This window comes from Mixophyes fleayi, chromosome 3 (assembly GCF_038048845.1).
Source record: "Mixophyes fleayi isolate aMixFle1 chromosome 3, aMixFle1.hap1, whole genome shotgun sequence".
Classification (NCBI taxonomy): domain Eukaryota; kingdom Metazoa; phylum Chordata; class Amphibia; order Anura; family Limnodynastidae; genus Mixophyes; species Mixophyes fleayi.
This window is the reverse complement of record NC_134404.1, coordinates 255,649,284-255,721,372: the sequence shown is the minus strand read 5'-3', so window position 1 is coordinate 255,721,372 and position 72,089 is coordinate 255,649,284. Positions and strand designations below refer to the sequence as shown.

At 40.4% G+C, this 72,089-nt stretch overlaps 1 protein-coding gene across 1 annotated transcript; it reads right to left on the bottom strand.

Annotated features, from left to right (window-relative positions):
- Positions 1 to 23,022: 23,022 nt before the first annotated feature.
- LOC142143236 (centrosomal protein of 170 kDa-like) lies at positions 23,023 to 71,837 on the bottom strand. Its single transcript, XM_075200949.1, has 13 exons — positions 71,354 to 71,837; positions 68,295 to 68,414; positions 66,727 to 66,946; positions 57,880 to 58,355; positions 56,011 to 56,618; positions 46,386 to 46,566; positions 39,291 to 41,177; positions 36,955 to 37,210; positions 35,996 to 36,170; positions 30,757 to 30,845; positions 28,231 to 28,324; positions 25,591 to 25,642; positions 23,023 to 23,655 (listed from the first exon to the last, which is right to left on the bottom strand). Exons 1-13 carry the CDS (start codon positions 71,835 to 71,837, stop codon positions 23,363 to 23,365), a joined length of 4,935 nt encoding a protein of 1,644 aa, XP_075057050.1. The 3' UTR covers positions 23,023 to 23,362.
- Between the last annotated feature and the right edge of the window lie 252 nt (positions 71,838 to 72,089).

The following is a 72,089-nucleotide window of genomic DNA, read 5'->3' as shown; positions in this document are numbered from 1 at the left end:
GTGAACACTCATGAACTGTTTTCCTATTTAAATTCAATAGTTATACCAGCCTCACCCTGTCGCCAGAAACTAAAATCATCTATATTATCTTTTTTCCTCCATGCTTCCATTACTCTCCTGGCTGGTGATATATCGCTTAATCCATGTCTCCTACACGCATATATCTGAATTATACCGAAATCCAGCAAACCTCAAACGCATCACCTGTCTCCCCTCTCTTCCAAAGTCCTTTAACTGTGCCCTTTGGAATGCATGTTCTATTTGTAACAAACTTGCCTCTTCCTTTCAAACAACCTCAACCTTCTGGCAATAACAGAAACATGGCACACGCAATCAGACACTGCCTCACCTGCAGCCCTTTCACATGGTGGTCTCCATTTTACCCACACTCCCAGACCTAGAGGCAGACAAGGAGGTAGGGTTGGATTACTTCTCTCCCCACAGTACACATTCACAGGTCTGCCAAATGTCCCAACATCATCATTTATTTATATAGCGCCACTAATTCCGCAGCGCTGTACAGATAACTCATTCACATCAGTCTCTGCCCCATTGGAGCTTACAGTCTAAATTCCCTAATGTAGACACACACTCACACAGACAGAGAGGGAGGGACTAGTGTCAATTTTGATAGCAGCCAATTAACCTACTAGCATGTTTTTGGAGTGTGGGAGGAAACCGGAGCACCTGGAGGAAACCCACGCAAACACAGGGAGAACATACAAACTCCACACAGATAAGGCCATGGTTGGGAATTGAACTCATGACCCCAGTGCTGGAAGGCAGAAGTGCTAACCTCTAGGCCACTGTGCTGCCCACATAACTCACATTCACATCTTTTGAAGTACAAACTGTTAGGATTTTTAACCCATTCTCTATGTGTGTTGCTGTCATCTATCGCCCTCCCTGGACCCCAATTTCCTGAACATTTCTCTGCATGGCTCTCTCACTTCTTATTTTCTGACATCCCCACCATCATCATGGGTGATTTCAACATCCCTATTGCTAATCTAAAAAACGTTCCAATACTGCTTCAAAACTGCTCTCTCTAACCTCCTCACTTGACCTCTCCCAATGGATTGAATCCGCTACTCATCAGGATTGTCCACTGTTTTGATCTTGTTTTCTCTAGGCAATGCTCAGTTTGTAATTTCCGTAACACTCCTTTCTCCCCTCTCGGATCATCACCCTATTAGTTACTCGCTGACTTTCAGTTCTTTAATCTCCCTGCTGTCAAACTCTTCCAAGCCCCTTCATACCCGCAGGAATATTAACTCTATTTATTTTCACCTCTCTCCAACATCTTCTCCCCTCAATTTCTACATTCACCTCCCCTGATAGGGCAGTTTCTCATTTTCACCAAACCGTAGCAAGTGCGCTAAATCAAGTGGCTCCAGCGACTCTTCATACTCCGCGTAGACATCGTTGTCAACCATGGCACACTAAAGTAACACAATTTACTATTAAAGTACTTTTATCGTTTTCCAATAAGCATCATCTAAGCGATTTCTTGTAGGTCCAAAGCATAATCGATTTAATTAGCAGAAGCAAAAGTTTTAACAGTTCAATACATAATTATAATACAGTACTGCCGATACCAAATACATACATACCGCCGCGCCCTTCGCTGCACTCAGCTGCGCTCCGCTAGCACCAGCTACAGTACTTCACTCCAAAATACTGTGGTCAAGAAGACTGCTGCCGGTCCCAGCAAAGCTGTATTATATACACTCAGTGTTATAGAGAAAACAGTGCAGATGATGTGGCTTGCTTCTATTGGTCCAGGCTTCAGGAAGGTCCAGTGTACTGCAGGTTATAGGCCAGTTCAAACCAAAATATCCAAAGGTGGGGGTCAGCTCTCCAGTGGATGCACTCCGATTTTCCTGCCAAGAATCCAGTTTCAACTAATCTATTTGCATTATACAGTCAGTATCACTTTAAACATTTATTCCCTAACATCGCTAACTAGAGTATGCAATGTGCGATCTCTTCGGCGAATGAACCGGACAACTGCTGATGAATAGGGGATTAAAATGATACTAAACATGGTCTCTATAGTTCCTGCAACCTGAACCTTAAATATCACTAAAGTGTACATATAACCTTATAATATTGTCACTCACCGGACCGTGAGTGCCTCTTCTCCTGTTATTAGGAACCGTGGCCGTCCGCCATCCTGATGGTCTGCGCATGCGCAGCCTCTATGAACCTTTCAGACCTGTTGCTTTTAGTTAATTGGCTGATCAGGCAACACTCCCTATTTAAAGCACCTGTGGTCATTACCTCGTTGCCTGATCTTGGAGTCTCATTCCCTGTGAGTCTCTGAAGGTGTTCCTGTGTTTCTCCTCGTGTCTTCAGTTCCAGCTGATTCCTCTCTATTGCATTGCCAGTTTCCAGACCGCTTCAACTCTCCTGCGTTTTATCGTGTCTTCAGTTCCAGCTGATTCCTGACTACTGCATTGCCGGTTTCCAGACCGCTTCAACTCTCCTGTGTTTCATCGTGCCTTCAGTACCTGCTGATTTCTGCATGAATCATCATTGCTCCACTCGTGTCAAGTTCTCTGCCTGTGTGCTACACAGACACAGATTACCGCTACCACTCTCCTGTGGTCTCTACTCGTGTCGGCGTTCAGCCGCTCAGCTATCCCTGTGTTCCTCTCGTGACAGCCTGCTCAACTGAATCTCGGTATGCTTACCTTCTATTGACTTTACTAGTTTATTGCATATCCGCTTGGACTGTGTCCTGCTCATCTACGGAGTCCTCTATCTTCAGAAGATATAGATGCTATTGACTTTGTCTCATTTGACCTGGATCTCAGTAGTGACTTTGTATCTCTCAAGCAGCGCTTGTCATTTGCTACTGTATTGTATATACCATTTGGGATCAAGTTCCTTGTGCTCTCCATGTTGCCTTCTATGTTCCACTCATCTACACTAGTGCCTATCCTCACCTATAGCAGTGGTACAACTTGCTGAACGCAGACCACTGACTCCCAGTTTCCTATTGGCACCAGTTACAAGTTTCCTCACTATAAGCAGTGGTACAACTTGCTGTACGCAGACCACTGACTTCCCCGTTACCTACTTGCACCTGGAACCAGTCCCATCACTACAAGCAGTGGTACAACTTGCTGTACGCAGACCACTGACTTCACTACCTCCTATCTATTCCTGGATAACTCCTCTCACTATAGCAGTGGTACAACTTGCTGTACGCAGACCACTGACTTTCCTCACGTCTTCACGTCCATCAAGATCCTCGTGTTCATATTGTCTAATCCATAACCAGTTGCTACTAGTCATAGACTTTCCTTTAGCATCCTCTCACCATCTGCTGATTCTCCTGTTCCGCTTGTCACCCTACTATCAGAGGACCACTGTGTGTATACACTACTCTGGTAAGACTACATCTGGTGATATCCTGGGCAAAGACTCCTAGTGCCCGTGACAAATATATATAACTATAAACCAAATATCATCTGCTCATAAACGACTGTGGAATGGAACCATTATAAATATGAAATATATAAATAAATGAATGTGGGAGTGCGAGTGTATGTGTGCGTATTTTATCGTGTGATCGCGCCGTGCCATGTGCTACGTGGCATACTGATCGCAATCGCAAGGCAAAACAATATTAACCAATATACTTTCGTTCATCCAATTATACGACTTCGACACTACTAAAACTTTATCGTAAAGCTGAACGGCACTGGCGTAAATCTTATACCTCTAATGATTTCAGTGCATATACTGCTATCTACCACTCTTATCAAAGTGCTCTGGACCCTTTTAAACAAGCATACTTCCAATCTCTCATCTATGCTCAGGCTTCTAACCCAAAACGCCTTTTTAACACATTTAAATCCTTCTACCCCAAACCCTCCGACTACCATCAGTGCCCAGGATCTTGCTTTCTATTTCAAGGACAAAATTGATAAGATCAGACTTGAAATGGTATTCTCTCCCCAGACTAGCAATCTGCTTAATTTCTACCCAGCATCCTCTGACACCCTCTCTTCATTCGATCCCACAAATTAAGAGGTTTCTACTCTCTTCTTATCTTCCTACTTTACCTCCTGTCCTCTTTATCCCATATCCTCAGATTGGTCGGCCCCTGTCTCATGTGCTCACTCCACTTCTAACTAAAATCTGTAATCTCTCTCTCTCTGCTGGTATCTTTCTATCACTATTCAAGCACGCAGTGATTACTCCTATTCTAAAAAAACAAAATTCTGACCCAAACTCTCTCTCAATTACCACCCATTTCTCAGCTCCCATGCCTCTCCAAACTTCTTGAGCGAATTGCCTACATTCGCCTCACACGTTTCCTTTCTGCAAACAACCTATTGGATCCTCTTCAATCAGGCTTTCGCTCTCCACTCCTCAGAGGCTGCGCTGACCAAGGTTGTCAATGATCTGATCACAGTTAAAACTAAAGGTGACCACTCTCTTCTAATTCTCCGGGATCTCTCTGCTGCATTCGACACTGTTGACCAGGGGAGGGCTGGCAAATTTTAGCCAGGGGGGCCAAGCACATAGCACTGGCCCATAAGTAGCGGCCCACACACACACACATATATATATATATATAATTATACACACACACACACTTTGCACAAGTCCAATGTGTCTAGGCAGGAGCAAACGTAAAATTTTTAAGGGGGTGTTCCAAATGTTTGAATTCAGGACTAATCCAAAAATATAAAATTCCACAATAAGCCTAAAACATACACTTTTTTAGTCTAGTCAAATTTTTTTCAAAATACCATTCATACCGCACATCAAACTAGCATTGATACCGCACATTAAATTAAGCATTGATACCGCACATTAAATCAAGCATTGATACCGCACATTAAAAATAGCATTGATCCCGTACATCAAAATAGCATTGATAATGCACATTACAAATACAATTGATACTCCACATTAAAAATAATTTTGATAACACACACATTTAAAATATGATCAGTAAAAAAATAAACAAACAACCAAAAGCATTGATACTATGACACCAGTTTTTGATCATATTACATACATATATGCAATATATATAATGCAGCAAATATGTGATAAGATCCTCTATTTTATTAATCATTAATCAAAGTAATTATTGAAGCCTGCCTCTTATATTAAAGGTGGAATTATATATATATAATGAATGAAAACCTGTCTTGAAAAAAGTCTGGATGTGAGACCGAAATGTCGACTATAATATAAAGGCTACTACTGAGTATCCACTCTGGACTCCAGAAGCACTATTCATGACTCCTGCCTAGTGTACATCTGAGGGGTGATAACGGAGTGGATTCTATGTGAAAAATCATCATCTACTATACAAATAAGCTTTAAAGAATTTTTATCTGGTACGCACATCTTATATTGGTGAGGTGCAGGAGTTCCAGCGTCTAATCCATCTACTTACATTCACCCTTGCTGTTTGAGTGTTATAGAAACTATCTCTTTCTCTCACTCATATGGATGACTGAGCTTCTTATTTATGGCACATCTTCTGTATACCTTCCAATATATACAGTTTTATACTATGTGGCGCCCCTCCCTATTTGTTTTATTATATATATATATATATATATATATATATATATATATATATATATATATATATATTCTGAATAAAAGTGATTGTAATTTCTCTCTTTCTTCTTGCTGCACCTTGCTCTTCTCTTCAATAATGGCTGCAGGGGTGGGTGTTTTTCATGCCCTGCCTAAATGAGAGCCCCCTACTGTATTGGAAGCTCCCATTGTATTGGTGGACAAGCCACCAGTATATTAAAAAAAGATATATATATATATATTTATTTATTTTTAACTGATTTATTTATTATATATATATATATATATATATATATATATATATATATAATCTAATATATAAATGCTTAGTGGCGTCTGTCTGTGTGTGTGTGGAAAAAAAAAACCAAGTTGCAGCACCACCTGCTAAGCGGAGTTATACACTGACCTACTAAATTCTTAGTGTGTGTGGGGAAAAAAAATTCAAAAAGGGCTGAAATTTGGTAGGGCTCAAACTCATTTTCGTGAGGTAATTTTACCTCATGAACACACATTAAAAAGGCCGCTTGCGTCGGGAAGTAACGCTCTTTCCCTGAGGAGGCCTGGGCTAGGCCCAAATGCATGACAAGAACCTTTTTAAGACCTTAAGTAGCTTGATTAGATTAGATTCAGAGGGGGCTGGTTCTGGGGGAAGAGTATAAAGGCACAAGACTTGTTTCAGATAAGTCACAATTTTATGCGTGAAAACAATTTAGACTGGACAAAGTGCTTTATGTCTGGCTGTTATGGAGGATTGCAGGCACTGATAAGAAGCAAAGCTCCTGCTGCACTGTGGACCCACTGCATTATCCACAGGGAAGCCCTTGTATCAAAGCAACATAGTCCTCCACTGAATGCAGCCATAGAAAGTGTGTTGAAAGTGGTGAACTTCATAAAAACTTCAAAATGTTTCTAAAAAATGTGTGAGGATATGGGCTCTGAGCACAAATCTTTGTTGTAATACTGTAGCTCGCGATGGCTGTCCCGTGGCATGCATTTTTCCATGTCTTTGAATTATGGCAGGATCTCTGCTTCTATCTCATAGATGAAATACAGGAGTGTGGCCAATAACTATTTGGATATTGATTTTTTTTTTTTGTCTAAATTAGCATATCTGTGTGATTTCTAGGACAAACTGAATGCACTTAATATTTCACTGCAGGGAGACAACACACATTCTTAAACTCTCAGAGAAGGTATCAAACTTTAGAAAAAAATAGCTTCTCTGGAAAAGAAAAGTAAATTAAGATGGTTACAATGACTGTTTACCCGTTGCATCAGTTTGTTACATTCAATGATATTTATTTGACACATGCACTTATATCAGTTTTTGAGCATCACCTAACAAAGCTCAGTGACTGGTTTGAAAAATGTTTTACAGAGAATTTGGAGAAATTTGTTCAGTACAAATGCCCCATCTGAATGTACTTCTATGAAAGAAGAAAAAACTCACTGAGCTCTCCATGACAAGTCTTTAAAAGTAAAATTAAGCAACTTGGGACTTGAGTTTTGAATATTCATAAAGATGAATATCCGATGCTAAGTGCTAAAGCACAGCGAATCTGCATTCCATTTGTGACAACATATCTGTGTAAAGATGGGTTTTCAGTTGTTGCTGTAATGAAAAGCAAGTACCATTCAAAAAAATCAATGTTAAAGGGGGCATGGCTAGGATGCCATAACGGCTGGCTGCTATTTCTAGGAGCTCGGGTCACAGGGACTAAAATCATCTAAAAAGGAGAGCTACTCACCTGCCTGTACAGTTTTATTTAGTTGGCATTGACCCCAGGAGGCCAAGGGACCCCAATAAACATCAGTGGGACCTCCAGACATCCCTCTCCTGCTCAAGGGAGACTGGGGCCTACAAGTCACGGCTCCACTACGTCGCTTCGCGACTGGTCACATGTACTGCATTCCACTGCATCTACCTGGCAGCCAACCACTCTCAGCCGGCCCCTCAACAATAATAATACCGTTTAGCCCCATCTTCAATCGGCTGCGCCTGAGTGACCTGTGAGTTATCTGATGTGCACCCCTTGCAGACCCTTCTGTGAACCTACCCTGTCGGTTCGGGATATCAGCCCTGTGAGTGCACCTGCCATGACCCACTGGACCCGAACTCGCTACACGACGTTGTGTTTCCTGGGTGCCTACTTCCGGCACTGAAGCCGCAGCCTCTGGTTCCAGCCACATCAAGCCCGCACTACTTCCAGGCGGTGTGTCTGATCGCCCGCACTTTGAGGCATCACATCTGGTGAGTGCCAGCGGCAAACAAAGCCTCGCACCCCCCGTTCATCGGCTGTCCTCACAGTGCCCCAGGTTACTCAAGGAGCAGGCCCCCATTTTTAAAGGTGCTGGGCATCAGAGGACCTGCCATCTCCCCCTCAGCAGCTGGATCAGCGTTTAACAAGGCCACAGGAAAATTTTCGTCTCTCATATTAGGGGCTCACATTGTCAACCCACCTCCCTAAAGTTGGACAGCACAAGATCTCCCTTGCAGGGGTCCCACTCATGCCATCAGGTGGGTGCAGTGCCTTCCAGCTACCTCCCAACCTGGCAAGGCACCATTTATATCAGTAGCACCATTCCATCAAGTCCTGAATGGGTGGACCCGACTGGTGTCCTCACTTGTGTCTACACTTAATGTGCTGCACGATTGAACATCCCTTTCTGTGGTGCTCTACTCTTCTACAAATGTAAGCACAGATACCTGTTGTTTTATAATCCACCACTAGACAGCTCCAATAATAACCTGCAATTCCACCAGTTTATACCTTTTATAACCTACTGGCTCCTGCCTAACAGGTTGTTATCATCTAGCCAGCTTTTCACAACTCGGCTGACCTTACATACCATAAGAACTCAGGGTCTATGACGATGTAAACCCTCACTCATTGCCTGGGTCCTGGTGAGCCCTGCATCAAAATTTTCTCATTGTGCAGCCCTCCCCTCATACCTGTTTTTTCCAATCTACATCTTTGTTTTATTCTCTTTTGAACCAACTACGCCTGCCATTCTACCATGTCTCAAAAGAACACGAAACCTCCAGGCAACTCTACCGCTAACTTTTTCGGGACAAACAGTAAAACATCGTTACTACACTCTGACCTCTCGGACACCTCACCGTCCTCCCCTTCTTCATCAGCTGACCTGAATCCCCAATTCCAGGCCATTGAACAAGAATTCTCAATAGCAGTCAACGACTAAAAAGCTGAAATTGCTTATTTGTGTTCCCGTACCGATGCTCTTGAAAGCAAAACAGATTGCCTTTGCCATTCACAAGCTTCCTTTGACGGAACTTTCTCGCCTACATGAGGAAGTAGAGTCACTTAAGGAAAAGCAGGAAGATGCCAAAAAATTTTCCCGACGCAACAACATCCGAGTTTAAAACGTGTTAGAAGATGTCTCTCCATCTCAGATTATATTGTTTCTTAAAGGCCTCTTCATGCAAGTGATTCCAGAACACTCAGAATCGGACTGCCTCGTGGATCGCACCCACCAAGCCCTCAGAGCCAGACCAACCTCCACTAGACATAATTGTATGTTTTTACTTACAACACAAAAGAGCAGATACTGACAGCTACAAGGAATTCCACATCAATTTCCTACAAGGACACGGACATACAACTATTCCAAGATCTGGCCCACTCCACTATACAAAAACATAGAGCTCTCCAGCCTGTCGCAGGATTCTGTGCCAACACAGCATCCGCTATCGATGCTTCAAATTTTCAAGCCGCAAACTTTACCCATTATGTCAAAACACTGGACCAAGGGCAAGAAGTTTTGCCCAAACTAGACATCCTCCCTGATTCTGCTCAACCACTCCACAACTCACCAAATCAGGGTCGTCCGACCACTCCGGTCCAGGTCCTTTTGATGCCAAGCTCGTGATGCTTCCCCTACCGGAGAAGGCTGCCGATCCTGGCTGATCCCAAGGTTTGAAAAGTTGTGTGGTGCACAATATACACAAACATCCCCTTAATAAGATTTTTCCCCTTTTATTTTTACTGTAAAATCGATTTTTCTTTCTCCATTGGGGGACACTGCGATACATTGAGGTATAGGAGGTGGGACTAGGACTTTAGGCACTTAGACTTGTTTTTACTCCCCCTATTATGCACCTCCTCTCCTGTAGCCTCAATTTTGACTAACCAAGCATATGAGGAAGAGGAGCCCTCTAGGGCAAAAATATATATAACCATAAAATTTACACAGCAAAACTATTTACAGAAAAAGGGAGGGTGCGCAGTGTCCCCCAATGGAGTAAGAGAAATCGATTTTATCGTAAGTAAAAATCTTTTCTCTTTCCTAGCATTGGGGGACACTGTGAGACATTAGGGAAATACCAAAGCTGCCTCTAAGGGAGGGAATGCTCTGGAACGGCTGCACGCAACACTTTGCGTCCAAAGCTTGCATCCGCGGATGCAAAGCCCTGCAACCTGTAGAATTTTGAAAAGGTGTGGATAGATGACCATGTTGCCGCTCTGCATAGGTGCTCCACCGAAGCACCATGACGGGCCGCCCAAGATGCGCCAACAGCTCTGGTAGAGTAAGCCTTTAACGATACTGGGACAGGCTGAGACCCCCGAATATAAGCCAGTGTAATAGTGGACCTCATCCAGCGGGCAAGAGACTGCTTGGCAGCCAGCCAACCCCACATCTGCGCATCATAAAGAACAAAAAGGTCTTTTGTTTTACGGACAGAGTCCGTGCAGTCAACATATTATCGAAGAGCATGAACCATGTCCAGCAACAGAAACTCGTCACTAAAAGAGGACGAAGAGCGGAAAGCCAAAACCATAATCTCCTGATTTAAGTGGAACCTGGACACCACCTTCAGAACAAAGGAGGGCTTGGTGCAAAGAACGCTCTATCCTCATTAAAAATTAAGAAGGGAGAGTTACAGCAGAGTGCTGCCAATTCTGAAACTCTAGGAGCCGACGAGATTGAGATGGTGTAAATCAACCGACTCCAGAGGTTCAAGTGGATAAATAAATGGAGAGCGCGGAGACCTGAACCTTAAGGGACCCCAGATGGAGCCCCTTATCGAGGCCGGCCTGCACGAAAGCCAGCAGGCGAGGAAGGCTAAACCTAGATGTGTGGAGACCCTGGGACTCACACCAAAGAATGTATACTTTCCAGACTCTATGATATATGGTTGAGGAGGACACCTTCCTGGCCCAAATTAGGGTACCAATAACCTCCTTTTGAAAAACCCCTGGCCCTGAGAATTAGGGTTTCAACAGCCACGCCGTCATAGCTAGATGATCAAAAGAGTGGCAGAGAAGAGGACCATGAGCAAGAAAATCTGGTCGCACTGGCAGATGTAAGGGGTGCTGCTGCCAGTTTCAAAATGTCTGAGAACCATGCCCTGCGTGGCCAATGAGAGGCTACCAGAATTGAGGGCACCCGCTTTCTTTTTACATTTGTTAGCACCCGAGCGAGCATGTGTATCGTCGGGAACAGGTATAATAGCTGGAAGTGCATTGAAACTACCATGGAATCTATGAATTCTGCTTGAGGTTCTCCAGACTGAGCCGTATTGGGAAGCTGATAATTTAGCCTGGATGCCATAAGATCAATCTCCCTCATGCCCCAGCATTTTACTAGGAGATCAAAGACTTGTTTGCTTAGAGACCATTTGCCTGGGTGAACCCTCTGCCTGCTGAGGAAGTTGGCCTCCCAATTTTCCATGCCTGGAATGAAAATGGGCGATATATTGGGAACATGGCCCTCCGCCCATACCATGATCCTGGCCGTCTCCCGCATGGCCCCTACACTGTGAGTTCCCCCTTGGTGATTTAGATTCACCACGGCCGTGGCATTGTCTGACTGAATCTGAAGAGGCTTCCCTGACAGGAATCTCTGTGCCTGTATCAGCGTCCTGTACACCGCTTTGAGTTCTAGTATATTGATTGGAAGTGTGGCCTACTGGGAGGAACAGAGACCCTGTCACTACTTCCCTGCCTAACAGACTTGCGCCTGTCGTGACTAAAGTCCATTTCCAGGTTCGAAGAGACTGACCCTTCTCCAGATTTTGTTTGGATAGCCACCATGCGAGGGAAAGGCAAGCAGGATTGAACAGTGGATGATCTGCCTGTCTAAATGCACATGGGAAACTGACCATTTCTGAAGAATCTCCCATTGAAGTGGGCAAGAGTGAAACCGTGCAAAAGGCATTGCCTTGAACACTGACACCATCGTTCCCAGAAGTTTCCTGCAACTAACCTCCTGGTTTTGTGCTAGAGTGCGAGGACCTTGTTTTCCGGTAAGTATACTCTCTGACTCACTGTGTCGAACAAGAGACCCAGGAATGAACTTGGTGAACACTCTGGGAGCGGTCGCTAGGCTCGAAAGGTAGGGCCTTTAACTGAAAGTGAAGTGGAGGAGACAATAGTGTCCCCTCCATATAGCAACATGAAGGTAGGCATCCTTGATGTCTATGGAGGCCAGGAACTCTCCCTGTTCCATTCCGGCGATGACAGTCTGAAGGGACTAAATTCGGAACTTTTGAGGTTTTACCTGTTTGTTCAGAGACTACAGATTTAAAATTGGACATAATGAGCCTTCCTGTTTTGGCACCAGGAAGAGGCTGGAATAAAACCCCTAACCTCTTTATTGCATTGGAACGAGTACAATAACCACGGCTGTCATAAAATTCTGCATTGCCTCCAGAAGTGCTCTGTGCCTAAGGGGAAAAAGGAAGATTGCTGTGGTGAAGAACCTCCATTGTGGGAACTGGACTAGGTCTATGACATAGCTCCGGAACACAATTCCTCATGTCCAAACTTCTGTGGTGGATGTCTACCACTGGCCCAGGAAATGAAGACGTCATGCCCACACCACAGAATCCTCTGAGGAAAGACAGTCACGCAACGGGTTTGTCACCCGGTCTTGAGGTTCCGCGCCTAACAGCGCCCCTACCTCAGCTATATGCTCCCTTGGGGGCAGAGGATTGGCCTCTGGACGGGGTACCCCCAGCCTCGGGCAAAGGAACGAAACCGTCCCTGAAGTGGTCTATTAGAGCCCATAGGTAAAGCACTGCTCATTCCTCCTGTGACCACCTGAATGACCTTTTCGAACTCTGACCCAAATAAAGTAACCTCATCAAAAGGCAAACCCTCTAAAGTTCACTTTGAATTAGCATCCAATTGTTCAAGAGCGTAACCATAAGGTACGACGAGCTGCAATAATGAGGGCAGAGAATTTGGCATTTACTGACACAGCATCAATGGCTGCTTGGCCTACATTATCAGAAGTGTCCTGAATATGCTCGGCCAAAGAGAGAATTTCCGCACCTGGGATGTTATCTTGAATACCCTTAACCAACTCTTCAACCCATTCCTGAATAGTCTTGTTAGCCCAGGCAACCTCCATTGTGGGTCTAAACATACTGCCTGCCGCAATATAAGCTGAGGGGAGGGCCTGATCGCACTTCTTATCAGTGGGGTCCCTTAGTGAAACCCGCTCTTGAGTGGAAATTGCCGAGGAGGAAGACAAATGTGCTATAGGGGTATCAACTCTAGGGGAGGCCTCTCATTTAGCGGAGTTCGCTGCCAGGAGAGGGTAAAGCGACTTAAATCTACCCGGCATCATAAACTGCTTATTTAGCCTCTGGAATGCATCGGATACCATCTCCATCATCTGAGGGGATGGTGGGAAAGCAGTCACCTGCTCCTTGTTTTTTTTAAACAAGGAGAACCCTGATGGGGCCGGTTCTGCAAAACCTAAAGTATGCCTGATACCCAAAATGAGGTCATCAATATTATGGGCAGGGGTCAAATCTACAGAACTAAATGAGTCATCATCCTGCAGATCAAGGCAAAAAAAGGAGCGCAAATAGCTGCAGAAATAATGATAAACAATGGAGAGAAAAACATAGATCAAAAGTGGCAATGTTTACACTTCTTTGCAATTGTGAGCAGTCCAGCACGTGTCCAGTAAACCTCTCCCTCAACCTAACTACCACTTACCCTACCTCTCGATGTCTCAGTGAGGCCAGGAGGTGATGTGTCCAGGTTGTTCCTCCGGATCTTAACAGAGCACACGTCTCCTGTATGTTTCCGATGATGTTTGTGCAGCTTCTCTCGGCGGTGGTTCCTGTTACTATGATGTGCTGGATAGGTCAAAAAGATGCAGTCAATTCAACGCGTTTCATCCACTGGGGACTTTGTCAAGAATACTGGTGCCATCTAATATAGGAGCTGCAGTGCTATTGGAGAGAGCGCTTACCTTTAACATTTTATCCTGCAGATCAATGTCTAATTCACCCTCCTCTTCTGAGGAATGGTCTGAATCATGATTGCGGCCCTGAGTCGCATCAGAAATAATTCTCTTGGCTCTGTGTGATACTGTAAGCAGGCGTTCCTCTTCCTGAACGGATTTGGACTAAAAGGATGTGCCTGCGACAGCTAGTGCTTGTGTAGAAGTGTGAGAAACAGGAACCTCACGTGCCTCTGTGAACTGTAGCATCACCCGGGTGAGTTCCGCCATGGCTATTGTTAGTGAATTATCTTCCATAGCTGCTACCCCCTGAGCTGGACCGCGTCACTCCTGGATCTCGACTTCGCAAGCCGTGCAGCGAGCGTCCAGGTTAGGTTGTCCAACAGATAATTTGGCATTACATTTGGCTCATGTATAATGTAGCGCAGACATACAAGAAGGGACCTTATTTTTGGGCTTCCCCTTCTCAGACAACTTTAAATTGTATACAGATTGAATACAATATAAAAAAAGGAAATATTGTTTTCTTTAAGTTTTGGTAAGTCTGAGAGATAGAGTCTGACTATAAGACAAAAAGATTTTACCAAGTCTATATACTAGGTAGATCTTTCAAAATACTAAAATCCCAAGAAACTGAAACAATAGTCCTGATTGTGTAAACAGCCTAAAAGGTATGATAATCATTTCTATATATTACAATTAGAATACAACGATACCAGTTGAGGAGAGACAGAGCAGAGGAACAGCGTGATGATTTCCGTGTTTCAGAATCCAAAGATGGCGTGTGGAGCTTTGGAGTAAACGAATCGCCTCCTGAGGAAATCTATCATTACTCTGTCCCCCCGCTGCTCGTACTCTAGGGGAGGGGGGACTTGCCGGTCCATCCATTGCGCAGGGAGGGCATTGCAGACTCCCTCCCTCGCGACTATGAATCTATGCCTGCAGCCAAGTGACCGTTTCTAAATGGGACACCTAATGCCCTAAAGACACAGAGAATATATGGCCTCCACTGCTCGTTATTAGAGTCGGGATGTTATTCCTCGATGTGTAACTTGTCGCTGGGTGTATTGCTTACCTGTCATATAACAGATAATGGAATGGACCAATCGCCGTCAAGGGTGGGTGGCTTTTTATATCCTGTTAGTTGTAGGCAGTGTCAATCTCGGCTGACGTCTTTTGTTTACAATACATGTTACTAAGTATTATGTTGAAAAGGGCTGTGGTTTCAAATATAAATAACCGATAGAATGGTACCATTGGCTTGACTCTGAAAAAGCTTTTAGTGAAACGCACGTTGGCGTAACACCACATGCTTTGCTGGCTCCTAGCAAAATATAAAATGTATCTAATTATGTATTTATCTAATAACACAACAGGGATATCTATCAATTTGAGAGATCAGACTAGATAATTCCTTTGGCGCTCCCATATAGGTTTTGTTGGTAGGCTTATAAATGACAGAGATCAGCATAGGTCCTACAATTCAGAGTTAGTGCAGTGACACTAGATTCTATCTTCTGACAGTGCCATTTGATTATATATTACCAGTGTTTCCTGGTTCACAGAAACTATATAACTCTTAATATATTATACTATATAACTATAAAGGTGCGTAAGCACCTTTGAAGTGGCTTATATTTGTTTGTTAAGTAGCCTATGAGGGCTAGTATTAACAATGCAGCCACCATTAATTTTACTCTGTACTAACATTACAAGTGTCCTTATGAGTATTTTAGGACTATATACTTCCTACCCTGGATAGAGGTGCAGTAATATTTTTAGCCCCTTAATAAGGGGTTATATGTTATGGGAGTTACAAAAAGTTGAGAAATTTCTAGGCGCTTTCCACCATTTACATTGTAACATTAAGAATTAATATATGAGCAGTAGCATGTTATAGCAGTGGATAATTGCTATTTTTAACATTGCACTACAACATTGGATCACAACATACATGCCATTGTTTTTAATATTTTGCTAATTAAAGATTCTTTTATCATAAGTTACTATATAGTTTTTTATGCTAATAAAGAGTTATGGAATTGTATTAATAAAGATAATCGGTATATATTGGAAGAATAAATTCCAGAGTGCCCCAATATACACATTTCTGCTCTCTATCTCTTGGTTGTTTAGTTATATTATATGTATGGAAGCACTGCGCTTTGGTGGTAATCAAGGTATCCAAAAAGGACAGGACAGAGCAGGTCAGCAATAGTGCAAGACACAGACGCTTTAACCAGCAGGAAAGCCAAGCCCTCCCTGCATTATATACAGACACACACCAATCAGGGAACAGGAGGGTGTGACCCAGGACGCCAGGCTAAATCCCCTCCATTCCCCATACTAACCCTCCCCTCCTTTCTCCCTCTTGGCCCCTTAAGTCTGATCTTATCTCCTCATCACACATTTAGCCTCCTCCCCTCCTTCCAAGGTTTAACTTTTTTCCACACTCAGTTTCGTGATTTAGCTTTATAACAAAGTTCTTAATAACAAATTTTTCTTTAAGTTTGAAAATTGTCTGATTTGTAATCTAACCATTATGCTGTTAAACCATGGAAAACCTTTCAATAAAATATTTAAAAAAAAAAAAAAAAGCAGGAAGTGATCACCATCATCTGGAGGGATTCTTGCTGTGACTGTCCAAGCCTGAAGGAGGGGGCAATTGGTGGGGGCCAGCAGGCTAGATGTGATCTTAGAATGTGGTCTTTGCAAATCTGTGACCATTAGGTACATTTTCTTTTAATGCTGAACCATTTTTTATAGACAACAAAACAATAGCACAGGTACTAGGAAATATTCTTGAAAATCATCAGTATGCCACGAAATCTGGTGACACACACTGTGTAATTGTCCCAATATTGTAGCATTTAGGGCTAAAATGAGTCCAATGCTTGATACAAATATCAGTTAGAAATTGATCAGGTTATCTGACATTTTGGTTGGAAGATGATGGTTATTGGCTTTTGATTGTTATCATCCTCTGACCAAACTGATCGGTGCTTGGAAATTATGTTAGTAAATCATACAGTTAACATAATAAAAATATAAAAAAATATTACTTTACTGGCTGTACACATGACAGACACAGTGAGCCCAGTGATTACATCCTGCAACTATTACTTCAATTGGTTCCTCAATTGGACATATTTTCCTGCATAATGAAAATTTGATGACATATTAATGAGAAACTAGTCAATTGTTACATATCTGGTGCAAAGCATTACCTCTGCTCTTGTTTCTCTGGTTATATTATTCATGTAATGAATGTGTAATTTGGGATAAACACAAGAGTATGTGTTTTCAATAATCTGGGCTAATGCTACACACACACCAGTTATCATCATCTCCTTTTCATTCCATTTGATACTATCATTCTAAAACATATAGTTATGTGAGTTTACAATAAAGGTTTAACTGATAAAGTTTAGTATGGAGACATAAATGGTAGGGAGCTGCTTACACTGCTGAGATGTTCAATTTCAATTAGGGACAGAGAATTAAAGGAGCACTTAGCGCTACACCATCCAGTTTGATGACACTTTTTTAGCCTTAAAAAACAATGTATTAAATGCTTTGCTTAAACCCTTGTCATCTACACATATACAGATTCTACAGTCCAGAATTTGTACACTTTAGAAGTTTCCAATCTTTTTCCCATAAGCATATTACCTTGAGAGAAATCAAAGATATCAGAATAAATGTCTTACCAGACAAAGTAGATGATTCAAAACTTAAGGAAAAACGATCACTCGCGCTGGGAATTCCTCGAGTTTGGAATTATCTAATTTGCTTACAAAAAACATAATTGTAAATATTAAAAATTCAACTTGCCCCATACGTTTTTTCAGGATTGTTACAATGTCCTCTCTGCCAATAAGCAGCTACATTAAAATTATAACACAACAAGTTAACCCGTGTATGATACTCATGCATTCTAGTCAAATCAAGCTACTTAAGTTGTTAAAAAGGGTCTTGTCATGCATTTGGGCCTAGCCCAGGCCTCCTCAGGGTAGAAGTGTTACTTCCCGACGCAAGCGCCCTTTTTTAACGTGGTTTTGTCCACATGTCACCACCTCATCATTCTTCTCCATCACCTCATCCTTCATTTTCATCGCCACATCTATCCAGATGTCTATCCAGACACAGGGATCTCTCTCAGTGGTCCTGAGTATCACACTCCTCTCGCTCTGTCACCCCCGGGAACCACCAACCACTCCCCACTGTCACCCCCGGCAACCACCAACCACTCCCAACTGTCACTTCTCCTTCAAGAAATATATATATTTTTTTTTAAATCTTTATAAACACATTTAACAATTAACAAATTAAATTAACAAATTAAAAACATCTTAGTATACCAAATTTCAGCCCCTTCTGAGTTTTTTTTTCCACACACACTAAGAATTTAGTAGGTCAGTGTATAACTTCGCCCAGCAGGTGGCGCTGCAGCTTGGTTTTATTTTTTCCACACACACAGACAGACTAACACACGCCACTAGACATCTATATTATAGATAAACATTTGTAAAATTTATTACAAATAAAGACAAAATAAATGATTGAGGCTGAGCTCATGAGAATCAATGATCTGTCTCCAGATAACAAACGTTAACCCAAGCACCAGAATGCACGAGGACGGTAAGAAAAATATGTTGCAAGGGGTCCTACCTTTGTCAATTTAAACTTTCAGATCTAAAATTGAGAAATCCAGTATTTTTCTTTTTTCATACCATTCAAGTAAATTGAACTTGAACACAAACGGCTACATGTCCCTTTTATAAAAGAATTTGTGGTTAGGACTAGAACCAACCTTTATATAATCAGAATCCTCTGTTACTAGTAAAGAGTGGTTAATAAATAGAATTCTCTTGAGACCCTCATTAGATAACTCATTTCTCTGACACTGAGGGGGGAATTCAATTCCCCCAAAGTACCGGCGCGCTAAAACTATTACCGTTATTATGGTAGTTTTAACCCGGCTTTCTGGTCGCAGCTCCCTTGGAGCAAAAATCCAGCGTTAGAACTACCGCAATAATGGTAATTACGCTCACTATTACCGTAATAACGGTAATAAGGCGCAGGCCACATTTTAACGGTAACGCGGCCAATTGAATTCCCCCCTGAAAGTGGCTGTGCTTACATACATTACATTCCCATTCAACAAACAAATATTGTCATAAGTAGAAATGGAACCAGCAATAAAATGTGCTTTTAGGAGAAACATATGTCCAACCTGTTTATTTTGTTTGGTCAAATTATTTGCTAAAAGTGGGTATGCACTATTTTACTGCTGAACTCCATTAAATTGTAATGGTGCTGTTGTTGTTTTTTTATTCTAAATTAATGTATCACACTGTATTTATTATGAACACAAAGGCAACCCACGATTCTAACCATGTAAACCTTTACATTTCCTGTTTTTTGCATGAGCATAAAGGAAAAGTTGAACAATATTTTTGAGATGATAAAAAACAAAAAACTTTAACAAAAGGATACACATATAACTTAAAGTAACCATTTATTTTAAAAAAGTAACATGCAAGGGAAACAAAAAACAAAAATCTTAACTGAAAATAAATAAACTTTTTGTACAAAAAATAAAGATGCATTTAAAACATTTAATAAAGTGTATATATGATAGAATAAACTCAGCTGCATTTGGGGAGGGAACTATAAACTTGTTTTAGACATTTTCCACTATTCCCATTTCAGTTTGAATTGCCACATGAACAATAGTATCTTTATTTATGAAGTTGTATTGTTACTCAAACCTTTGCCTATCAATCCCTTTTGCATATTACTGCATGTGCACGGGAGAGTCAACCAAAAAGATTGTGACTGTTACAGACTCCAACCTAATTGTAACAACTTTTTGCAATTTGAATTTTCTAAGTATATTAATAACCACTAAACATGAAAAACAGTTACTTTAAATCAAATCCTCGTGTCACCAAATAACCCCTCTTTCCACACCTCCAGTTGCTGGAGAAATGGAAGGCTTCACAGAAAACAATGGTTCCCAATGTTAGCCAATGCCAAGCTTCCGGTTTGTGAGAACATCTGCCCACTTCTACATATGCAACTGCCTACTGTATATATACGGAGGGCATGATCTTTATTCTCACGTTACACTGATAAGCACAAGAGTGGTACAGGTGTCAGCAAGTAATGTCACAGGGATTTCTTTGCGGGGGAGGATAATTGCATGGGAGACCTGAATCAAGATAGAAAGCTAATTAATTCAAGCAGAAATTAATCTCATAGTATTTGTTTTAGTAGTAACTATTGGATCCAACTTATAAATGCTAAAAACATTAGCGCTCTATCATGACTATAGAAGGTCTCTCTATAAAAAAAAGTAACGAAAAAAGTAAATATTGGGAAATACTGAGGAAAAAAATGATGCCATTGCTTCAAGGCTTATAGCTAACTTTATAAAAGTACATATATCTGCAATTGCTTTGTTTGACTTAAAGAAATATATAAATCTGTGAAGCCAACACAGCACAAATATAATTAAGTTGCTATTAAGAAACAGACTAGCTGTGGTCATAAATGGGTTAAAACAGAAAGAGTAGGGCACATCCAGCTGTCCATGGATGAAGAGTGTGGTATCTAGCTGATTCCCTAGCAGGGCTTATCAGTAAAGCCCTACATTATGGCCAGAGCGGGCACTGGGGTTGACGGTAGCAAGTGACAAAGGAATTTGATATAAAGTAAATCATACTATTTGTTTAGAGGCCCTTTCATTTTTTCAGTTTAAATGAATGCATTATTTGTAATTGGAAGTGATTGTTTGCTCCTTTGGCTAATGGTTGAACCATCTTTGCACTAAAAATGCTTTCATTTAATAAAATATGTGAAAAGTAAATTCCAACAATAGTTCTCATTCATTGTAATAAAAAAAGTAAATGAATTGATATAAAGGACAAATATGAGCAGCATATCCCACCCCTTGAATATTGGAATAGTGAGTGATCCATGCTGTTACTATGTAGACCACTTAAACTGCCGTAGTTGGAGTAGGCTTTGGCATTGTTCCAATTTGTTAAATCCATTAGGATAGATAGCAATGATTAATAATATGCCTGAAGTCTTTTGGTTAGAGGACAAATCCTTTAATTTTATGAAAATAAGATTGTTATGAAAAGTGGGTGGAAACATACAAAAAAACTATAAACGAACCCTCATGTGAATAAAGAATGTGACCAATTTTAACCTTTATGTCAAACAGAATTTACTCTCCAGTTTATGTCCAGTTAAAAAAATCTAAAGACATATTTTTAAATCAATTTTTTCATAATCAGAAAGAAATATTTATAGAACATAGACATTTGTACAGGTACATTTTTTAGCAAAAGTGTAACCCATAGCTATCAGATATTTGTTTTGATTTATCCAACTTGCACTAGACTGATGGAAACTAATATCTGATTGGTTGTTTTTGCTATTTGCATATCTTTATTAAATACAAATTTAAAATTTTATTTGTCAAGCAAAAGTACCAAAAATAAATAAAGTATAACTTTTTATTAGGAAACAAGACAACAAAAAATCTAATTAGTTGTGATGTTTAAAGTTGCACTACCTTTTAGTAAAAGATATTACAAAGTGTCCCTATCTCTAGGCAGAGCCTTAATGGCTGCTCTACAATGCAGTTTTTCCTGGGGTTCTTCTCTTCCTTTTTGAGATTGAGGCTTGTGATTGGTCCTCGACTCCTCATACTCACACACCTCTCTATCAGCAATTTAAACTGTTGGACGAAATTGATTAACTGGTTCGTATTACTGAACTGACAGCTTCATGTAGTATTTTTTATTATTTAATAAAAAATACAACCTATTTTTGCCCATTTCAGTGCCCCACTAGATCATTTCTTTTTCCTTCCACCAAATATGTTCTGACTAAATCAATGATTGAGTGCACCTAAGCTCAGGTGGTGTAGTGAATGCAATGTAGCTATACTAATATATACACCCCGAGGAATTATATGGGTTACCTGGTGCGGTTTCCTTTCTAGCTTAAAGCTTCATGTAGTAGTTACAGGGGCTCTGTCTTGGGGGATGGGCACCTTAGTCAAATCTTTTATGTAGGTGGCAGTGCAATTTTAAATTCAATAAGGAAGTTGTTTGTTTTATGATATAAAATGAGACACGCTGGATATATACAAGATATAGTAATGAAAATGCTTAACACAAATTAAACTAAAAACTGAATTTGCAGCAAAAGAAGTTTTACATTTAATTTGTTTGATACATTTTTAAACAATTACACAGAAACCTTTGCAATCCACTATTTATTTCTAGAACTGTAATGAAGCAAGTGATACATTTAGAACTTGTATGTGTCTTGAAATGCTCTTAATTTGGGCCATGTATTTGATATATGTATTCATGCAGGGAATTTATTATGGTACACATAAAAAAACAGAACACTGCATCTGAATATATGACACATATGCATGTTTTTTAAATCACTGGAGTAATCTTCATGTTTTAACTCACTATGAAGTCTGTTCCGCTCAGATGAGTTCAAATTGCAACACACATGGCAGTCAAAAACAATTTAATGCTGTAAGCAATATATACCTCTGTTACTACACTATGACTATGATATACATAGATGTAAAAGACCATGGGACAAAAAGCAATACCTAACTTGTTGGGATGACCAAGGCACAAGTGTTGAAAGTAAAAAAAAATTGTATGATAAAATGGTAACTGCTGGATAGATAAATGATGTTTAAAAATTGCGATAACAACTTGGTATAAAATCCCCTAATGTGTACAAATATTAAAAATGATTCCTTATTCAGTAAACATACTTACCTGCTACTTAATTGTTTTGGATCGAGAACCTTTTGCACAATAGGACTCAATCAAACTGCAAATTGATTTAAGTAGTGAAGCATTATCTATAAATAAACAAGCTTTTAGCATTTTGCACATCATTATGATCTAAAAGGCTTCATAGCAAACCAAAAATAATCTTAAAATTGTTTTATATACAGTTTTAGTGTTAATCCACCATAAAAACAAGTGGAAATATTTAATAAATTAGATCATTTGAATATGTAGAGAATATTTGGTTGAGTGGGGGCATTACATATATATAGGGTATGTTTGGTAGGGAGGGTGAATTATTCTGTATAATGACTACATGGAAACGTTAATAAATACAAATGTTTTCCACACAGAAACTATATTATACCTGTAGTTTGTTCAATATAGAAATAAATGTATATTTCTAATTTTGTTCAATAGTGACACTGTTGCAGTTAGGGCCGATGCACTCTGAGGCCAGCTCTTCCCAATGGTCCCTCCTTTGAGGCTTAATAATGTCTTCAGGGATCCTCCAGAACTCATATCTGGGGTACCTCATTATAGGTATATATGAGTGGAGAATTAATTTTAATTTTTAATCTTTCACATCCCAAAGTGGACGCCTTATAATTGTGTAGAATACAATTGTACAAGACTATAAGACTTGTATATATAACATTGGAGTCAATACGGTTTCATTTTATTTGCGGTTTTGTATTATAAATGTAAGATTTATATTAACTGCGGTATTCGTGTAAAGTAGAATCTTCCTTTCCATCAGGGTTGAACCGATTGAAATGTATGCTAAAATCAGGATCAGATTCAACACCATCCAAGTCTGAGGATACTAATACAATATTTGGTCGACTGGTCCTGCTTTCCATTTGACAACGGGTTGATATTGATGAACTGACGTTTGGTACTGAGGAGCTTCGTTTGGGCTTTGGCTGGGAGGCAGGTAGAGAGCTGCCAAATCCCAATAAGTTCAGAGCATCAAGAGAGCCATCTGGGTCAATCATTGCATTGATAACTAGAAAACAAAAAAATATATATTTAAATGCTCAACTACCCAACAGTGTCAAAGTTAACATGTTTGTAGAATTATATTATGTTCTGACAATTTTCAGATTTAATTATCCATCAGCATAATTTTATACACCGTTAATTAACAATTATTGCTTTATTCATCACCATAAAATAAATGTAATTCTTATTAAAAAGAATCCCCATCAAAAGGAGCAAGTATTTAGTTTTGGTGGTAAAACCCCTCTTAACACAATGTATTAGTGAGGTGAATATGTGTTTCCTATTACACAAATTAACATGACTAAAAAAAACCTTATGAAAAATAGAAAGCTCCTTCAATTATAGTCTGCACACATTAATAATAAAGCAAATCTGAAATGTAAATCAAATCTCTCTCAAGCAAAATGAATCAAATAGACCAGTATTGTACATAAACTCCTATTTAGGGGTAAATGTATCAAGCTGAGAGTTTTCCAGTGGGTTTGAAAAGTGGAGATGTTGCCTATAGCAACCAATCAGATTCTAGCTGTCACTTTTTAGAATGTACTAAATAAATGATAGCTAGAATCTGATTGGTTTTTCAAACCCGCCGGAAAACTGTCAGCTTGATACATTTACCCCTTAGTGTTAAATCAACAAGCTAGTAAACAAACAACTGTTTGCCAATATTATTGGCTGATGGTATATTTTGTTGAATTAAAAAAAAAATTTGAATAACACATCAAAGTGATTTGTCACAATATAATACATAAAAAAAAAAGTAGCACATGTACAACTTCAATTAATAACTAAATTCTTACACCAAATATCTAGTGGTCTAAAATCATGCAACTGCAATGTTACTAAATAATTAAGATAATCTACACATGCTAAAATTAAGTTTTAGCTACAATATACCCCCCAGGTGAAACATGTGAGCAAAAATACTAATGTGTATGAAAAGACATGACTCTTATAGCATAAACTAAGCACTGTGACAATTATGTTCATGTAGAGAGAAGCACAAACTATTACTAGAATTAAAAGTGACAAAAAAAAGGTTCATATGATGAAAAATTGGTGTAAAAAGAACAAGAAGTATGGTAACATAAGCTAGGAGTCTTCCAAACAAAATATGTGAACAAGAATGAATGACGTTGAAAGAAAATTTCGATTCTGCATGCATAGGGGTAGCGTACCTGGACTAGGTATTACCTAATAGAACTAATAGTATATGCAATGCCAGGTGAGGGGGCACTTAGGCAATAGTGATCAAAACATGGTAACGTTTGCTTTGGGTTTCAATAAAACATATTGTAACGGACTTGGAAATACTATGAATTTTAAAAGCAACGTTTAATCTGTGCTTTTGGATGCTTCGGGGAACAGCCAATCAGGAGAACACTGCACTCTGTATTTTATGTTAACATAGTGATCCCCACATTACATTTTAACTTTTGGAAGTGATTATTCTTTTAGATACACACAAGTGAATTAATTGCTTCTCTGTGAGGACCTGTGATATCTTATAACACAGCTTCCTGCTTAGTAATGTCCTGTGACACTGCTCTGTGGTGCCATAATAAGGAGCCTATTGTGTATGTTTCCATCTACTCAAGAGACTGAATTAGTGACTGTAAAGAAAGCAGCAATTAACCAGATTAACCAGAACATGGAATTTTTGTATATCTAGTCTGAGGAGCTTTAAAAATAAATGCATTTACTTGGGAGATTACATCAATGTTTTCCTTCTTAAATTTTTATGAACAGTTTACAAGAAAATTGTGTTTGAGTTCTGTGCATATCATGTATGTTGTGTAAACTGAAATAGAAGGGTAGTGACAATGGTATGATTGGATATGTTTAGGATTTTTCGTGTAATAAAAGAAAAAAACATATCAATTATTACATAATAAATGGCATTTATAGATTTAGATTAATCATATGTAAACCTAAATACCTTGTAATTGTTTCTCAATTAGTTTCAGCTCTTGCAATATTGATAATATTTCCTGGAAAGAAAAATAAGTTTACTACATTTGTAAAAAATCAAATTAATGAAGTCTTTATAAAGTGTTGTTAGCTTGAAATGTTTCAGACACTCCAAAGTACTTCAGGTGTAATTCTCAAGATAGGCAGTAAAGGTATCAATTGCATAGCTAAGACACCCTCTTTTACCATGTAAACACAGCATAATGCTCACCGGAAAAGAGCCAATGGAAGCTCTATTGTAATAATATTATATCATAAAATGATGAAGAAGGTTTTAGTGTTATCTTTGCTTTTAATGAACATCAATCTGCACCTTTTTCCTTTTCTGGAAGCTGTATTTTTCTTATCTGATGGTTTATTTGCTTTATCATCTAGCCTAGTGTTCATATTGTGGTTTACAAGTCTTGTAATGTATATTTTGTTTTAAGCAGCTCATCATAGATTATTCTGTATATGATAATCATATTTATTTACTATAGAAAAGAAAAAATATTTTCGCATATTTTTCCCCCCATATAACTTACTGCACTCAATAATTGCAAATTAAAAACAAAGAAATTGGTTTTATTTCTAAGCACAACTGATTAATCCTTCTCTTATTCAAAAGTGATTAGGCAGGGTCTTTCACACCCATGGGCATTCATCATTACCATTCTCTACCTGCTGGTCCCAAGACGGAGAGAGACACTCTGCAGCCAAATATTGGCCAGTAAGTCTCAGTCTAAGGTATGTAACTAATGCAGTGGACAACCCATTTACAATAAGCCTACCACCATATAACATTTTCAGAATCAATAGTGGGTGTGAAAACCTGCCAGTTAGCTGAAATTGCTTTATGGCTATAGCAGAAACTGTAGCAATTGAAAACCTGTATATTAAGTTGTAATGTGAATCAATGATCTCACTGGCAACCAGTCTAATAAATAAGAATTGATTGATTTAAAACGGTTTGCAACATTTGCTATGGATTCGATTGCTCAGTAGGTCCCATCAGTCAAATACATGGGAAATTGAGGGAAATGTTACTTTCATCGCCTGATGTCAGTCATTATACACAGAGCACAAAGTCAGTGCAATGTACAGCTCAATGCAAAACCTTTGTGACAAAATCACATAAATTAACATTTCTTTGACTAAGCGAAGGCTTTCTCAAGACAAGTACATATACCAGCTCTACATGTCTATGGATGTTAAATGGGTTTTCTTTCATGGAGATGGGGAGTTCCTAGGGTGGTGGAGCTTTCCTAAAATAAGGTTTGTGCAAGTGGAAAATGTCCTTCTTTCTCTAGATAATTATAAAAAGTAAATCTGTTGGGGCTTCGAAAAACTGGATTCCATGTTGCAGGTTATTTGCTTTGCAAGACTGCCACGGAGACAGTAATTGGTAAATATAGGTAAAGTCCAAGGTGCATAATATAATTGCAGTGTTAGTGTAAAAGAAAATACATTTAATGATAAATTCTTTCAGAAATTGCTTCTGGCCAGAAACACAGTATCACAAACAACATCAACAGGTGTTAAAAACACAATAATAATAATAATAATAATAACAATAATAATTAGCAGATATTGGTGAGGTCAAACTCTTTACAAATAGGTGGTATGTTTCCCTATATTCCTCTGTATAATCCAAGTATTATTATTGATGAACACAGTCTGGTAGTAATATGAAGCAGTGATCTCCTCAGCACCTATTTCCTGGGTTCTCCACCGGGCTGTTTTTACTTGTCACCCAGCTCTTGGAGCCCAACAGAGTCCTATTATAATAGAATAAACCTTTGTATCTCCTATTATAACAGACACTATGGGCCTGATTCATTAAGGAAAGTACTCTTTTTTTTTTACGTATGTTTTCTCCTGGACAAAACCATGTTACAATGCAAGGGGCGCATATTAGTTTATTATTTAACACATAAGGAAAATACTGGCTTTTTTTTCTAGATCAATTTAAAATTTCAGTGTACAAATAAGCTATCAATTATTAGCATGCCACATGAAAAACAGACAGTATTTTCCTTATGTGCAAAATAATAAACTCATTGCACCCCTTGCATTGCAACAGGGTTTTGTATAGAACACTTACTAAATGTTTTGCTTAACTTTCCTAAATGAATCAGGCTCTATGTGAGCACTACAGTCAGCTCTGTGTGTGTTAGACCACTGACCATCAGTCTGACTAGTCCTGGCAGGTGTGGGCAATAACCTCCAACATTTGTCATTATTATTGCAAAATATTACACTGCCCCCACCTGGCTACTTCTTAATGCCACCCGGCTGGCAAAATTTTCTGGGGAGAACACTGTGAAGATAACTATATGGGAAAAGTTAGGACTTTATAGGAAGGTTGTGAATTTCTGTCAGAGTCACTGTAACTCTCTGTGTACTCCAACGTGCACCCAAATCTTTGAGAGCAGTTCTTAGGTAGATGGTGGTATTCAGAAGTGTTTTCTTCAAGAAAAGAGTGTCTTCTAGGGTGTGGATGCATGGATTGAACAAAAGAATAAGCAATAAAAGAATGAACACGATTAAATGCAAATTTCTTGCATTAGGGAGAAAAAAACAAATAAGTGTTATTTGTAATTATAATAAAACAAAAATTGTCACATACCACACATGAAGTTTTGAAAATAGGAATTTCACTCTCTGATCTTAGTTTCTTCTTAATCTCATCCCAATTGCGTTCTTGGTCTTTAAATAATATTCTGAAATATAAACATAAAAACACATATATGCAAAGCTTAAGCACATTTTAAACAGACAAACACAGGTTTGGAAAACAGCCAATGAAATGTATACGAAAGCCTTTTATAAAACAAGATAAGAAAAAAAAGATATTTAAAATAAAGTGTGATTTAATGAATAGATTTATTCTAAGACTTTCAGCGATACATATAGCTTTTCATAGTCCTTTTGAAAAAAAAATTGCATGACATTTTGTTTACCTTTAATTTTGTAATTGAAAAGTATATATATATACAGTAATTTATATAACATAAAAATGACATGCTTTGGTGCTATAATAAGTGTACTATAATATGTGCAAACAATCTGCTAACTACAGTTATCTATGAAAATACTATATATTGCTATCTTACCTTGCTGGGCAGCCCTAAACACTTTTTATCCCACACAGTATAGGGAGAGAAACTGAGAATTACATCCAGCATACAGAACATGAAAACTGTGTAGTATACAAATAATTAAAAACAAAAAGGCCTTGTCCCATCGAATGCTTTGAAACTTTATACATATAGCTTAAAATGCTCAGTAGAGTGATTACTATAATCATACAATGACAACAAGTTGGGAGAGTCACATCCTTGCTTAACAAAACAAATTTATCTATGTGGAACAAAAATGCGGAAGGGAAAACTTACAATATTCATTGTATGCATTCATAAATGTGAAATCAGTGTAATTCTTTTTACTTACATGTAAAAGTGAATTAGGGAGAGTCTTGGGTGTAGAACACTGAAAGCAGCTGAAGGGAAGAGTTACCTTGTACTGAGATATGGGTGAGGTAACCTTAGGTAAACGTATCCTCTGCTGCAAGATGCTATATGTGTGATTGTAACAACCAGTTTGGTCACCACACTGCTTATCTTTGCCACTATTTAAGCAATTATGGTAAACTCTACAGAACTGTCATAGAGCTCATACTGGAGTGCATCAGCACCAAATTACAGCAATCAGCAGCATGTTCCATAATTAGTAAACCAAATGCCTATGGATGGTTGTCCCCCATTGATGACTAGGTATAATTTTCACATTTTGACAATACAGCTGTTTCACATGGAATTACTTTCATTTAGTGGATTTTATATTTTGTTTTGTTAACTTTTGGTAGAATAATGTAATAAATACGGTTTTATGGAACAAATCTATTATTCTATTTTAATTGCTGCTATTTTTAATTGCTACTCCCAAATATTTAGCTAAAAATGTAATCAACTATTCCTCCAGAATACAGGGAAAGCAAATATGTGTATTTTATACAAGGACTGATACTATTATAGGGATTTAGTCCAAATATAATTTCAAATGGTGGATTGCTGATGGTACAAAGAAGAGCTGTCTCCGCCAGGCAGTACTAGGCACAAACCATGCTTGTACAATGGGTAAAAAAAGGGTTCAAGGTAAACACTGTTTTTTTATTATCAGGTGCCTGAAAAGCAAATGACATTTGGGGCATTGGGAATAGCACTGGAAGCAGAGCCTGGTTTTAGTGCTTGAAAGAAGAGAAACACAGGAAAAAGGGCTATTGTGGCAGGGCATTTGTATATATTGTGCCAGTCTTTCTTATCTTTTATGTAGTGGGATCAGCAAAAATCGGTGGAATGAATGCCTAATGTTAATAGGATGGCCTTTCCATTTGCATGCTAGGGCTTTTACAAGTTAAAATAAATAATCACAAACATTTACGTTTGAATAAAGTTAATGTATCTCTCATGCTTTTCCTCATTTAAAAGCTTAAATAAACCTTAAAGTTTAAGGGTTTCTTCATTGCAATTTAGAAAATGAAAAGATGAATATAAAATGTCACTATTATTCAGTCTTACAATAAAATGGATAGATTTAAGTGCACATGTCAGTTTCTACTCTATTACAAATAACAACATATAGTGTCAAACCTAATTGTTCAAATGAAAACAATAAAATTACTAAGCTGGAAGGATATTAAGTTAAAAACTTATATTTAGTATATAAAGATAAGACATTTGGAAACAGTTATTCTACACAGAGAAGAGACTTGTCTGGCAATAAATGTTATGACAAGTCATCAGTTTACATTAATACTAAACCAGTACATGTTACTCAAAAGGGAAGTATAACACCTATATCTATCAAGGAGCATAGACGCTTCATTTCTGTTGGACTGTGGAAGAAACTGGAGCCCGACAAGAACATAAAAACTCCACAGAGATAGGGGCTGGCGCTGTGAGGCAACAATGTAAACCACCGCCCACTAAATCACTGAGAATGAGAGCCATACCTGGAGATTATAAAGTGCAGGTCTCCCATATTATGGTATTTATTCCAACAATAAAACAGTTCAGATGTAGTGTTTGTAGAATTTTGACAGTAATTATTTCTACAGTAAGTACATAACTATATGTGCACAAAAATCACATACCTTATTTTATTTGCAGTTTTGTCGATGGTTTGTCTAATTTTCTGAGAATATTGAAACACTGAAGAAAGCAGTAAACTATCCCCCATTACCTATATATATATAAAAAAAAAGGGTTAGCATTCAAAATTGCAATTTGGAAAAAATATTTAATTTTGTACTTATTAAAAATTGGCATGGAATTACATTCAACTATTAGTACTTCTATATTTCTTTGCCTTTAAAATTAATGTTATCTGGAAGCACTGTACTACGTTTGCCCTTGGTTGGTTAATGCTAGTTTATAATAACCATCATGATATTCATGCTGTTATCATTATTATTACCATAGAAACATATAATTTTACGGCAAATAAGAACCACTTGGCCCATCTAGTCTGACCATTTGTTTTTTAGTAACCTATGGTAACCTCAAACTCTATCTGGTCCTTTAATCTTTGTAAGGGTATCCTTATGTCTATCCCAAACATCTTTATATTGCTCTACTGTATTAGCCTCTACCACCTCTGATGGGAGGCTATTCCACTTATCCACTACTCTTTCTGTGAAGTAGTTTTTCCTCGAATTTTCTCTGAACCTACTTCCCCCCAGTGTCAGTACATGTCCTTGTGTTCTAATATTTCTCTTCCTTTGAAGAATGTTTCCCTACTATACCTTGTTAAAACCCTTAATATATTTGAAAGCTTCTATCATGTCCCCCTTTTCCCTTCTCTGCTTCAAACAATACATATTAAGTTATTTTAGTCTTTCCAGGTAATGATGTAGGCCATGCACCATTTTACTGGAAATAAATAAAGGGCGCAATACTAATCTCATGAATGATTGTATATAATAAATGTAATATGAAAAAATGAGTGAGGACACATATAATGCTTATAGCTCTTTTTGCAAAATTGCATTACTGAAACCAACTTATAAAACAATTTCAGAAAAAACGGGGCTTTTTTACCCTACATGTCCCTACTGAGATGTTTGATTGTTGAAAAGAATAAGAACGCCAATGCGTACAGTATTTTCCGGTTTGTAGCTGTTTTCAGTATTGGCTATGAATAGTATATGAATGCGGGAAGTGGAACACAGTGGAATGCACGGCTACGGTGGCTGTAAGGATTAAGAACCAACGCGCTTCATCCGGCTAGTGGACTTTATCAAGGATGCATATCCACTATTTTGGGACTGATTTATACTCTGTTTTCAGTTCTCATTGAATAAAAATTCTTTATTTCAATTATGATTTTAAAACATATAAAAAGGTGTTAAAAACGTATAAAAGGTGTATGATTAAAAATAGGATTTATGCGTCCTGATTCATAATAAATGAAATAGTACTAAAAAGGAGTAGTACTAAAAAGGATATATAAAAAATATATGTTTAATTTTTTATTTGAAAAAGGTATATTTATAACTTCAAGAAAGAATCTAACTCAAAATCACTGTTGAGACCGTGGGGTATCAGTGTTTTCATCTGGTATATCCACTTTGTTTCAATACGTGATATATTTGCTGCAAAATCTCCTCCTTACCAGCATTCCTCTATGTATTGGATCCCTAAAAATGTAATTTATTCACATTACACACCTGGTTATTAATAAAGTGACTGGAAACACTATGTGTTTTCAAACCTTTTCTAATGTTTGCCAGATGTTCAGCAACTCTGGTTTTTAAGGGCCGTTTGGTTCTTCCAATATATTGGAGGCCACACATGCACTCCAACATATATATAACCCCTTCAGTATTGCAACTGATGTTGTGTTGAATCTCAAATTGATTTCCAGTGATATTTGATTTAAATGTATTAACTGGTTTGGTTGTATTCAAATTATTGTTCTTACAACCTTTGCAATTCAGGCAATAGTAGAATCCTTTGGTATAAGTAGTTTTGTTTTTTTATGGGAGATATATAGCTTTTTGTGAGAATATTACGTATGTTTCTAGCTTTTTTGTAAATTATATACGGTTTTCTTGGGAGAAATTTGTTTACCTCATCACCTAAGTGTAGTACATGCCAATGTTTATGGATAATGTTTTCTAGAGCTTCGGTACTGCTGTTGAATTGTGTAATAAAGGCAATTTCTGTTATTTCTTGTGGGTTCTTCTTTTTATATTGTAACAATTTTTTTCTGTCAAAGGACCTTACTCTTTATAATGCAAAATTCACTTCTTTCTCGTTATAATTTCTTTCAAGAACTTGTACATCAAGGGCTGTACAGGTGGATGAAACTGTATGGTAATGCAGTGGCTATAAAGGTGCATACATAGTGTTAAAACATAGTGGCGGCTAAGATAATTGCTATATCAGTAGGAATTTATACAATGGATGAAGTAGTATTTGTACAATGGATACATAGTGGTAATATAATGAATTGATAATAACTTTAGATGTGAATGCATAGCCTATATTGTAGTGGATGCATGGTGCAAGACAGGGTATGTACATGGGATGTGGTAGTAGCAGCACAGTAGATGAACTAGTAACTGCACAGTGGATGCATAGTGCCTCTACACTAAATGTGGGAATGCAACAATAACAATACAGAGTGTAAGGTGTCTATATTAGGAGGGGTGAAGTGCTTTAGTTAGTAGGGTTAGGCACAAACAAATATTTCCAATGATAACGACATTAAGAAATGTACTGCAATGAAATATATTGCAATAAATATCTGATTAATAGAAAAGACACAAAAATGCATGCGTGGAAAACAGACAACAGAACATAAGAGGTTACCACATGAATACCTAGTGCTGCTGCTGCTGCTGAGGATGGAGAGCAGACAGCAGGACAGAAGTAGTTAGAACAGGAAAGAGGAAATTAGAGGGGATAAATCATTAGGGCCAGAGTACTGCTTTCCCAATAGAGCAATCCCAGCTTCACTCCACAAAGACCAAAGATGAAACTGCTCCCAGTTGCCTCCCCTGACTTGGGCAGTGGGGGAACTACTCTCAACAGCCTCTGATCAGGCTTTGCAGCAGCTCACTGCAGGAGCCAGCTCATTGTTTTCAGCCAATCAGGAGATTGATCATGTGGGGAGTTAATATGTCATAGTGCATCATAAGGGATCATTGCCATGCCCACAAGCCATTCTCCAAAGCACCAACATTAGACTCAGATAAATTTCTCTCCTAGACCAAACCTCTTGCACACATTATAAAACAACGCTAGTTATGGCACCAAAAGCCCTAGACACACATACACTATAAAACAAACCAAATACATTTGACCAAATTCCACGGTAAAAACCATTAAAGCTATTTTATCCTCCAAACCTCCATGATCACTTACCTTGCTTTGGTGTCCTGTGGAAAGGGGGATTCAGATGACTGCCTTTGTGCCACAAGGCCAGTCACTAAGTAGGTGGAAGGAGACTGTGCAGAGCACAGGTGACATTATCAGTAGGAGTCACTAACGCATTGCACAGTCTTCATCCCTCCAAATACCGTTGTGCAAGGGATTATGAAGGTCAAGAATGGCCAAATGACCCCCCCCCCCCCACTGGAAATCAAAACAAGGAAAGAGGAAGAGGAAGAGACAAGTAAGCCAGGCCCCAGACTGACAGTAATATTGCAGAAATATAAAGTAAGATATACCACCTAATAGTCACTTTCTACTACTGCAGTATTACTATGGGTTCGGTATATTGCCCATCCCTATTACACAGTGGATGCAGACGTGGTTATACAGTAGATGTAGTGCTACAACATTGAAGGCTTAGTGAATTTCAGGGGATACACAGTGAGGAGTAGAATGGTGGGTGAATAGTGTCAATGTAGTTGGATGCTGTAAAGGCTATCCAAGGGATGCATACTGACTTTACAATAAATAGGCTTGTGGTTATAAAATGATTTCACATATATTTGCATGCATAGAGGCTGAATAGAAATTATACATTGGATAAAGTGGTTTCTATATAGTGGCTATATATATATATAATGCATAATGTCTATATTAAGGTGAACAGTGGTCAAGTCGTTGATGTTGTAATGGCTGTGCAGTTTTTGCATAGTGGCAAGACAATAATTGTAGCAGTAACTATACAGGCAAAGTATTAGTTGTTAAGGTAATGGCTATACAGTGGATGCTGTAGTACATATACAATGGATGCAGTATTGACTATATAGTGAATATGGAAGTAGTTATATTTATGTATTATATATAGATATATAGTGGAGAGGATAGGGAATGTGGTAGTGTTTCTGCAGACAGGCCTGGCACTACCATTAGGCAGCAGCCTAGGGCGCAGAGCTTTTGAGGGAGCCAATGGGATTAATAAACATGGTTAGGGTTAATTAATTATGGGGAGAGAGAAGTTAATTATGTTGAAGGAGTTGTTATGATGAGGCTAAAGGATTTAAAGATTATAAGGACGGGTTCATTATTTATGAGGAGGAGGATGTTGGAGCTAATGATTATACGGGGGGTTAATTTGCAATGTTGGCGTTTAATTAAGGATAGGGAGGTTAATGTTGATAAAGAGGTTATTATGATGATGAGAGATGTATTGAAGGGCTAATGGCATTGATTGATGAGGGTGTTAAGGATTATGATGAGAAGTTAATTATGAGGATTTGGGGGGTTACTAATGATGGACTGTTTCTGTGTGCTTGACTCCCAGACTAAAATTTGCCAGCCAGCTCAGAGATGATGGTGGTAAGAGGGATGGGGGTGGTATTGGTGTAATGTGTGGGGAGAGGAGTGGTGGTGTAATGCACCATCAGCTCTTTTAAGTGAGCAGTAATAAATTACATTTACCTTCTAGTGGAATTGGGGAAACAAAACAAAAAAATAAACATCCTTTAGTCAGGGTTGTAAAATTAAAAAGTTATTTTCTCTTAAATATCTAACTTTTAAAACAATAACCCTTTTACTAACATGCAGTACTAGCAGCCCTAATATGTGTCAAGATAAATGCCACCTTTCTGGTGCATCACTCTACTTTCAATCAGTACTGCAGGTATTCACTGGATGTTTAACCTAATTTCCTTGATGCTGGGGGAATGGGGAACTACATGACCTATTACCACACATTTACCATAAAACTTTAACTGACTTTAATAAGTCAGAATCATTTTTGGTTAGTTCTTAGTTAGCAAGTCAGATCTTTACATTTGCTTACAGATTCATAAATTACATGTAAGTGTAAGTATGTTTTAAAAGCAGAACTTTAAAAAAAAGAAAAAAAGAAATGAGACCTGAAAAAATACATATTGAATGTTATAAGCAAAAGACAAAGTAAGAGAAAAGAACCTGTATATCTTCATGAAGATCTCCTACCTCTTCTCTGGTGTCTATAGCTGAACCAGGTGTAGTAGCTGCTGTGCTTACTGTGGTGCTTGGTGCAGTGCCAGATGATGTCACTGAATCTATTTCCCCTGCAACGTCATTAATTTCTCGAGCAATGAGAGCCAAATCTTGGCCGATGCTGTAAAATGAAATTTCTAAAGTTACTGCCAAATTAATGATTTGCTAGAAATCACAAGACTACTATATACTGTATAGCTGAAAACTGCTTATGCCTTTTCTTGGCAGTCAGAACAGCTCTGGTTAATCAGAAAAGCATTCAGAAGCTACTCATTGCACACTTCCATATTTCCATGAAGTCCTTTCCACAATCACAGTAACCGACTTGAAAAAAGGGAAAAACTACAGTTTATCTGTTTGTATACAACACTTTAAAAAATTGGAAAATTAAATGCATGGAAACAGAATAAAAGAGTTGGAAGACAGACAAAACAGTAGCAATAGGAATGTGGGGAGGTTGGGAATGCACAGACACAGGTTAGGGGGAGAATCAATACTGGCACTTCTAAATTTCCAGTATAACAGAACCGTTATAAGTATCATTTTCTCATGTCTAAATAAATGCCTAATATATTTTAAACAATAAACCATCATATACAAGGGTCCGATGACACATTAGCTCCTACAGAGATGCCACATCTTGGGGTCCAGCTTTTTCCTTTACCACCACTGTGTCATGATGGGAAGGAAGAGATCCTGTGTTTTTGAGTACAGGAGCTGGCTGAAGTGCTTGAAATTGTATTCATTATTGTTTATGTTGGTGTTATTTGATTATTTTCAATAGTTTTGCTTGTTATGCGTTATTATTAAAAATAATATTCAAGACAATTTGTGTGTAGGAATCCATATAATTGCTGGGTGGATTTATTGCTATGCATGTGCCTTTTAAAACAATATGCTCTTACCGCGTTTTTTCTTCAAGATGAGCAGACCAGTCACGGATATAATCTTCCTGTTCTTTTGCCTTATGTTTAAATGTAGAGGCATTTAAAGTTCCTGAAGGTGGTATAACTGGTATATTTCCAGTAACTTGTGATCGCTGAATTTTAATGGTTGAAGAGGCACGTAGTCGAGGGGGTTTGGTCGAGTTACGTTTAGATCCAAATTTATCCTTAGAAGTTAAAGTATACTCGGGAGGAACTCTTCTCCATCGCGTATTGGCTATTTATTATTTGTTGTGGTAAGGGAAAAAAAAATTATATTTAAAAAAAACATAGTTAAAGCAGACAATGAAAATACATTAAAACTCTGTAAAAGTCACACTAATAATATTTGCCAAATGTCCCTAATGTAAATTCTAGAATACTTCATAATAATATATTTAGAATAATAATATTCCTGTTGAAGAACTTTACCAGTAACTGTATTGTAACTATACATGGCTTACATTACCTATACTTGATATTTTCTCTGCCCGATAGTCAACATTTATCATTCTAAAACCATTCTGAAGTCAAAACAATATCTTCTGGATACTCTCAGTGGGCAAATCCATTTAAAATACCTTCTTTGTTGCCATTTAAACTATATTATAAACTATATTATAGCTTCTATTGTCACATCATCGGCCCATGTGTCTATGCAGAGCCAAAATAGTTTTTCATACTGATGATTTCACAGCAGTTTACATTGGTCAGATAATGTGGAAGCTGCTGCCATTCTATATGTACAGTGCATTAAGCGTTTAAAATCAACAGAGAAGAATGTAAAGTAAGCATACCCTCTACTGGATGACAATTTGTGCCTAAGGCTAAATGCCGGAAAAAAACAAAAAGTGTACATGAGCTTTATAATCTCTGATGTGTCAGACTAAAGAAAGTTAAAAGTGAGCAGACAGCGTCAGCCAGCTCCTTGTAACCAGTCAAAGAACGGAATATGGGCTCCCATAGAGGCTTGGTTCTTAGGACAACCCCAGAGGTTCACAGGAACTTCTACTTGTCAGTAGAAGAAGAAATAAAAAACACTGATGCAATTGGGAGAGGGATAATCTTTAGTTTGTTTAGATAACTGTTATTGGACTGGCAGATATGATGGCATAGATAACTGAAATACTATATAGTACATGAGTGTGAGTAATTGTATAAACAACTGGGAAATATATCCTAATTTTTGGTGACTAATGGTAAACTGAGAGTGGCAGAGATAAAAAGTATCCTTCACTATAATGTCCTGTTTAGTAAATACCACACTCATGCTAGAGCGTGACGTAGATAACAGTACAAAACATGAGTGGTGTGAATACTTGTATTACCCGCTGTGAAAGATAACATTCTTTGACATAAAGTCATCATAGATAAGATTGTTCCCTATAGTGGCCATTTCAGGACATACCTTAAGAATATCACAGTTAATAAATTGCATATTTTCCATTCAGTGTATTTCAACAATACTTACAGCTTATCTTCTTCATTTCTATCTAATATTTACCTCAGCCAATATTCCTGTACACAGCCTGTCCTTTATTCAAAAGCTTGTGACACATTTGTGTGACAGGCTGACAACTTTTGATAATTAATACACTTTTTATATTTTAGTGACTAAAATATAAATATAAAACTACTACTTGTGTTTTATAAGGAATAATTTACTCCTACTATGACATAAGCATAACCAGGACCTCTGTATGGTCACATAACTGTTCAGTAACTTCTAATATACAGTACTTCTATTTTACAGAAGAGGGCACATTATTACATATATATTTCACAGTAGATCATACACAGTATTTACTACCACTTCTCAGCTGAATTACTCCCTTTTTCCGTGTGTGGAGCGCTTCTGAAAAATGTAATGAGGATGGGAATAACAGGAGCACTCTGGGGAAAGACTGGTCTGATTATTATATGTAGCAATGTATTTTATACATTGTGCTTCAAATTATGAAAAAAACATACTATCTGGAAAAGTCCTAAGCATTCCAGATAAATGATCCCATGATTGTATACCAAAAATACAATTAAATAAAGTGGTAATAAAATAAGGAGTAACTTGCCCTCTACCTTGTAAAATAAGGAAAAAAGAAGTTACCTTCTGTGCTGTGTATACAACTTGTTTTATGAGGATAGAACTCCTCTGTGATATATAACATTCTTACATTTTCAACAGAAGTGCTTATCCTGTGTATATTTTTTAAATGTTATCTATGAATGGATTATTACATTATTTTTACAAATCTTCTAAATAAATGTATTGATGTTAGCCAGTTTACATAGTTTCATTAATATTAAAATGTAACATTTACCTGAAGGAGAACTGTGAGTTGGCGCAGACATCTTTGCTTTGGCATCTGATAAGCGAGAAATGCTGTTAGCTCTGGCCCTTGGTGAACTTTTCCCATCAGGTGTTGGAGTGGTTTTAAGACTATTCCTACTTGCAAATTCTGCTGTTCGAGAAGATCCAGAACCTTTTGATATTGTTGCTTGAGAGTCATTGCGTGCTGACAAAGAACTAAGTCTTGTTCTACGTGGCTGTGCAAGCAAATCAATTCTTGAAATAGTTTTTTTACCAGTAGGTTGTTTTGATGTTGAACTTGTAGATACTTCAGAGGCAACAGATGCTCTCTCATTATCCCCAACTTCTGTATCTGATGCTTCACCTAAGCGTGATCTACGTAACAGTGAAGTCCTAGTTGGACGAGGTCTTGGAAGAGTGATTGACTTAATAGCTGCAGAAGCTTTTGATGTTGCAAATTTGTCTTCTGCAAAAGTAAACTGAGCTTTGGTAATTGGCTTTCTAGAATATGTTTTTTGATCAGATGATAAAATATCTGAGACAGCTGTACAAGGTAGACTAGAAGTCTGGTCATCATCTGTCAAGTCGAGAGATGGTGGTCTATTTCTTGCACTTGTTTTCAATACCTTACGTATATCAGTTCTAGTTGCAACCTCTTTAACATTGGTTTTATTTTTCCTTTCTCGATTCACCGCTGCTGATGAATTAGGAAGGTCTTTAGAAGGAGAAGAAGTTGATGATTTCTCTTTGTGTAGACTATTGAGGCTTTTTCTCTTCTGGGGACATTTTTTATCTGAATCACCAGCAACAAAACTAATGGTGCTTGCTATATCAACATCTGACTCAGGGGATATAGAATTATCTTGGGTATAGCTAGAAGTGTTTGGCTCCTCATCAGGCTTACTTTCATCTCGGAGCTTTGCCTCAAGGAAAGCCATGACTGCTTCTGTATCTTTCAAAAGGAAAGTAGTATCCAGGCTAGAGTCAGTGTCTACAGAGTCACTTCTCTCTCTAATATTGTTTGCAGATGTAAAGGGAAAGATAGGTGATACAACATGTTGTTTATTAATGTGTGGAATAAGTTCTATTGGTACATTTGAGCTAGGTTTGTCTAGAGTGAAAGTACCCTGTCTCACTAGTGGCTTTATGTGTTCTTTTTTCTCAGTTTCAGAATTATCTTGGGTATAGCTAGGAGTGTTTGGCTCCTCATCAGGCTTACTTTCATCTCGGAGCTTCGCCTCAAGGAAAACCATGACTGCTTCTGTATCTTTCAAAAGGAAAGTAGTATCCAGGCTAGAGTCAGTGTCTACAGAGTCACTTCTCTCTCTTATATTGTTTGTAGATGTAAAGGGAAAGATAGGTGATAGAACATGTTGTTTATTAATGTGTGGAATAAGTTCTATTGGTACATTTGAGCTAGGTTTGTCTAGAGTGAAAGTACCCTGTCTCACTAGTGGCTTTATGTGTTCTTTTTTCTCAGTTTCAGAATTATCTTGGGTATAGCTAGGAGTGTTTGGCTCCTCATCAGGCTTACTTTCATCTCGGAGCTTCGCCTCAAGGAAAACCATGACTGCTTCTGTATCTTTCAAAAGGAAAGTAGTATCCAGGCTAGAGTCAGTGTCTACAGAGTCACTTCTCTCTCTTATATTGTTTGTAGATGTAAAGGGAAAGATAGGTGATAGAACATGTTGTTTATTAATGTGTGGAATAAGTTCTATTGGTACATTTGAGCTAGGTTTGTCTAGAGTGAAAGTACCCTGTCTCACTAGTGGCTTTATGTGTTCTTTTTTCTCAGTTTCAGAATTATCTTGGGTATAGCTAGGAGTGTTTGGCTCCTCATCAGGCTTACTTTCATCTCGGAGCTTCGCCTCAAGGAAAACCATGACTGCTTCTGTATCTTTCAAAAGGAAAGTAGTATCCAGGCTAGAGTCAGTGTCTACAGAGTCACTTCTCTCTCTTATATTGTTTGTAGATGTAAAGGGAAAGATAGGTGATAGAACATGTTGTTTATTAATGTGTGGAATAAGTTCTATTGGTACATTTGAGCTAGGTTTGTCTAGAGTGAAAGTACCCTGTCTCACTAGTGGCTTTATGTGTTCGTTTTTCTCAGTTTCAGCATTTTTAAGGTTATCATTGCTTGAAACCACTTCATTTTTTTTACTAATTTCATAAATCATTTCTAAAGATTTCTGCAGTTTGTAAACATTTTGAGTCAATGAATCACCTTTACTTAGTTGTACAGGTGGCGGCTTATTGGATAATTTTGCAGATGACACATCTATAAGAGAAATGGTGAAATATATATATTATATATATCATCATCATCAACATTTATATGGCGCCAGCAAATTCCGTAGCGCTTTACAATTGGGGACAAACAGGAATAAACAATACTGGGTAAAACAGACAAAGAGGTAACATATACACTCGCACACATTATATATACTGTATACATCTGGAGAGATTGAAAATCTTCAGACATGTAAAATAAAGTATAAACATTATTATTAATGTAATTATAATTAAAGCACAACTTCCTACCACTTTATTTACTCCCTTAATATTGCACACCAGCCTAAGTTATGGCTTAAACTGATCATGCAGGTGTTTAGGGGCTGTATTAAATGTGGCAGTTTCCCATGTCTGTAGCTTTTACTTTCCTTGCTTAGATTGAGCCACGTTCTCCTTTGCATAGCATAGCAAGGAATGTCCACAAATGTACCTTTTTGAGCCCTGTGCAAACTCTTCCTCCATAAATTCCATTTTACTCTCTAAACTAAATTGTCCCCTGTTTTGTTAAAGACATTTTGTACAAATTTTTTTTACTATTTTATTGTTGGAACCAACGCTATTTTTAACTATTCCCTCACTACTTTTGCCGCAATAGTATGTCACTTCACTATACTACAGAAGATCCACTAAGGTTACTTATACAGAATGGGATGGATCTAAACTACAATGTGACATTATTGTTGAAAAGGGCACAAACAACTAAACATAGAAAAATCTCAGGCCCTGTGGTAAAACAAAAAAACAAGGATCATCAACTACCCAAAGATAGAAAATAGCACAGTACCTGAATACATCAGCTACTCAGATTAAGGAACTAGCACAGTGCCTGCATCTACCATAGATAAGTGATTCTTGCAAGTTATGTCAGCATGCTGCCTGGAGTAGGAACTAGCGCAGTTCATGTAATCACCAACTGCCCAGAGATAGAAACTAGCACAGTACATGAATACATCAGCTACTCAGATTATGGAATTAGCACAGTGTCTGTATCCACCATAGACAAGGTATGACCAGTAACAGCATGCTGCCCTAAGCCATGAACTAGGACAGTGACTGCAATCATCAACTATCTAAAGCCAGGAACTAGCAAAGTACTTGTATACACCAGCTGCCTGGAGCCAGGAAGTACTACAGTATCTTTATCCATGAACATGTATCCCCACATAGCTACAGTTGCTATTTTGCTACCTTATGTAACAAATGTACCGCACACCTATTATATTATAAATTTGTTTGGGCAGAGCCATCTTTACCTATTATTTCATGTTACTGTATATTATCTGTTTATGCCACGATCCCCTGATAGTATCACGCGGAATATGTTGGTGCTTTATAAAGAAAAAATAATATTATTTTACTGTTTGATGTTATTATTTATATATTTTATTTGTACATTCGAATCATTTTGTTGAAAAAAAAAGAAAGGTTAAAACTTTTGCAAATTTACTTTTTTTTATTAATGAACCAAAAATAATGAATATGTTCCTTCACATACATATTTTAATTACATGACGCAGGATAGAATAAATACAAAAATAATAAATCTACGTTTCTTCATATTCTAACTTAAAATAAAACTTTAAATTAAAACATAACTAAGAAAAATAAAATACTATCCTTCACTTATAAAAATACATATGATATTGCAGCTTTATATAACAGCTTTGCAGGAAAAAATCTAATTAGCATTATTGCTTTACACTTGTGAGCTTTTTAATGTGTTCCAAATGTTAGAAGGGAAGTATCTTATATTGATTGCACAGTGAAATTTACATAGCCAGACATGTTATGACTCTCTCCATGCTCAACTTGAAAGGACCTCTATATGGGGGCTCTGCTATTCTGGTGTCCCAAGGACCAACAGACCTTAGGACATTCCTACATGCAATGTGACAACCAGTCTAGTGACATCACCATTTACAGCAGTGATGGGCAGCAGGTGGCCCTTGAGAGGCCAGCTGCCCTCTGAACCTTCACCTGCATCTCACCAGTTTGCCCCCATCTTTTATGATCTGCTTTATGCACTGCCGAACATCACCCATGCTCCCAACTATTGAAGAGCTTGGGCTATAGATGAAGCTCAAGTGATTATAAAGCAGCAAATAAATGAATCTGATCTCATTCTTTGCAAGCAGCCAACTTCTGCATCACATGGCTTCCTCTGCATAACATAATGTCCTGTCCACCATGAAGGGTGGTCCTGCAGCACCAGTGGGACGTATAATAGGTTTGTAAAGGGAATATGGGGTGTTTTGTGTGACATTGCAGGTCTGAGGGGTGTTTTGAGGGAGTGGGTGAGTTTCAGATTGAGGCTAATGTGCAGCCTTTCTGAAAGTTTGAGGGCTACACATGCAGCCCCTAAAGTGTATCAGATTACACATTAATGATTTACAGTAATGTAGACAAAATGATGCATTTGTGTGCACTGATGCAACCAAAACACATCTCTGCCAACTTGGAGGAAACATTACAGCAACATTGTTGGTGGTAGTTGTGTATGAACACTACAATTTGGCACTCACCCAGGGCCGTAACTAGGACCGTGCGACAGGGGCGACCGCCCAGGGCGCATTGCTGAAGGGGGGCGCAATTTCAGAATATTTTAGGTTAATGTGGTTAAAATTGAGAGCTAGGGGGGCGGCATTTTTCTTTCTCGACCCAAGCGCTAGAATTCTAAGTTACGGCTCTGCACTCACCTTAGTGCTTTTTATCCTTAGGGCTAAAAAGCAGTCCGTCTCTCATAGTGTTTTCAGGTGACCAGGGAGGGAACAGAGTATGTTACTTTCACCAGGCAGAACAAATGAGATAATGAGGGGTCAGCTGATATCATTGCATCATAAGGGGAGTATGAGGATTCCACTGGTTGCCAAGCAACCAGACACACAATCATAATGAAAAAAAAGGGCTAAAAATATGGCAATCATTCAAAGACTGAGTGTACAAAGGGGAATACTATAGGTACATATGAGCAAATAGGAGATAATACCACCCAAATACCGCATATATATAGGAGCAGTACCATTAATCTATAACAATAAAAAGCTAAAAATGAAAATGAATATAAACAGACTAAGCGTGCCTAAACAAGTGCAAATGCTAAAAGATATACTATGAATAAAAAATTAAACACGTATTATACGTCCACTTCTATTTATATATGTCTTTTCTTTGCCAAGTCTACTACAAGCTGTGTATTTCCTCCCAGGGATCAGTTATCTCGTTGTACATGTGTTTCCATATCCAGGCAAGTGTAAGCAAGATTTTAGATAGTATAGATATTAGACGGAAACGTGCATTCGTAGGTAAAAGCCCAATGCAAATATAGACACAAACAATTAACTATATGGTCCTAAAGTAAACTCAGTCAAGGGACTAGAAAACTAGTACAATTCAGTAAAAACTAATTTTTAGTTATTAACCATGGAGCTAAATACATTATTTGGTTTTAAGTATCCCTCCTCTGACTGTATTCATGTCAATGGAGTCCACTAAAGCAGTTGTGATAAGAGGTTATTAGATCTTCCAGCAGCACAGTTGAAGGGTGTCAGGAGAAGAGACCTACTACATTTGTCACCCTAGAGGCAAAAACAATAGGAATTAGGGGTGTTTCTAAAGACCATTAAAAAGGTGTGCAATATGAAATGCACTAGACGGATAAATTGCTGCTCTTGTGCAGACAAGGAAATGATGTGGTTCTGCACTTTTTGCAGTATGTAAATTAAGCCTTAACATTGCTCATTTCTAAAAAGAATATGGTTGGGGAAAAGTCTCATTTGCATGTAGGAAAAGGGAGTGCTCTTTATGGATTAAATATGTAAAGTATATTCATATAAAGAAAACAGCATAATAAAACATCCTGCACTATGCCCTTCTGCTCCACGGGAGGTTTCTGTCTGCCCCAGTCATACTCCCCACCTGCCACTGTCCTCGGAGCAGACCTCACCTATCAAGAGGCATTCTGGATTAAATAGTGAACTGAATAAAGACTCAATAATGCATAGAATTTTGTTCTGCCTTGAGAATACACTTCCTCATACACACGTTTAACACGTTTAAATGTATCCCAGCTACTTCAGTCTTCAGACTTGAAAACCAGCATTCTGCATGATTGTAAGATCTGGTGCTATCATAACCTTCTTTGTTATAAAGTACATTAAGACTTTAAAACATATGAGGATGGCTATAACTAAATTAGGTTTTGAGTTGGCTATTTAAATATAAGTTCAATAGCTTATCTTCTGTCTATGTGCTATTTTCAACTTTATGAAAACAAATGAGTTCAATTCAAATCAAAACATTTCTATCCTATGATTTGGTATAAAATACACTTGTGTCAGTTTATTTTTCATAAATTTCAAATGGAAATTAATCCAAAATTTCCAGAGAATATTTTGGTAAAACAGCTAACTTATCAATCAACTCACTAGAATGTACCATACTTGCCAACTCTCCCGGAATGTCCGGGAGACTCCCGCATTTCGAGAGTGTCTCCCGGACTCCCGGGAGAGTGTGGCAATCTCCCGCTTCTGCCTGCATTAGGGCCAAAACGCTGTGATTCTCCATTAATCGCGGCATTTGGCCCCGCCCCCGCTGTCAAATGACGCGTTTTGCGTCATTACGTCGCGGAGGCGGGGCCAAAATGAGGCGATTTCGGAGCCACGCCCCCCAAACGCCCACCTGCAAGAGAGAGTCTCCCGGACACCGACTGGAAAAAGTTGGTAAGTATGGAATGTACCTTTATGAAAACTAAAAGTAGTGCATGAATATACTACAAGTAAAGTAACCCTATAATGAATAAAGCATACCAAAATTTATTTAGAAAAAACAAAACACATGGCCAAAAGATAATGCTTGTGGAAGAAATTACCATTTTCAAGAGAAGAAACTATATTTGCTTCACTCTTCCCGTTATCTTGGTCATGTCCCACATGAATAGAAGCCAGACTTGTCCATTGAGAGGCCCAAAGTTTTTTGCTAGATGTAGTGACAACATCCTGGAATAAGAAAAAATAAAACAAATGTGTTAGCATTAAATCTAAAGGAACACTTTCGCCAAAATTAAAAAAACAAAACAAAAAACCCAGCCATAATTTTTATTATTTAGAGGTGTCCACTTTTGGACAACATCCACCACTTCATAATGATATTCTCTTCTCTCTCCTAAAGCCTTTATGCTGGGAGCTACCAGGAGCTGTGTTACTCTGTGAGCTCTCAGCCCAGGAGCACTGGACACATCATCATCATCATCACCATTTATTTATATGGTGCCACTAATTCCGCAGCGCTGTACAGAGAACTCATTCACATCAGTCCCTGCCCCATTGGGGCTTACAGTCTAAATTCCCTAACACACACACAAAGACAGACAGACAGACAATCAATTTGTTAGCAGCCAATTAACCTACCAGTATGTTTTTGGAGTGTGGGAGGAAACCGGAGCACCCGGAGGAAACCCACGCAAACAGGGGGAGAACATACAAACTCCTCACAGATAAGGTCATGGTCGGGAATTGAACTCATGACCCCAGTGCTGTAAGGCAGAGGTGCTAACCACTACGCCACCATGCTGCCCCAGGGAGCTACCAGGAGCTGTGTTACTCTGTGAGCTCTCAGCCCAGGAGCACTGGACACATCCAGTCCTCTTCAATAGCGTTGAATAAAGCACTATTCGGGGGTAAAAGTATCAAGATGCGATTCTGCAAATCCAGTGATTTTCTCGGGAGAGTTGAAACTCGCTGATGTATGAAACTGAGATTTCATGTTAAATCTTAAGAGTTGTGCTTCTGTCAAAATCGCTATTTCCAAAATCAATAGAGATCAAAATTCCGACTGTTTGCCACTCTAGCTATACAAGTCTCAAATGTATGAAGCTGCGATTAAGCAAACTCTCCTGAGTTTACTGTAAAATTCGCCAGATACAACACTCTGCATCCTAGCAGCGTGTTTAGTAAACACATCACTGTTACACTGTTTTGTCTATAGAGCCGGAGGACCCGGCAGCTGTCAAATGTTTAAAAATAGATAAAAAAAAAACAAAAAAAAACCCTAGTGCTGCCCACCTACTGCTGGTTACGTGAAAATCAGGGAAAAATATTGCGTGTTGTCCCCCCGATTTTCACTTAACCAGCACTTGGCAAACCAGCCTGGGTGGCACTAGAGCAGGGGTACACGCAGCAGGGGTCCCCCTGCCATTATGACAAACCAACCCCAGGCTGTTCAGCGCTGGGCTGGCTTCCCTGGGGATTGTTGTCTGCCAAAAAAACGAGCGGGTTTCCCCTCTAGGGACAACCAGCCCAGTGCTGAAAGCACTAGTGCTCTTCCTACACCCCTGGACGGTGGGTGTAGGGTTAGAATAGTGATATGTAAATGTAAAAAAACAAATGGATGACATTTTGTTTTGTGGAAGTCCCAGACAGCCAGGGTGCCATAAACAGTCTTGGAATGCTGATGCTTGTATAACTACAAGCACCTACATACCCATGGCAGCCAGGGCATGCTGGCACTAGGAGAACCACAAGTGCCAACATGCCCTGACACCCACGGCTGGCTGACACATGTAGCTCCACAAAACAAAAAGTTTACAAAACCACAACTCCCTCATTCAAACCATATAAATTTAATAAAAATAATAAAACCGCAATACTTCGCTGCCCGGGCTCTACAACATCCTACACCATTACAGGCACCTTTCTGGCTATAAGATTAACATTGCTAAATCAGAAGTCCTTCTGCTTAATATCTCCAACTGAGAAGGGCTAGCCCTTCCCTCCTACTTTAACTTACAATGGCAAACAAAGAAAATTAAATATCTCGGAATTTTTATTACCGACTCCTACCGGGAGAGTTATCTGGGCCTTTTTGCAAAAATCAAGTCGGAACTCTTCTCCTGGCGCTCATTGATTATCTCGTGGCTGGGCAGGATTATTTTTGTCAAGATGAATCTCCTTCCAAAGCTTCTTTATTACTTTCAGACCTTTCCTGTTAGAGTTTCCCTTTCTGAACTTTCTTCTATCTAAAAATGCCTCTCTAGGTTTGTATGGAACAGCCAGTCTCTTAGGCTCAAGCTGGCTCTCCTAAAGAGCACCACTAAGTGTGGTGGTAGGGGCTTCCCGGATTTTAAAATTTACAATTGGGCTGCTCACTTGAGCCACAGTGTAGCCTTCTTTGTTCCCCCAGCTGCACTGTCGTGAGTTGACATTGAATCCGCCTACCTCAAACTTCAGTTCTTTTTCTGCATATGGGGCCTTCCAAAACAGTCTAGATCGCCACCTACTGGCCGTTGCCCCACCCTGTCATTCTCAGCTATGATCTGGGAGACCTGCCTGCACCACCTCAATATCCGCCTTCATCCCCTCCAATCCTGCTTCTCTTGAGAAATCCTGCCTTCCCTCCTGGGCTCTCCTCAGCTTTCTCTGGTGCCTGGTCTACTTTTGGCGTCCGATTTGTTGGAGATCTCCTATTTCAAGGTGCCTTTATATACTGGGATGATCTACGTTCTAAGTATCCAATCCTCTATCCTAAATTCTACTAATATTTTCAGCTGCGGCACTTTGTGGGCTCTCTCCCCAGGTGTGCTCCTCCCCCCACTTCCCCCATTGAAACCTTATGTCTCTCCTCACCCTTAAGCAGAGGTATGATTTCTTATATCTACCGCTTAACCCTTGACGCAATTTTGCCTGGGAGAGAGTCATCATCCAGCTGTTCGTAAAAGCGCCACAGTGTAACCTCAACCAGCTTAATTGTGTAACCGCCAAATTCTCTGTGCCAATTTATGGCCTTAAACCAAAATATTCCTCCATTTAGAAAGGAAACTTACCAACCCCCCCCATATAAAGTATACCATCGATGGTACTTCACCCCCGACAAGCTCGCTAAAATATTTCCCTCTAGATCTCCATTATGCTGGCGGGGTTGTGGCCAGATGGGATCTTTTCTACATATATGGTGGACCTGCCCTAAAATATCCTCCTTTTGGGACAAAGTTAGGGCCCTCCTCTCCTCCCTCCTTCCGTGTCCGGTCCGGAAAAGACCCCTGGTCATTCCCCTTCTGTTATCCCCTGACTAACGATGACAGACAATCCACAAAATTAGCTTCCCACATCCTTGCTGTAGCGCGATGCTTGGTGGCCAAGTCATGGAAACAAGCTTGGCCCCCACTATCGTGGCCCTACGTTCCTATATCTGGTTTATTGCCCAGATAGAAAAGATCACACACCATTTACACAATAAGGATGATAAATTCCACAAGATTTGGGCTCCCTGGTTTTACTTGTAACCTCTTAACTCCTTTACCAGTTCCTTCCCTTTAAGTGAACCCCATTTGGTCTCCATTGGCGATCGACTCTTATTTTGTCTGGTCCTCGGAGTTGTCCCCCTGCTCGAGATTTTGTTAAGTACTTTCCTCTGCAGTCTATTTTCATCCTTCGGCGATGACCAGTGTCCTTCACCTCCCTCACCCACCTCATATTCTTTAAAAATGTTATAGTTTGAGCAATTGGTGCAACAATTGTTCCTCATTTGTTTCTCCTATGACAAAGTGTTTTTGTTTTTGTGTTTTTAATCGAATGTTTGCCTTTGCATTGCTATCTACCTATGCCTGCTTTTGCAATGTACTAATTGTTGATTTCTGTTTGTATATCAGTGCTATTTTTTCAAAATATATAGTTAAAAAAAAGTGCTATTATTATCATTATCCTTTATTTGTTGGGCGCCACAAGGTTTCCGCAGCGCCGTACACAATACAAACAGTAGTACAAAACAGGATGACAAAGTAAAGAACAATAAACACAAAGTACCAATGCTTCAGGAACTCCAGGAAGACATATGGAGTAAAGACAGAGCAGAAGAACCGGTATGGAGACAGGAGGGGAGGGGGGCCCTGCTCATAAGTGCTTACATCCTAAGGCAGGGTAAAACAAAAACAGGCACGAAAGGGAACCAGTGAAGCAGGGGGAGAGAAGAGAGGGGCCAGGGGAGAGAGGGAGAACAAAAAGAGTGGATGAGGGTTAGGTGGCTGGTTGGTAGGCTTTAAGGAACAGGTGGGTTTGAAGTGCCCGTTTGAAGGAGCACAGGTTGGGAGAGAGACGGATGGAACGAGGGAGGTCATTCCAGTGTAGGGGGGCAGCTCGGGAGAAGTCCTGGATTCTAAAGTGGGAAGAGGTGATCAGAGTGGAGGACGGTCATTGGCCGAGCGCAGGGAGCGGACCGGAGTGTAGGTGGTGAGGAGGTTAGAGATATAGGGGGTAGTAGACTGGGAGAGAGCTTTGTAAGTGGTGGTGAGGAGTTTGAAAAGGATCCTGTAGGGCAAGGGGAGCCAGTGAAGGGCGTGGTAGAGAGGGGAGGTAGAGGAGGAGCGGCGTGAGAGAAAGATGAGTCGAGCAGCCGCATTGAGAACGGAGCGGAGGGGGGCAAGGTGGGAGAGGAGGAGGCCAGTGAGGAGAAGGTTGCAGTAATCGAGGCGGGAGATGATGAGAGAGTGGATGATTGTTTTGGTGGCATCAAAAGGAGGAAGGGCCGGATGTGGGAGATGTTGCGCAGTTGGAAGCGACAGGCTTGGGCAAGGGATTGGATGTAGGGGGGGGAAGGAGAGAGAGGAGTCAAGAGTGACACCTAGGCATCGGAGTTGGGTAACAGAGGAGATGGTAGTGTTATTGACAACGATAGAGAGGTTGTGATGGGAGGGGAGTCTGGCGGGAGAAAAGACAATAAGTTCAGTTTTAGAGATATTGATGTTAAGAAAGCGCGAGGACATCCAGGAGGAGATGGCGGAGAGGCAGTCAAATACACGAGAGAGGAGAGTGGAAGAGAGATCAGGAGAAGAGATGTAGAGTTGAATGTCGTCAGCATAAAGGTTATACTGAAGACCAAAGGAGGTGATAAGAGCACCAAGGGAGGAAGTGTAGAGCGAAAAGAGAAGGGGGCCGAGAACAGAGCCCTGGGGGATGCCAACCGGGAGAGGGGAGGGGGTAGAAGAGGAGCCCGATATGGAGACAGAGAAGGTGCGGTTAGCGAGGTAAGAGCAGAACCAGGCATGGACTGAGCCAGAGAGGCAGAGAGAGAGAAGAGTTTGCAGAAGGAGGGGGTGATCAACGGTATCAAAGGCCGCAGAGAGGTCAAGGAGGATGAGTATGGAGAAGTGACCCTTGAATTTGGCTAATAGGAGGTCATTGGTAACTTTGGCCAGGGCAGTTTCAGTGGAGTGGTGGGGGCGGTAACCAGATTGGAGAGGGTCAAGGAGGGAATGGTCAGAGAGGTATCTGGTGAGGCGACAGCAGACTATGCACTCAAGTAATTTGGAGGCGTAGGGGAGAAGTGAGATGGGGCGATAATTGGCAAGGGAGGTGGGGTCAAGATTGTGTTTTTTGAGGATAGGAGAGATAAGAGCGTGTTTAAAGGAGGCAGGAGGGTACTACACCAGAGGAGAGTGATAGGTTGAAAAGGTGAGCAAGGTAGGAGCACGCAGTGGGAGAGAGAGAGCGAAGGAGATTAGAGGGGATGGGATCGAGAGGACAGGTAGAGGGTGGGGAGGAGAGAATGAGGCTGCAAACTTCTTCGCCAGAAGTAGGACAGAAGAAGCACCAGAGTTGTTTGTTGAAGGGGGGAGGAGGGATGGGGGCAGTTGGAGAAGGGGTGGAGGAGATGTTGAGTCTGATGGCCCCAATTTTGGAAGAGAAAAAAGTGGCGAAGTCTACAGCGGAGAGGGAAAGTGGGACAGGAGAGGGGGGGACAAAGGAGGGAGTTGAAGGTGGCAAAAAGGCGAAGGGGATAAGAGGACTGAGAAAAAATAAGGGACTTGAAGAAGGTTTGTTTAGCAAGGGATAGAGCAGAGCAGAATGAGGAGAGGATAAATTTAAAGTGAAGGAAGTCAGCCAGGGAGCGAGATTTCCTCCAGAGGCATTCTGCCGTGCGAGAGCACTTTTGGAGGAAGCGGGTCAGTTTGGAGAGCCAAGGTTGGGGGATGAGGCGGCGTTGGCGGATAGGAGAGACAGGGGTGACAGCATCCAGGGCAGTAGTGAGGGAGTGGTTATAGAGAGAGGCCGCTAGGTTAGGGCAGGCAAGGGAGGGAAGGGGGGAAAGGAGAGAATCAAGAGAGGAGGAGTAAGAGATGGGGTCGATCGCTTCAAAGTCGCGTCTGGTGAGGGTAGATTTCGGTGGGGGGGAGCAGGGGAGGAGGACAGAGTGAAGAAGAGGAGATGGTGGTCAGAGGGTGGGAAGGGGGCGATGGAGAAATCAGAGAGATCACAGTGATGGGAGAAGACAGGTCAAGGGAGTGGCCAAGGTGGTGGGTGGGGGAGGAGGTCCAGTGGGTGAGGCCTAGGGAGGTGGAGAGGGTGAGAAGTTTGATGGTGGCAGGGTCAGAGCAGTTGTCAACAGGGATGTTGAAGTCGCCAAGTATGATGCAGGGGAGGTCATAGGAGAGAGAGTGGGGGAGCCAGGCGGCAAAGTTGTCTAGGAAAAGGGAGATAAGGCCAGGGGGACGGTAAATGACAGAGACACGGAGGTGGATGGGGGAGAGAAGACAGATGGAGTGAACTTCGAAGGAGGAGAAAGAGAGGGAAGGTAAAGTGGGAATGACCCGAAAAGTACAGCAGGGGGATAAGAGGAGGCCCACACCACCACCAGGACGGTCTTGCGGTCGGGTGGAGTGGGTGAAGGAGAGGCCACCATAGGAGGGAGGGGCGGGTGAGGCAGTATCCAAAGGAGTGAGACAGGTTTCAGTGATGGCAAGAAGGTTAAGCGAGTTGGAGATGAAGAGTCGTAGATGGAGGTCAGTTTGTTACGGATGGACCTTGAGTTCCAGAGGGCACATGAGAAAGGGAGGGAAGGATGCGGGGAGATGTGGATGAGATTGTTCGGGTTGATAGAGCGAGGGGGAGAGAAGGGACCATGAGATAAAGGTCGGTGAGGGTGGGCCGGGGAGAGGATGGGTATGGGACAGGAGTGGGGTGGCATATTGAGAGATGGGGAAAGGAGCAGGAGAGGGGTGTGGCAGTGGCTGGAGGAGGGTAGTTGAAAAAGGACTAATGGAGCAAAAACAGTGAGTGGGATTATGAAGGCTTGTGGAATAGAGTGAAACAGAGGGGCAGTGGCAAAACAATGGAGACAAATAAGGTGGAGGAGAGCAGTGGCAAGGAATGTAGACAATGTACAGCGGAGAATAAGATAGCAGTCTAAATAATAACAGTCTAAACAATATAAACCACATGTAGTGGAGGACAATAAAGTACAGGTGGAATAAAATTAGATAATTTGAGAAATTAAATTGATGCTAGGTGAGATCAGGAGGGACCAGAGTTCCAGAGGGTCAGGACGAACATTTAGGTCAGAGTTCAGATGGACCCAGGAGGCCGGTCTAAAGTTAAGGTGAGTCCAGTAGGACTAGGTGGGGCCATGGGTGTGGTAGGGCCTGTGTCACACGCCGGACTCCCGCTGTCTCCCCGGGAGCCGGCGCCTGTCCCCGCTGATTCCGGAGGCCTCCTTAACCAGGATCCCCCCTGTTAAGCAAAACTCACTTACCTGGTTCCACGCCGCTGCCACCGTCCAGCGCTGTCTGTTCCCTTCTTCCGTTCGGCGCTCAGTGTTCTGCGCATGCGCAGAGCTGTCTAGCCCTTTTCTGTGCTCTCACTGCCCTCTATTGGCTGCCTAGTAGGAACTGCACTATATCTAAACCCTTTGACCAGAAATCAATGCTGGTTCTTTCAGTCAGTCCCTGACTCTAGTATTGGATACAGCTCCCGTGTTTTTGCTCCTCTCCGAGTTTCCAAGCCGCTATCCCTCCGGGAACACCACCTCTGGTGGCTACGCTACCGAAGCTCTGGTCAGCACCCCCAAGTGGCAACTATATTCTACTTCTGCAAACCAACTTCCGAGTATCTACGTTGCAGTACCTTCCTGCTATTTCCACTCCCGAGTGGCAACGTCGCTAAACATTACCGGCATCATCTATATCAAGTGGCAAGTTTATTCCTAATTGACTCTACGCTCTCTCTATTGTGGTTCACTGGGAATTTCCTTAGGGGACCGCGACCTGCAAGTGGAAGCCGCAAAAGCCCATATTCCCTTGCGGGAATCACTGGTGAACACCTTTCACTTGTTAGACTCCGCGCCCCTAGCGAGAGTAACGCCAATCCCGGCTGAACTACTAGGATCCGGTTTTAACCCTACTGGTTCGTGACAGCCTGTGTATACTGAGAATGGGCTAAAGAGCAACCTAAAATGGAGGCCAGAAACTGGGGACACTGAGGCAACCTAAGATGGAGGCTAGAAACTGGGGACAGTGAGGCAATCTAAGACAGAGGCCAGAAACTGGGGACACTGAGGCAGCCTAAAAAGGAGGCTGGTGCTGAGGGGCCACAGTCACGGATGGTGCCGAGGGGCCACAGTCACGGATGGCGCTGAGGGGCCACAGAGGCACAGATGACTTTGGTGGAGCTGGCACAGGGGCACCAATGGGAGAGGCAGCAGGCGGGAGAGAGGCACAAATGGGCAGAAGATGTTCGATTAAGCCATGGCAGGCAGGAGCAGATGATGATGAGGAGTAGGCCGGAGCCGCGGTCAGTAGTGAGGCGGCTAGATGCAGGGGAAGAGGCAGCAGGCTCACCATCAGTAGGAGACCACAGGAGACAGTCACGGGCGGCAACACAGGAGCAGATCAGGCGGACCGGAGGAGTCACTAGCGGCAACACAGGAGCAGATCAGGCAGACCGGAGGAGTCATGGGCGGCAACACAGGAGCAGATCAGGCGGACCGGAGGAGTCACGGGCGGCAACACAGGAGCAGATCAGGCGGACCGGAGGAGTCACGGGCGGCAACACAGGAGCAGATCAGGCGGACCGGAGGAGAGCAGCATCATCGGGCATGGAGGATCGTAGAAGAAATGCCCGCAGGACCGGAGACAGCTGGACAAGTCCCACTCTTCCTTAGCACTGCAGGAGTTAAATTAGGGGAAATTTTTACCTAAAACATACCTGTTCACTGCAGCACAGAGTATATAAGTGACTGTATTGGGAAACAAAGACCTGCCCTCTCGTGCAATTATGTTGGTGAAGATAGGGCTTCATGTGAAGGGACATTGTCATGATGTGAGAAGGAGAATAGAGTCAGATTTAAAGTTAGAAAGTGGAAAGAGCCAAGCCCCCCAAAAGCAGAGTGGTGAGGTCAGGCTCCTGATGCAGGAAGATTGTGGAGTCAAATGCACCTTTAAATGAAACAATGTTCTAACAGGTAACTTGTATACAATCTACAATGCCATGCAATACAATTGCGATTAGCATAAATTTCACATTTTCAAAGCATGTTTTACTGTAACAGATAGGGTCATTTGAAAGCCCATGGAAGCATACACTGTGCAGTTGCCCAACACTGTTAAACAAAGTCTTAAGTGTTACTTTTTAACTATAGACATCTAGCAGTCATTTTATTTTTTATATTTGCACTACCTTTGCTTCTGGTGTGTTGATCTCTTCTGCATTTGTTTTTTCGTCAAAATGACTATCCTTAAGATCATTATCCACAGGAGACAATTCAGTGTTGTGAGATGTAACTCGCTTACTGTTTGGTCGATGTCCAAGACTCCCAGAGCTTCTCAATAAAACATTTTGTGAAAATAATAAGGATGTACAAAATTCTTCAGATTTCAGTTTTAGCAACAATGTAGCATGTTGTGTGCTATGAATCAATCTGTGAGATGAGGAGCCTGATTGTAGACCTAATAATAATCCTTTTGGATTAGCAGAAGCAGCTTTTACTCTCTCAATTCTTGAAAGTGGAATAGGATATGGTGCTTCTGGACCTGTGGCACTAGCATTCAGAGAGAATGAATATGAGCGTCTTTTTCTTGGATGGTCATCATCGAAAAACTCTATTAGAAATGCAGTTTGACTTGCAGTGTCTTGCTGCCTTCCCCCAGTCTGACTTTTCTGATCAAACTTTCTCTGTTCTAAATTTTTTGGTCTTGCACGATCTTGTAAATTGTTAGTTTTGTTTATACATTTAAGAGATGCACTATTTTCATAGTCACTTTGAGTTCCATCCTTATGTTTATTGCCTAAAATGAGACAAAAAATAAAAAAAAGGAAAGAGACTATTACAATAGATGTCCACCCCTTCAAAGGGGTCTCAGAATATAATATTAAATACTTTTACCAGATTATAATTTTCAACTGAGTTCAATATTTTGTTATGACTTGCTAATATTCTGGCATTTGAAAACCTTAATAAAAACCTAATACAATATGGATATCTACCCTAAAGAGAAAAATGATGTATTAATATATTATGATGTTAAAACCTGCCTAATCAGCATCTTCAAGCGCTAACCACAGTGTCAGTATGTACAGATTACTGCGCAGCTTTAAATTCACTAATGCATGTAAACTATTTTTAGGTCAGCTCAGATACTATGTTGCCATTTGCACACACTCCCCAGCCATTTCTGTATCACTATACTTGTCAGTTTACAGGGATGTAACTACAAATATCTTCACTATATAGCAAAATCGTGGTGGGACCCTCTATGCATCATCATAATGTCACACCCACCATAATGTCTGCTCCATCCCCAATTAAGTATTGGAGGTAAATGTATTATGGCACTTTTGTTGTTCAAATCATCATTGCTCTAGGCCTCCAGCACCCACAAAAAATAAGCCTCCAAAAAGGTGTATCTGCTAATATGTCCAAGTCTAATTGTGTCGCAATTATGTGAACATACCCTTACTATGCTTGGGTGCTGCCTTTTTGCCTCTCGAGGTATAAAGAGAAGCAAGCCAATAATAAATAGAAATTTATATACAGATGCATGTTTCCGCATTTTTATGCAAATACGGACATACCCAAAAATTGATGAATGTTGTTCTCCAGATTAAGTGTGACATACAGTATGTGGTCATATGTATAAGAACTACTTAACACTTGCAAAGGCTTTGCTTACCTTCTGCAAAGAATGATTAAAATTTCCCAGTTCCATTACTAATCTGTGTTAAATTTTCATATGACATTTTGTTTTTCAAGAAAGTTTGGTTTGTTTGTAGCTTATAAGAGTACACTAACAAGAGTGCCTCAAAACAGACATTTCATTAAAGTTTCTTGAAATTTTAGTTTTACAACGCAACTCAAAAATGCATATATTTCTAAGCACGTTTACCAAAAAATTTGCTAAGATTTATTTTTCCAATGCAAAGGTCAAACATACACAGATGCATCTTGCCCTTTTTTCGTGTGTGTAGTTTAACCTATGCAAAAACATCACAGACGCTAAATGACATTAATTTGTGAATACAGTTCAATAGTGAGTTAAAATGTACTACCTTGTAACCTCTTCAAGTATACTGGTACATCACTTTTACTACTTTTAGCATCATCTTCAGCTGCTTCTTTCAACAAACGAGGTGGGTTATTTTGTGCCAACCAGTCAGCTACTTTACTTTCTGCAGCAATCATCTCTGTATTTAACCCAGCAAGTTCTTTATCGCTAGAGGATAGAGGCTTCTTTCCTTTTTGACGTTGGTCCATAAATTTGGTTACATGATCCTTAATGGTTACTTTACCTGGAGAACTATCATCAAATTCAATTGTAAATGAGGCATGTCCTGCACCTGATACTTGAGGACATTGTGGGTCTTGTGTTGGGATTTCAAAAATTGCATTTTCTTCTACTTCAGATCTTTGTTGGAGTTCTTTGTTAGGGATCTCAAAATAACTGGGCTCTCTGCAAAATGCACTCATAGCTTCTTCCTTGAATGCTTTCATTTGCTCACCAAATTTCTTGCCATATTTGCAGGAGCTTGAAAAAAGAAAGCAAATGTGTATCAATTTATGATTGCTATAACCATGGACCTACTGCTACTACTAATGCACCAATCAGTACTAATATTTAAATATTTTATAGACATTTCTAATTATTTTGTTAATTTACTTAATTAGTAAAAAAAAAAAGTCCTTAAAAGTAAATATCAGACTTTGAAACTGCACCAATGTTTTCAAAAGGTACCAATAGCCACTAGTGGGCATACAGAAAATACCCAATGAGGAAACTGTCATACCATCTGGCCCAGAAATTATGCTAATGAAATATACAACATGAGAGATTGCTTCAAGATATCAGTTCTCTAGTAAATGCAGCATCTTTCACAGCTTCTGTCCGCCTAGCGTCTTTGTTACCTGATGACCAATAGGAGGGGCTACGTTTAATTTGTGCGCAACTCCATATATTTGAACTTGCTCTGATCTATAGCAAATTAGGTCAGATAGCTTGATAAAGTACCTGTTAAGGTACCAAAGAGGAGTGACTGGATCCTTGCGGTTCCGCTGAGATATGTAGGACTTCACCTAGAGGCGCGGAGTGAAAGGTTTTCGCCAGGGCAGCTAGAAAATAAAGGGTTATATTGTATACCCATACAACTGAGAAGGACAACTTCATATTAGTATAGGATAATCGTCAGTTAGCTCCTGTTATATACATCTCTAGATCCCTATGGAGATTTAACAGCTCAGCCCCATACATTTTCTACTCTTAAGAGACATTATTAGAAAATATATTCTTGTCTTCTAGATAATATACAAGTCTACTAGCTATGCATCCAGCAATTTAATACACACTATTTCTCCTTATTCACCAGCAACTTAATATTTCACTAGTTTTAACCCTATATTTTTTAATATTATAATAAAAGTTATATTTTAACTAATTTTGATGTTCTACCAATCATTTCTATAATATTCATGGAAATTGGTGCACCATATTATATAACTTCTAGCTCCTTTTTTCGTGCTATTAGATAAATAAGGAATTAGATACATTTTATATTTCACCAGCAGTGTGTGTGGTGATGCCAACGCGCGTTTTGCTAATAGCTTTATCAGAGGAAAGCCGATGGGACCATTTATACTTGAAACCACACCCTTTTATGATGCAATACTTATTAACGTGTATTGACAACCAAAGATGTCAGCCAAGATTGACAGTGCATACATATAATAGGATACATATCACTTGACGGTGATTGATCCATTAAATTATCTATTTTATGACAGGTAAACAATAAACCCAGAAATAAGTTACACATCAAGGAATAACAAACCGAGTCTAATAAGTCCCCTTGAACGTACAAACCCTACTTTGGAGTCTTATACAGCAGGCAAGTATGTGCGGCTATGAGGCAAACGCTTTTTTATTTTTACTACAGTAAAGTCTTATCAGACAGATAAGTATGTAAAATTAACCGGCAATCATTTGTTCCGATAAACATATAAACAATCATTGGTCTCTGCAAAATACACAGAAACCCTTCTGCCCTCTAGTATAAGCAAATCAGATTTTATAACATAAAAGTGATGCATAGCAATTTAAGGATGAATACGAACACTGTGAAGTACAGTGCCACTACTGGACAAATATAAATCAGTGACACTATAATATACATATTTCACAATTGGGAATGGAACATTCCCAGGATACTAATTAGTCAAGAATGGAGTCAACTGATAAATATAGACAGTTCTCTATATCTTATTGAGTGAAGGGGAGTGAATTGCTGACTGCCTTATTGTAAACTAGTACTTTGGGTTTGGACACAATAATAGAGCTGAGTAAGAATTATTTTGGCATCAATGATCGTGATAACTAGTAGGGAAAATAAATAAATGAGATAAGAGGCACACTGAGCAAGACGCCAATGCACGTTTCGCTAGATGTGCTTTACCCAGGCTTTTTTTTTTGTCTGGAAAAAGCACATCTAGCGAAAGCACATTTTTTGCCTTTTATAAATTTGGGACAAATTGTGCACCGTCAAAAATCAGCAATTTTGTTCTTGTGTTTAATGTTTATAACCTGGCAGAGTGGTAGCCCCTTGAATTATTTGAAGAGCAAATAAGATATTAATATCTGAAAAGAAAAGAAGAAAATGAATTTATTAAGAATGTACAGCAATAAATAATGCAATAAATAATAGTCCCCCTAATCTATACTAGTGCGACAAACATTTTTCTTTTAAATATTTTGCAGGGGCCAATGATTGTTTATATGTTTATCGGAACAAATGATTGTACTGCCGGCAACAAGGTACAAGTAAGTGAGCCAGGCTGCGCTTACCTTCACAGGGACCCAGAGTGAATAAAACAGACAGGCTATTCACCCTTTTGGGTCTTAGGATCGATCCCCGTGCTGCATCTGAAGGAAAATTAAAAATTAAAACGTGATAATCTAACACCAACTCCAGTATAGGCAGGAACCTATACCAACGTGACCCATCTCCTAGGCACTTAAAAAAAACAAAAAAAACAACGAGGTTACAGGAGAGAAGGGGCATAGTAGGGGAGAAAAAACAAGTCTAAGGGCTAGATTTACTAAAGGGCGGTTTGCTCAAACCACCACTTTTCGGGCTAATTTTATTTACTAAACCCCAAATCGCCGTCATAATGGCCAGAAATTAAAGTTTTCAAAACCACCACTTTACAAACCGCCATCCCGATTTTAACAATGATGAACATACAAACAGCCAGATTTACTAAGCTGGGGTTTTGAAAACAGCTATCCAAACGGCCAAAATAAAAAAGGTGGTTGTGAATAGTGAGATTGCTCAAATTGCATGCTGCTTAATCTATTTTGCCATTTGTCATTACATATTGTCCGAATAATATAATTAAATAATTTTATCCCCTTAATATAATCAATTTTTTTCCCCCCTCATAAGTTATTTAATTCATTTTGCCCCTTAATCAATAAATAATGATTGCCAACTTAATTTAAATGTCAAAGGTGCTTCTCTTATGCTCTGAATGGAAAAACTAGTTCAAACAGCATGTTTAAGCTATCCATCAATTCTGAAGCAGGTATTAAAACGGTCCTGTCCTGTCTTTTGGATGGCGATTTTGATGGCTGTTTCATCCAAACTGCCAAACATCGCCAGTCATTTTAAATTGAAGCCTCAAGCCGCCCTATAGTAAATGTGGTGGTTTGGACCACTAATTTGCCAGCGATGGGTGGCGGTTTCAAACCGCCACCAAACTTGATTCTTAGTAAATCTAGCCCTCAGTGCCTAAATTCCTAGTCCCACCTACTATACCCCAATACTATATCTCACAGTGTCCCCCAATGGTAGTAAATAGAAAAATAAGTTGGTATATTTATAACCAGCACATTTTTGTACATATTGTTTTATTTTGTTTGATCTTATTCGTATAGAGTGCTGTAAATTGTTCTTTGAAGGAAATATAATTGAAAACAATATAAAAATGTGTGTATTATTTTTGTAAACAATTTAATAAGTATTTATCTCCTGACCAAAATACTTATAAAACAGGACTGCTATGTAATAATTTTGGCTTAGGGGTGTCTTGAAAAAATTATGGAGACCCTAAGGGTGGCTTGAACTGAGAAAGTTTGGGAACCACTGGTAATTGATATTCTATATAAATAGCATATCCAGTATTTTGTATTCAGTGTTTAGCGCCAATACTAGATTTTCTCTGCGATTGTTGTATTCACATATAAGGAAGGGTAAATGTAAATAAAACACACATTTTTAAATTATTTTATTTAAAATAACTCCCAACACATCCCTTTTTTTTTTTTAAACCGTTTATTTTGAAACCGCATTAACAGATTACATGAGTTTACAAGCATACGTTCAATTCAATAGCATGTTGCACTTGGTACAGGAGTTCAAACATGTATCGTAAAGAAACATAACTTGCTTCAGAAATGTGGTAGTCAAGTGGGAGTAACAAAGAAAGGAAGAGCACAGGCTCGTGTGAAGAAGATAAATGGAACAGTTAGGATGGAGGGGTGGTTATATGTTTTACAGGAGGGGGGGGTGATATACACGGGGTAGGTTGGGAGGGGGGCGGATGGGTGTTTCATTAAGGTAATCCCCGTATTTAGGCACGGTATCATTCAGAAGGGCAGTAATATATTCCATGGAGGAAACAAACCAAATGCTATTAAGTAGTTCTGTCTTCGAGGGTGATGTGGGTTGTTTCCATGCACGTGCAATGAGCAATTTGGACGCCTGATATATATGTGCTATCAACTGGTTGGCGGCCTTGATGATCTCAGAGATGTGTTGGTTAAGTAATATATGTACAGGTATCTTGGGGAACCTAATACCAGTTGCCTGGCGAGCTTTATCTAGGGTGAGATCCCAGAAGGTCTCCATAATAGGGCATTTCCACCAAATGTGCAAGAAAGTGCCCTGAGCGCAACAAAGACGCCAACATTGGTCAGATACTGATTAATGATGAAGTTTTTCTGGAACTAGGTATCAACGTTTATATATTTTGTAACAATTTTCCTGCATACCCGCATTGATGGAGACCTTAGTTGTTCATGCGCGGATGATGGACCACTCCTCGCTGTCCAGTGAGATCCCAAGGTCACGTAGCCACGCTTCTTCGTGATGCTCAAGTATTTGGTCGGAAGTTGCGGTAAGCATACGATACAAAATTGAAATGTTGCCTCTACATCCAGCAGAGTATATGCATTTTCGATCAAAAGAGAATTTGCAGAGTCGTGTGGATTGGGATTGTATAAAATTTCTAATTTGTATGTATTGGAATTGTGTGGCGTGGGGAGGGTGACATTTTATCCAGATTTCTTTCTATGATGTAGGGGCTGTTTCCCCCATAATGTGTAGGAAGCGGTAAATCTTGTGCAATCTCCAGTAGGAGACTGCCTCTGATGTACCTGGTGGCGTGGCGTTTGTTGGCCGTGTGCCATGTGATTAATGTGAAGGAGACAGTGGGGCACGTGTATGCCGATGTGGGTTTGCAAGAGTTGGGGAGCCATGGTAGGTGGTGCACAGGTGCATCTGGAGTCAGCGCGTTTTTTATGTCCACCCACTTCTTGGGTCCTGGGTTGAGGTGCCATGAGACAATGTGGTTAAGTTATGTAGCAAGGCAGTAATCATGTAATAGCGGAAGTCCTAGGCTTCCCGCCGCTATGGGCTTGGAAAGTAGTAACTTACTCAGGCTGGGTATCCTACCCCCCACCCCAAATAAAGTGATTACAGGCTGATTTAAGTGTTGTCAGCGTCCTATTAGGGATTGGCACTGGTAGTGTTTGGAATCGGTATAGAAGGTGGGGTAGGATGTTCATTTTCACTGCTTGAGGTCTTTCTCCCCAGGAGATGTACATGTGTTCCCATTTGGATAAATCTTGTTGAATACTTGTTTATAACGACAGATAGTTGGATAGTGATATTCACCTATGATATTTGATGGAATGAGGGGGCCACTGGAAAGTGTAGGGCATTTGAAGAGCTTCTCGGGTAAGACGTGGGACAGGAAGTGATAAGGTTTTGGATTTAGTATCATTAGTTTTATATCCAGATAGCTTCCCAATGTGATAATTCTAGCATTAGGTTTGGAAGAAAAATGACTGGATTTGTTAGTGTTAGTAAGACATCGTCTGCAAAGAGGGATATTTTGTAGTGGTTAGGGCCCAGAAAGATACCAGTTATGTCAGGGTTAAAGCATATTCTAGCTGACAGGGGTTCAATGCACAGTGCAAACAAAAGTGGTGATAGTGGGCAGCCCTGTCTCGTACCATTATGTAATTGAATGTGGTTGGAGACCTGGATGTTGGTCATAACCCAGGAAGTGGGATTTGTGTAGAGGGAAGTGACGACCTGCAGAAAATGGCCTCGATACCCGAATGCCTTCAACGTAGAGAACATGAAGGGCCAAAAGACCCTGTCAAATGCCTTCTCCGGATCCAAGGGTAGTAAAAGTAAGGGGAGTTTATTCTCATTAATGTGGTGCACCAAGTCAATTGCTCTGCGAGTATTGTCTAGTTCTTGCCTATTAAGAATAAAGCCCACCTGGTCAGGGTCAATAATCTCAGCCAGGACTCCATTCATTTGGTTGGCTAGGAGTTTGGCGAAGAGTTTGATATCAGTGTTGAGGAGAGAAATTGGGCGGTAATTGGCGCATGCGGTGTGGTCCTTGCCCGGTTAGGTATAACTATAATTGTGGAGGAAGAGGTGGTGTCAGGATAAAATGTGTTGTTTAGGAGGCACGTTTGGCCTTCAAACCGTTTGCTAAAAGAGAGTAGACTTTGTTGCCTTTTTCATAGAACCTCTGTCCCAACAGCGGAGGCTCTTTTCAGTGTTCTCAGCTATAAGGTTGCTAAGATCCTCACGCATTTATGCGAGTCGAGTTAGGGTCTGTATGGAGTGTGCACGTGTGTTGTTTTTCAAGCAAGATGATCTGTGAGAAGAGCGAATCGATATGCTCCATCTGCTGTTTTTTACAGGTAGAGGTGAGTTTGATAACCTCCCCCTGCAGTACTGCTTTTGTGCTTCCCAGGTAGAGGGAAATCATACGTCTTCGGTATCGTTAATTTGAAAGTATTCATCCAGGTTGTCTTTCATCAGGCGCCGGCAGCCTGAGGAGCATTCCATTCAGTCTCCACGTAGAGCCCATGCCACCTGTAGTAGCTAGATCAAAAGATGCCTTGGTGGCCAAATGGTCAGACCAATGGTTGGAGTGAAAATAGGCCGAGATTAAGGAGGACATTAGATGGGGGCAGCAGAGGAGCATATTGATTCTAGAGTATGAATCATGTTGGTGTGGGTAGAAAGTATAGTCCCTTGCTAAAGGGTATGTGGCGCGCAAGCTGTCAAATAGTTCCGCCTCTATAATGTGTTTGTTAAGGGGTTTGGAACCTGGGGTGTACGTCCGCACTGAGGTTCTGCATAATCGGTCCAGGAATTGGGAGAGTACCGTATTAAAATCACCTCCCACCAGGACCCTACCGGTCCGATGAGTGTGAAGTTCACAAAATAAATTATGAAAAAAGGAGGAGTGGCCTGAGTTAGGGGCATATGTCATCATCAGTGTTATAGGTAGGGAGCCAATCTTACCTATTAAGACAAAGCGGCCTTTCTTTGTCAGTGACTCTCTGTTACCGTGAGGGGGACTGAGTGTCGTATCATGATTGCAACTCCGTGGAGTTTAGAGGCGTGGTTGTAGTAGACAGTAGGGTGTCTCCTTGAGGACAGCGAGGAGTGTTGGTCCTTCTTGAAGTAAGTCTTCTGCAGGTACACATTATTGGCATGGTATTTGTTAACATGAGAATGTAAGAGTGACCGTTTTTGAGGGGTAATCAGTCCTTTAACATTCAATGATAGAATAGCGAGAGGCATGGCAGTTCTACAGTGAACAAGAGAGGGTATGGGAGGTAACAAAGGTGGGTTGACTGAACAAAGTAGGGCTTGGTATCTCTGTAAAGGGGGGGAGCAAGCACTAAGGTGGAGGATCAGGGTGTTAAGTTAGGAGAGGATGGTAGTCAGAGATTCCATGTTACAGGGAAGTCTACTACCAAGTGGGAGCCCAAGGGGAGGGGGCTCAAGTGCGGGACTGTAAACCACTCTTAGGCTGGATGATAAAGTGATAAACAGTAAACGAAAATGACTACGGTAGTCCCTGTGCAGTGGGGATATGGTGGGGAGGTGGCAGCCTGGGACATCAACCACCGTCCAGAGCATTCAAATAAATTAAGTTAACAGTGTAGGTTGTGGGGTCAAGCATGTATAAGGAAAAACAACCAAACTAAAAAAAATATAGCGTACAATTGCAACAGTATGGTAATAAAATACCAAAGTTGAGAGAGTGTTCCCGTTCTAGCGGGAACAGGTAGGTAGTAGCGCAAAATTATAGTGCCCATAGAGGGTTAACTGCAATCATTTTGGAGTTTATGTAGATTTTTGGTATGCACATCACCTGTGAACTGGCTCTGCGTCTCAGGAATCAGACTAGAAAGGGTGGCCGGAAGACACTTGTGACGGCAGGCTGTAGTGAGCATGCATCAGAGGCTTTTACGGCTTTATGCTGCAGTCTAACGCCTAAGCAAGGATAAAAAAAAAAAGCAGGTCATAATGTTATAGGTTCTACAGGGTAGTAATTAGGTGGTTATGGGAACATGCAGTACTCTAACGTGTGCATCCCCCATATCCCGGGCCCATATCGCAGGGGTACAGGTAGAACGGGAGACTAGAGGACACACACGCCAGTAAAACACAAACAAATGTAAGTGAAAGAGTAGTATTAACTGCGCATTAAAGTCCAGCAGTTAGGCTGATGAAAAAGAAGATATGTTAGAACATAGTACTTAGGGGAATCATGCAGGTTGTGAGCTTAAAGCCTCGCCCTCCAACCCCAATCCTGGAGAGGGCCGAATTTGATGTAAGAATTTGCGGCCCTCTTCCAAGTTTTCGATCATCACCCGACTACTTCCAACCTCCACCACCAAACGAAAAGGGAAGCCCCAGCGGTACCTGTATCCTCGGTCCCGTAGGGCTGCTGTGATTTCTTTCAAATCTTGTCTCTTAACAATAGTGGACGGTGCCAAGTCCTGAAATATTTGAAGTTTGCAGCCTTCAAATAAAAATTGAGAATTATACTCCCCGTTAATTTCCTTTCCTTGGCAGCCCTTACAATGGGTTAATACCCTGATCAGCTTAGTGTAGACAGGAAGAATTTGCCCCACCTGAACCCTATATAAGGCAGCTCCTCCTCTTCCTCAGTGTCTTTTGTAACTTCCCAAGCCGTCCTATAACATAACTATTAGAACAAAGGTGGGAAAATATAGGCCTGCCATGAAGTATGTCAAGGAAAGAAAATTAACGGCGAGTATAATTCTCAATTTTCCTTTACCAACTACATGGCAGCCCTTACAATGGGATATACCAAAGCAGTACAATATTCGGGGTGGAAATAAAAACAAACACCTTATTAACAGTCAAACAAAAATTTATTTACACCCTTTGTTGGAGAATCTTTCTCCCAAACAGAGTCTCCGTAGAGGCTGAAACGTCAAGCAGATAATGCTTAGAAAAAGTGTGCATCAACGACCATCTGGCTGCCTTACAGAAATCGGTTGCTGTTGAATGGGTTCTTCTTTGGCGAGGCCCTTCAGAATGTACAAATAGTTGCTTTGTCTTCCTAAGCTTTTCCGTCTTGACAATGTAGGTATATATGGCTCTCGCCACATCTAGAGTATGGAGTTGTCTCTCCTCTCTATTAGTGGGATGAGGGTAGAGAGACAGTAGTACCAATTCTTGATTGATGGGGAAGGAAGAAACAACCTTGGGTAGATACTCCGGGTTCATCCTCAAAATCACTATCTTCATCAATGTTCAGGAAGGGTTCTTCACACCATAACGCATGTATGTCCCCTATCCAAAGAGCCGAAGTGATTGCCACTATAAAGAGCACTTTCCGAGTGAGCCATTTGAGAGAGAGATCCTGCAATGGTTCGAAGGAGTCAGCAGTTAAGGCATCCAGGACAATATTAAGGTCCCAAGGGGCTAAGAATGGTTTCACTCTTGGTCGTAACCTCTTCAGTGCCTGAAAGAATTAGAAGACGAGATCCTGAGAAGACAGCTTGGTATCAAGAAGGATGTTAAGAGCAGATATTTGCACATTTAATGTAGATGGTGCTAGTCCTTTATCAAAACCGTCCTTAAGAAACTCTATAACACATCTGGAACACTGACGGACATGGGATCCTTCGCCATGTTTTCCGCCCATCAAATGAATTTTCTCCAAATTCTGTAATATATTAAAGAGGAATTCTTTTTTCTTGCCTGAATTAGGATGTTTATTACCTCGTCTGAAACACCTTTGGATTTCAATAGTCACCGCTCAGTCTCCACGCCATCAAACCAAGGGAGTCCAGATTTGAATGCAGGACCGGACCCTGGTGTATAAGATCTGGTCTGACTGGCAACAGCCATGGATGTTCCAGCAGCATCCTCCGTGATATTGTGAACCAAGGGCGACGCGGCCACGCCGGGAGGACTGCTATCACCTCCACCTTTTCTTTCCTTATTTTCCGGAGTACCTGGAAAGGGAGAAAACATGTATCCCAGCTTGAAGTTCCACTGCATTGACAGGGCATCTATCCCTAAGGCCCTGTTGTCTATGTGACGGAGTAGAAGAGCGGTACCTTGGTATTGTTCCCTGTGGCCATCAGGTCTATTTCTGGCATTCCAAACCTGCCCCGTATAAGCTGAAAGATCTCTTCGTGCAACTCCCATTATCCTGGATGGACTTAATGTCATCTTAAATAGTCCGTCGCAACATTGTCTTTGCCTGCCATGTGAAGGGCTGACTGAGATTTCAGGTTCGTCTCTGTCCCTGCCATCAGTGTGGTTATTTCGGCCAGCATTGCTCTGCTCTTGGTACCACCACCCTGCTTGTTTATAAAGGCTACTACAGTCCTGTTGACGGAGAATACTCCGATTTTTGGCTCGTAGATAGGACTGGAAGTGCTGGATTGCACGCCAGACCGCTTTCCTCTCAAATATGTTTCCCTTGAGAAGTCTCTCTGTCTTGCAAAGTGCCCTGAATGACCATACCTTGCATGTGAGCACCCCAGCCTATTGAACTGGCGTCTGTGATAAGAACACACCAGTCTGGTATCGAGAGCGACACCCCTTGTTTTCTCAAGCCTCAGAGCTGCCACCAATCCAGGGACCATCTTGCCGACCTTGAGAGGTTGATTTTGGAATCTAGAGACCCCACTGTATGATCCCATTCTGCAAAGAGGCTTGATTGAAGATCTCTCATATGCCACCTTGCCCAAGGAAGGATTACTATTGTTGAGGAAAACATTCCTAGAAGGCGAAGACACGTTCGTGCAGAAATTAGCTGTTGAAACTGGACTTGATGCGCCAGCGACTGGATTTTGTCCAACATTTCCTGAGAACAGAACTTGTCCATTCTTCTATTTATTTGCACTCCTAGAAACACTAGTTGTTGTGAGGGTATCAGATGGCTTTTTGCTCCATTGATTAACCAAACGTGCTGTTGTAGGAACTGGATTACCTGGGTTGTAACCTGTAACGCCACTTCCTCTGACTTTGCCGAAATCAGGATATCATCCAGATACGGCCACAAAGCTACTCCTCACACCCAGAGTGCCTTGAGGATTGAGTTGATAAGACTCCATTCAAAAGTGTTTAGCTTGCACAAAGCAGTTGAGGGCTCGTAAACCTAGTACCGTTCTGAAGGCACCTGATGCTTTATGGATGAGAAACAGCATGTTTTCCTGATTTGTCGGCACCGCCACAATAGCCTTTGTTTCCACCAGGCCTTCCTCCAATGCTTGCTGTTCCAAGATGGACGTGGGACTTCTTGACTGAACAAATCTGTTTCCTTTTGGTCAGATATGAAATTCTATGGCATATCCCCTGGTGACCATCTCCTGGACCCATTTGTCTTGTGTGGTCCGATTCCAAATTTCTGCAACGCGTGATATCCTGCTGCCCACTGGAGTTAGTGGAGACTGGATCTGCAGATAGTCATTGGGTTCTTTGCTGTCCTTGTGTTCCCCTCTTTGACCTGAAGGGCTAAAAGGACTGTCTTGCCATATTATCTTGGTGTCTGGAGTACTGTCTCCAACACCTATAGGCACGGGCTTCTTTAAACTGTTGCCTTGGAGAATAAGCAAGGAACCGTCTCCCCCTTCTGTCTCGTGGTAGATGATTAGCACTACTGTGACAGGATGGGCCGCCTATGCCACCCTGTCTGTTGTTGCTGGGAACTGGCTGGGCTTACTTTGCCACCGCCCCCTTTCGTTATTACAAATACGCTCCTCCTGCCGCAGTGGTAGGGGCCTGCTGTCACCACTAAGCTCCTTCTATGGCACTCAGAACCACGTTCCTTCTGGGTCACTGACGCTGCTAGCGTGTCTCGTTGCTGGTGTACCTGGGCTGGTAACTAGGGACCTCTTACTATGGATTCGGGATGCTGTGGATGGATCCCCCCTGGCCTATCACATTGACCATGGCTACTGGGTAGCAGGCAGAGCGGTGGTACTGGAAACGCTTGGGTCCAAACCTGAGAGACAGCCGGAGAACGGATTAGATTTAGGGCAGGCTTGTCCAACCTGCGGCCCTCCAGGTGTGAAACTACAAGCCCCAGCATGCTGTGCCGGTAGACAACCAGTTGATAGCTGGAAGGGCATGCTGGGACTTGTAGTTTCACAACACCTGGAGGGCCGCAGGTTGGACAGGCCTGATTTAGGGTATATGTGTAGATCACAGGAATACAGAGATATTGAAGATGATTCCAAGCAGGTCTTTGAAGCAAGATGGTATATTTTCTCACACTGGTTTGAGGTACCAGTGATCAAGTCAGATGTTGAAATCAGAAGAACACTTACATGCTTACACAGCTCATCTTTTATGCAGTTCAGTCTATTTTAAGAATCAGGGTGTAACCATGCTTAGCAAAACAAATTTACATGCATTGCAAAGCTAACGTTATTTACATTTATCTGTGAAATTCTAGAAACGTTGTGATGTCCTACGCCTGGTTTTCAGATGCAAAGAATCCAGGAGCCCGTCTTAATTAAAAGTTCCTGCCTTCATTGTTGGACCTCCACACATCAAAAGATCTAATTAACATGTGGCCTTTCATCAGACCGTTTGGAATACATATTCACACAGAACAACAAAAACCAAAAACAAGCTAGTTTCCCACATCACAATACACTTTGTAAACAAAGGCTCATTGTATCAGATATATACATCAGAAATAGGCATATCCTATAGCAAGGTTAAACAAGAGACCAATTGCTTCCCCTGGTCTCAGAAATAACAATTTCCTGTCTCACAATATAAAAAAAACAAGCGCAAATGCAATTAAATAAATAAGTTCCCTGCGCCATTTGCTTTAAATAACTTTTTACCAGTTATGTAATAGTGATCCAGTCACAACTACCACTTGCTAACCTCTGCATCAGATTATCCAGTTTCTCCCCAAACAAAAAACTACCTTCACATGGAAGTGTTGTCAGACGGATTTTCAATTGGCGATCTGGCGCCCATGGACGTAGCCAAAGCGACCTTCTGGCTACAACTGCCGAGGCCATGCTCTTGGAAGAGAACACAATCGTATCCAACATGGCTTCACACAAGAAATCAATGCTTTTCTGCATAACTTCTAAGGATTTTAGAAGATACAATCTATTTATTCTATCTTTGATATCTGCATGCAGCGTGCTGGCCCACAACCTGAGGGCTCTAGATACCAAAGCCATGGCTATCCCAGACTTTAGGGTTATGCCTGAGGAGATGTGTAGTTTCCTGAAGGAAGTCTCCATCCTCCTATCCATGGCGTCTTTCAATGGTTCCCCATTGTCGCATGGGAGAGTGGTCCTTGAGGATAAGTCGGCTATGGCTGAATCCACCTTAGGTACCGAACAAGATCTCAGCATATCCTTATTCTGGAAAGGATACATGCTGTTCAGTCTCCCCATGTCAAGATGACTTTTGTCTAAGGCTTGCGACTACTTAGAGTATGGGTATGGAACACTCTAGATTTCACTTGGTGTTCTGAAAACAGTGCATCCTGTGGTTGGACTGGAACTGTAGGTTCCTCAATGCCTAGGAATTTGTTAATATGCTTGAGTATAACATTTATGGTATCCAAATTAAACATTCTGGGATCCTCTTTCACCTCAGCTTCACTATCTGACTCGGAATCCCACTCTTGAAGGGAACGAAATGTT

Excerpts from the sequence above, each read along its gene's own strand:
- LOC142143236 (XM_075200949.1), bottom strand. The coding sequence starts at position 71,837 with ATGGGGAGACTGAACAGCATGTATCCTTTCCAGAATAAGGATATGCTG. Across the intron at positions 66,947-68,294 it reads AACATCCATGGCTGTTGCCA|GCTGCAAACTTCAAATATTT; the intron begins GTCAGACCAGAT and ends TTTTATTTGAAG. Across the intron at positions 28,325-30,756 it reads AAAACTGCAAATAAAATAAG|AATATTATTTAAAGACCAAG; the intron begins GTATGTGATTTT and ends TTTATATTTCAG.